The 72,089-nt window shown below is 39.7% G+C and overlaps 1 protein-coding gene, 2 long non-coding RNA genes and 1 other non-coding gene across 5 annotated transcripts; all 4 read right to left on the bottom strand.

Moving 5' to 3' along the window:
- Positions 1-12,319: 12,319 nt before the first annotated feature.
- Positions 12,320-29,555, bottom strand: LMO4 (LIM domain only 4). Of its 2 annotated transcripts, none has more exons than XM_049771282.1 (5): positions 29,469-29,555; positions 26,266-26,504; positions 18,459-18,555; positions 17,801-17,956; positions 12,320-13,106 (listed from the first exon to the last, which is right to left on the bottom strand). In XM_049771282.1, exons 2-5 carry the CDS (start codon positions 26,499-26,501, stop codon positions 13,098-13,100), a joined length of 498 nt encoding a protein of 165 aa, XP_049627239.1. In that variant the 5' UTR covers positions 26,502-26,504; positions 29,469-29,555; the 3' UTR covers positions 12,320-13,097. The 2 variants fall into 2 exon arrangements, with proteins under 2 accessions (XP_049627239.1, XP_049627240.1); XM_049771283.1 differs by lacking the exon at positions 29,469-29,555 and adding an exon at positions 26,719-26,773.
- Positions 29,556-30,489: 934 nt separating this feature from the next.
- LOC126005961 (uncharacterized) lies at positions 30,490-48,121 on the bottom strand. Its single transcript, XR_007494827.1, has 3 exons — positions 48,083-48,121; positions 34,532-34,586; positions 30,490-30,549 (listed from the first exon to the last, which is right to left on the bottom strand). It is a non-coding gene; the product is annotated as an uncharacterized LOC126005961 (long non-coding RNA).
- LOC126008001 (small nucleolar RNA SNORA51) lies at positions 43,957-44,088 on the bottom strand. Its single transcript, XR_007495450.1, has one exon. It is a non-coding gene; the product is annotated as a small nucleolar RNA SNORA51 (small nucleolar RNA).
- Positions 48,122-48,310: 189 nt separating the features above from the next.
- On the bottom strand, positions 48,311-60,056 carry LOC126005963 (uncharacterized). Its single transcript, XR_007494829.1, has 3 exons — positions 60,003-60,056; positions 59,555-59,664; positions 48,311-48,328 (listed from the first exon to the last, which is right to left on the bottom strand). It is a non-coding gene; the product is annotated as an uncharacterized LOC126005963 (long non-coding RNA).
- Positions 60,057-72,089: the final 12,033 nt, after the last annotated feature.

The following is a 72,089-nucleotide window of genomic DNA, read 5'->3' as shown; positions in this document are numbered from 1 at the left end:
TAAAGAGCCAATTTTCAAGTGTCCATTATCTTCACTCTGTCCTCTGCAAAGGCCATAAGCAAAGCAAATTCACAAGAAACCTATGTATGTCCACAGCAACCTGGGGTAAAATGGGTCAAATAAAATTAAAATAAATTCCAGCCAAGGATTTGTCTCATAGAAAATGAAAAAAAAAATGTAAGTGCTACAGATACAGTAAGCCTCCTTTGATAAATGAGAGTGACTCACAAATGTGGCCATTTTTAGAAAACGTAAAAAAGAAATAGCTAACCAACCCAGAGCTCAAATCACTTTATTTTAATAATAGTTAATGAGATTTGATAAATCTCTAGGTAGTAAAGCAGAAAGTATTTCTGAAGACCTCTCATGCTGAAGATATAAACTGTCCACATGATAGACATTTCTTTCTACCATACACACAGATCTATAAATGAACAGCAGAGGTTTGATAGAGTTGAACCACACCGCAAAGATCAAACAATTCTGGTCATCCACTGACAATCCAGGCAGGAAAATCACTGTGTCCTTAGCACATAGTAAAAACTGTCAGAACCTCCATTTCCTCATCTGTAAAATGACAATAATACCATCTCTGATGAGGATGGCACAAACATTAAGTCAGGCACAAAATCTGGCATGAAACAGCATATTTCAGATATAACTGGGTTCAATTACTAGTTTTATCATGCATTAAGCATAAAGGGCAAGTTACTCCTAAGCCTCAGTTTCTATGTGTGCAAAATGGATTCATAAAACTTTATAGGTTTCTGGTGAGATTTAGACAAGATACTGCATGAAAAGTGCTAACTAAGCTCTTAACAGTTAGCTTTAATTGAATAACTAGACAAACAGTAAATTATAATTCATTCTCCTTCCTTGAAGAGCCATGAAATGGGAAATAAAGGTTATTATCTTTCCATAGTAAAGTATATACAATCAATTGGGCACCACATTTATTTTCATATGTAAATAATGCTACTCAAATCAACATCTTCTCCCATAGGGAATTAATCATTTTTAATACTAACAAATTTGCCATGATTTTAAATATTTACAATCAATTTCATTATTTGATGGTAGTCAACCAGGGAATTAGTGATGGTAAAGTTGTGCTTTCTTGTATGTTTTCTTGTACAGATGGTCATAAGAACCTCTGATTAAACTCCTAGGATAGATTCCCCTGCCCAAATAATTCAAATCATGTGATCTCATACATGTTAATCTAAATCCCTGTTCCATCAATTAAAAAAATGTAGGAGGAGAGGCCAGAGAGAGCGCATAGCAGGAGGGCCTTTGCCTTGCACACAGCAGATCTAGGATGGATGTTGGTTCGAGTCCTGGCATCCCATATTGTCGTTCCCCCCCACCCCTTGACTGCCAGGAGTGATTTCTGAGCGCAGAGCCAGAAGTAACCCTGAGTGCCACTGGGTGTGGACCCCCCCCCCAAAAAAAGGAGGAGGAATAGTAACATTTTTTTTCAAAGTAAATTCTTTTTCAATCCTCAGATTGAGTTTAAAAACCAAAAGGTGAGGCTTACATTGTTTAATAGAAGTTCATCTTACCCTAAATAACCTTCAACACCATTTGGTTCAAATTTATGAAATTGCAAAACCGAGTGCAAATTTTTCCTACCTAAACATTCATTGCTTTGGTTCCAAAAAATTACATAATTAAAAACTCTGTCCACACAAAGGCCTGCACACAAAGATAACTTTTGCAGCTTTATTTATAACTCAAAATGTAGAAGCAACCATAAGTCTTTCAGTTCAGTGGGTGAACAGAGATATACACTGGGGTACATGCAGACCCTGCCTATTGGAATACTATTCAGTGCTGGAAAAAAAAATGAGCCAACAATTCATAAGAAAATATAAAGTCTGATAATAAAATGCATTTTAATGTATTAAAAAAAAACAATCTGCTAAGGACACATACTGCAGGAATACAACCATATTATATGACATTCTAAAAAAGGCAAAATTAGAGAGACTGAAAAATTAGTAGTTACTAAAAGTTACTAAGTATGTGGCAAGGATGAATAAATAGGCACAGCACTGAGGATTCTGAGGGAATTAAAATACTCCATGCAATCATAAAGATGGAGCACACATGATATATTTGCCTAACTCCATAGACTATTCAACACCAAAAATGTAAATTATGAACTGAATACCAGGTTATTATGATGTGACCACGTAGGTTCGCCTGGTGTAAACAATGTACCATTTTGACAGTGTTAACAAGGGTCGAGGGGTGTCATCCATACTTTGGGAGCATGTCCCTTGGTCTCAATTTTGAAACCTAAAAACTATTTTAATCTAAACATGCTTAAAATATTTTATGTAAAATAATGCATAATACATTCTTAAACTAAAAGAAACAGAGATGGAGGAGAGAGTATAGCAGGTAGGCTATTTACCTTGCATGTAACTGACCTAGGTTCAATTGCTGGCACTTTATATCAACACCTAAACCCTGCCAGGAGCAAGTACTGAGCACTACCAGATGTGAACACCAAACAATAAATAGGTAAAAATTAGGGGCGGAGCAATAGCACAGTGGCAGGGTGTTTGCCTTGCACGCGGCAGAATCAGGACAGACCTGGTTCGATCCCGGGTGTCCCATGTGGTCCCCCTAGCCAGGAGTGGTTTCTGAGTGCATAGCCAGGAGTAACCCTGAGCATCATCGGGTGTGGCCCCAAAACAAAACAAACAAAACAAAAGGTAAAAATTAAAAACCAACCACTACCCACTGTTTCAGTTTTGGATTAATATACATCATTGAACACCCCACCCCCTAGCTTTCATTAGAGAAGATGCATATTAAATAAATAGGTGGGGCCGGGCGGTGGCGCTGGAGGTAAGGTGCCTGCCTTATCTGCGCTAGCCTAGGAGACGGACCGCGGTTCGATCCCCCGGCGTCCCATATGGTCCCCCAAGCCAGGAGCGACTTCTGAGCGCATAGCCAGGAGTAACCCCTGAGCGTTACCGGGTGTGGCCCAAAAACCAAAAAAAAAAAAAAAATAAATAAATAAATAAATAGGTGATTAATTTTCAAAGGAAGGCCTTTATATTAACCCTTAAATCAAAGGTAGAATAGTTACTATGCTTTCAGTATATAGAAATCTGAAAGAATGCCATCCTGTATAAATGAAATCTTTCTTCACCCCTCCTCTCATCTACTGCAATGGCTAATACAGCTATTGTAGTAAATTCCTACTTAACAGGTGGGCAAAATAAGGTAGTGAAATGAAATGATTAGACCATGACTAATACTTGATTGAGAGACATGTTCTTGTAGATTCCATTTTATTCCCCTTTAGAACTAGAATTGAATTTCCAGTGTTTCCTTACTGCCTATTTCTTATATATTTCACATCACCATGAAATATGGACTTTATTACATGCTTTCAAGTAAAAGGGGAAGAAGGGAAGGTATGATTATCTTTGTCCTAAAAAGCAAAGAGCATGAAGTAAAAGGTAAACATTCCCTCATTAATTTTTATAGTTTCTGCCTTTAAGATATCAGTGAATAGGTCGTTCGTTTCCTTGTTTGTTAAGATAGTGCAAAAACCTAAAGAAAAAAAAGGTTGCATAGACACACACAGTGTTCAGATATGTACAAAGAAAGTCCAGAAGTATTCTGACTTAGAATAGAATTGGGCCACACAACTTCTTAGGGCATGATTCTATAAATTATTAAAAATGTGAAGAAATCAAGGTACCTACCTTTCAAGGGTTGGAGAATAGGAGAGGAATAAACACTTTATAGAACATTTATCAGGAATATTGAGCTAGCTAGTAGTGTTTAGAGAAATATTTCTTTAACTTAGTCACCTAATTCTCATCAGGCCCAACCAACCAACTGTTTTGTTTTGAAAAATAATGTCACAAATCTGTCCAGATCTGGATAAAATGCACAGTAATGAGTTCATTAATATGCCATCTGCATGAAAAACAAGGGGATTCCAGAGGCAGAATCCTTTGGTGGGCTTGTTGGAAACTGGATATTGGACTCACAACACAACACGCCACACACAAACACACACACACACACACACACACACACATCCTATGATTTGGGCCGGGGTGGGAATAAAATAGCTTATTATAGGTATACCTTTCCTTGGCCCACTACAGAGACTATCAACCCTTCCACAACTCCAAAATCAGTGAAAATCTTTCCTTTTTAATTTAAAAACATGTTTTACTACTTAAATAGGTTAAAAAAATCAATTGCTTACAGAATGAGGTAACTTAAGGGAGTTTTGTGAATTACATCCCACCCTGTGGAGGAAGACTTAGCTAAGAGCCTCGTCTCAAGAAATCCATTTAGGATTGCCTGTCTTAGAAAATCAAGCCTGTTTATCCAACTGATTTACTCAGTAACAAATCAGAAAATTCAACTGAGCACCCTACATCTCTTGCAACTCCCACTGTACCTCTTCCCCCTCAAGAGATTCCATGTCCTGTGACTGAAGCAGTAAAAGAGACGCCATTTCTTGCCACACTGATGACTCCAAGCTTCTTTAAATACATTCAAGTCTGCCTTTTTTTTCTGTCACAATTTTCATTTTACCTCTTCCTGACACACCTGTGAAGTGTCACCAAATAGTGTATCGGATCAACTTCTAGAGACTGCCAACAATGCTACTGTCTAAAATCGCCTGATGTTAAAGGCCTGCGTTAACTCACAGCATGTAATTTGGCTTATGTTTTTACCACGCACGTACCTGCACCTGGGCTGGGCCAGATTGAATGAACAAACAATAGGACAATAGTAAAATAAGAAATAATCGGTGTAGACAAGAGATGAGGTCTAGGAGAACCAGTAGATGGAAAGAGGTTTGCCACAAATACTGGAACAGTTCAGTTAAGGTAGACAAGGAACCACTATCACTCAAGATAGTAACTGGATGTTGAATGGAGATAAAAATGATACGTACAGTACCTTTTCATTAACATTAGTGCAATCCATGGTGTCTAAAAGGGGGGGATAATAGAATGGGGGAGGCAGGCAGGTGAGGATGGGAGAGGTAAAATGCGGACATTGTTGGTGGGAAATGTTCATGGGTGAAGAATGGTGTGCATTGTAAGACTGAAATCCAATTATGAACAACTTTGTAGTCACAGTGTTTAAATAAAAGGGGAGAAAAAAATAAGTAGTGGAACAAAATTAACAAAACCATTGGAAATGTGGCAAGTATTGGGAGTAGGAGGGTGGGGACCTACTACAACCTGCTTCCCAATTTGTAGCAAGTCACCAGTCCCTTAATCTTTCCTGAAGCAGAGTTTATTTAGGCCACTGTGCTTTGCATTTTCCTTCTTTTTTTCTCTCAGGCTGGAAATTCCTCTGGAGCCTATAAGGAAAAAAATGAGGGTGGGGGGCAGGTTGGTAGGCTGTGTTCAGAGCTTACTCGGGGTTCTGTGCTCAGGGTTAGGGCAAACCATAATGTTCAGTCCTTTGGAGACTATATAGGATGCTGTGATTGAACTGTAATGGCTACATGCAAGGCAAATTCTCTACCTGCTGTACTATTGCTCTGGTCCAGGTAACACCAAAAAAAATTTTACAATTCTAAGGTTCTCAAATACTATATATGCCCTTTTTGTGGAGGAGGTTAAAGACTGATAAACACTTCTGTTCCTGCCAGTTAAGCAGTCATGGGTGTGGATAGCACACTGGAAGGTATGGGTAGTAACTAGGAATGGCTTATATCAGTTACTAAAGATCAGGATCTTGATAATGGTCTTTACTCAGAGCACACACAGGAGCTAAGAGTCATTGGGCAGGGTGCCTATTCTGTTTGTTTGCTTAAAGAAGGTAATTTCTAAAATGGCATTACTAGTATTTTTCTGAAAAGAGGGTGGTAGGCAAATTCAGTTTGGAAACCTCTGCTGTAGACAATGGTATCACCAAGAAACATATGGATCTTTGAGCAAATCCTGATGTTACCAGACTCAATTTACTGATTCTATGCTCTTAGGTTGTAACATATACATCACCAAGATATTTCTGAATCCTTACCCTATATAAAAATAATCTTTTGGGGGCCGGCAAGGTGGCGCTAGAGGTAAGGTGTCTGCCTTGCAAGCGCTAGCCAAGGAAGGACCGCGGTTCGATCCCCCAGCGTCCCATATGGTCCTCCTAAGCCACAGGCAATTTCTGAGTGCTTAGCCAGGAGTAACCCCAGAGCATCAAACGGGTGTGGCCCAAAAAACCAAAAAAATAAATAAATAAATAATAATAATCTTTTTTTTGTTTTTGTTTTCTGGGTGCATAGGTTTTCCTGGCTATGGGGCCATATGGGACACAGGGGATTGAACCCAGGTCCATCCTGGGTCAGCTGCGTGCAAGGCAAACGACCTCCTACTGCACTATCACTCCAACCCCTGTATAAGGATAATCTAAAGGAGGTACATAATTATCCATATGAAGCAAGGACAATTTAATCTTCAGATTGGAAAACAAATGTAATAGCTACCTTTGGCAGAATAAAAGGTTTGAAAGATGGTCTATATGCACAAACGAGCATACAAAGAATATTGGCATTAATAACTGCTACTTATTTTGGTTCAGTCAATAATGTAGACCAAAGGTGTTTTTTGTTCTTGTCCTTTTGCCATGCCTGGCAGTGTTTAGGTACTGTGCAGTGCCAGCAACAGAACCAGGATATGCTGTGTGCAAGATATGCATCTTAAGCCCTGCACTATTTCTCTAGCCTCAAAAAGATTTAGTTTTGTTTTGTCTTGTTTATTTAACCTTTCTACCAACACCAAAATAATGTTATATTAAATTCAGAAAACATTATAACTATTTTTCCTTGTGATAAAGACAACTTGAATTTAATGGTATTAGTTTATAATAACTTATTTACAAATTTAGATCTTTTGGACCTAACAATAAAAACTAGAAAGTGTAGTCAACACAAATTCTTAAATCAGCTGAGAATGTGGATGTAATAAAAGGTGTAATCTGTTCCATTTGATTACTTCAGTGGTCTTCCATATTAAAACAACAAAAATGAGTATTAGTTCTTTTGTGATATGTATGCTTTCCTCGTCGTGCTAAAATATGCAAAGTTCTCATAAAAATTATCATGCGTGTATAAAATTACCTTTTATACTTGAAAAATGTTAAAATTTTATAACTAAATTCATCTACCTTTAATTTGCTACAAATTTTGTAGACTCAGGTCACATCGTTATTTTTGTGTGTGTGTGTGTGTGTGTAATGTTTATTCATTTTGCTTTTTGGATGAATATGTTCACCAAAATCTTGCTTTTTTTTTTCCCCCTCGACAACAACTTGTGAGCAGTTGTTACCAGTTGTCTTCATTATTCATCATGAAGTAGTTGAGATTTGTCAAAACTCAAATTTCTTTTAGAACAAAGTGAAAATAAACACACAATTTAAATGACTTGGCATTCTATTGAACAGAGAAAATGCAATGTAGTTAAAGAATAGGGGGAAAAAAACTAGTAATAATTCATAAACAAAAAAAAGCCCTTCATTGTGGTAATCTAAGAATTTAAAAGACAATTCTATGAACGTGTCAGGGTTCAAATATGAATTTGGGTATTTTGGGATGTAATAATCATGTTGGGAGAGGCAAAAGAAAAGCTAATAAATCTAGCCTTAATAACTTTGCAAAAATTTGTTCATATGTATTTTTACATTTATTTTGTTTAAAAAATTGCATTAAACATGATCTTGAATACCTCTGGCATATCTTATTTTGGTTTGAGAGCCATACCAGGCTGTGCTCAAGATTTACTTCTAGCTCTGCACTCAGGGATCACTGCTGGCAGTGGTTGGAGAATTCTATGTAATGCTGGGGAACCCAAGTGGGCATCATATAAGGCAAATGCTGTAACCTTTATATAACCTTTTGAATCCTTCCAACACCTCTAATTTCTATTGAATAACCAGAGTGCCCATGTACAGCATTCTATTCCTGGCCCAGGAGTCACCTTCCTGAACTGATCTTTTTATCCATAAATTGGAGACAATGAAGATAACTAAGATTACTGTAAGGACTGAAGAAACATGCACGAACTTGGTCATTGAGCTGGAGCAATAGTACAGTTGTTGCCCTACATGGGGCTGAAGGGGGTTCGATCCCAGCACCACACGTTGTCCCCAAGCCCTTCCAGGGGTAGTCTCTGAGAAGAACCAGGTGTAATCCTAAACAACTCAAGGTGTGCCAATGCTACCGCCCACCAAAACAGAATTTTCTCATCGAATATAGTTATAAAGCCTAAACAACCCTACAATAAAGTTCTTATAATAAACATTATATTTAAAGATGTAAGGCATACATAGTATAATTAAAGATAGAAAATGAATCAGTTTGCACAAAGGGATGATCTTTACCTATCCTTATTTAAATAAAGAAAATGGTATATACAATTCCATTGTATATATGAGTCTTTCTGGCTCTTATAATTTTCACTTTAAATTCTGATAGTCTTTATAGCTTCTTTTCATTCCTAAACACTTAATTCACCAAAAAGAAAAGCCTAATTTTAAGGTGGAACTCGGTTTTCCTTAGTTTGGGGGATAAGGAAACCACACACAAAAAACTTATATCTTCTCTAACAAAGGTGAGTACCCAAATAGAAAAGCCCAGCAGGAACAGGGCACGAGGAAAATATTTTTTAAAAACTTGAGGACAAAAACAAAGTTGACTCAACAGAGGGGCAAATTTTTAGGCCGGAGGAAGGTGAGAAGTCTCCACTTCTTGAGCTAATGATTGTTTTCAGGCTGGTTAGAATTCAGTGCTAATTGCACTTTGAAACACCACCTCTAAAATCCTTTCCTCTCAGGATCTTACAGCAATGTTTCACATTTTCAGTAAAACCTTTGCACTTCACCTTTCTCACTCAACAAATCCTGAACTTAAGGTCTGTGGGAACGATTCCAGTTCAGATCCTTCCTTCCCTCTGTAGGTTTTGATCTGGTGATGTTCAAGTAAAAGTCTAGGCAGATCTATCCTGCCCCCTTTTCCGAGGGGAGAAAAGACCTGTTCAAATAGGTCAATTTTGATAGCTCAACTCAAAACTCACCTGATCTAGGAGCACATCATAAAATAACTTCCTCTGTCATCCAAAGAACTTATAATATAATCAATTGATTTTCATCCTATGCTTTATTAGTTGTGATTTAGGAGATAGAACGGCCCGGTTTACACAGCTGGAACAAGTCAGGACCTGTAGTACATTATTGGCTTGAGGCCTTAGAGTTGCAGTCCATTCTCGGCAGAATCAATCTGAACTTGAAAACATTCCCTGTAGAAAACACACACATATCTAGTAGCATAAAGCACTTCTTGGAGAATTGGAAACTATTCACTTGAGGTAAGTTACAAGTTCACCTTCTCCAATCAGCCCTGACTTGTCCTTGCTTTCCGTGCATTCACATGGGGAGTAGCCGGCAACACCTCTTAACTCTATACCCAACATGGGCTGGTGTGTTGCACTTTGCTGCTAGTTAGATCTCTTGACTGCAACTGGGAGTTGCTGGCTCCTTAACATGCATTCAGAGCATTGCCAATTTAAAATGGCTGCTCAGTAATACTTTAATTGCAGTTTCATGGAAACAAATTGCTCTTTAACTGCAATAAGCTTTCCTGTGACTTGGCTGGACTGAGAATAGGTGAGTCTTACTAGAAAAGCGACAATACCAATTATAAAAAGGTCTGTTTCCAAAGACTTCTTAAACTGCAGTGGCACCAATATCCAGGGTAGACTACCTGGATGAAGTGTCTTTGGACTCTTCAATTGTTCAAACTACATAAAATTATTAAGTCTCTTGAAAAAAAAAAAAAAGCTCTTGGGATTATAGTATTTTATAAAATTTACTAGTCCTAAGAAGTATTTTATAACAACAGTAGCATTAATCTTGCTATATTGACATTTAAAACCATGTAAGAGCTTCATTTTAGATGATTGTTTCAAATATCAGTGCTAATAAGGGCAAAAGAATCTAAATACACTTACTAGTAAGATGACAATTTCTACAGGCTTTATTTTGGTGACGATTTTCTCATTTTTCATTTCATGACTATGTTAAGTTAGTCCTAATAAAACATGAAGAGCTGGAAATAGTTTCTTGTGGCCAACAATTGGGTTTGGAAAAGCTTCCATCTCTCCTGCCTTCTGGGATGTGTAAATTTAATCAGACACAAACGTAAAAAATAAAACAATAAATTCTTCCAGAAGACAATTCTTTGAAATTGTTTCATTAGGAAGAGTGACAATTTGCATGATCAAAACAAATTTATGTATTTTTTTCTGAAGAAATAAGCATTCAACAGGGCTTAAAAACGTTTTTCTTTTTAAATGCACTTGCTTGCAGGGACATGGGCCATCTTGCTCTGTGACGTGATTAATATTAAATAAGTCCTTTCAGAAAAAGCGTGTATCTCACTAACATCACAAATGTAATAGATGAACAAGCTGTGCATTTTTGTTGTTGTTGTAAGCAATGTTAGGGTTGGGGGTGGTACAGTCACAGCTCACATCAGAATAAACCTTAAGATTTTAGTAGCTTTCGATCCACAGACAGAGCATCCCCATTAGAGCTGGGTTCTATTGTCTGAAATGCCTCTGGTTTCAAGAAAGTGTTTTACCTAAAGCAAGACTACTACTTAAATATGTTCTATTGTATATTCATAGCTCCATTAGTCCTTCTCCAATTTAGCACATCAAAGAAAAGACTTCATCACTTGCATGTGGATTATACTAACATGACTGACATTTGTAATCTTAGAGGTCTGCAACTTAAGAAATGCTTTTAGAAGCTCGTTATTAAATACACAGCAGTGCTTGAGGAACCAGCCATATAATAGTTCATTTAAAGTCCTTAATGACCTTAGCCTCCCACATCACTAAATGCCATATATATTACTTACAAAAGTTGTTAACTATCTCCTTTGAATTTCCAGAATATATAGGACATTGGAATTTATTCCCAGAAGAATATAGAATATCACATTCTTCCTAGCAGTTCCTTTTTTAATCCTAGAATTCAAGTTCCTTAAATGTCACTTTTAAAGTTAAGATAGACTAGAACCAGATCCTAGAAATTCCCAAGGAGTTAAATCAATATTTGATTATTGCTCTTTCCCAGTAAATTATATATAAAAATCATATAATTTTATATAACATTTTAATAAAAGTGATTAATTTTAGAAAAACAAAACTACGTATGTTAAGTCTGGTTTTAAATGCTCTCTCCTGTTGCCGAATTGCAGTTGAAAACTTATCCTTCTGGTCACCAAGACCCCAAAAGGAAGCTGACTGCTGACTGGAATGGTTAAACTAGGCCTCCTTCTACAATTTACTCCTATTCTGGGAGATTGTCTCTTTTGGAAGCATTTCTAGAATAAGAGAATAAAAGACCAAATGCCATTTTTAAAATGAAAAATTAAAGGTAGCATTAGAAACACATCTGGTCCTATCAATCTGTGACAGAAGCCATGAGGTCGAGATTTGCTAGCTACTATGAGCCTGACAGTAGTCCATTCGGTTTTTCTTCCTTCCAGTTCAAGTCCTGAGCCTTGAATCCTGGTCCTACACTTCATTCACAAATCAAGTGCAGGCACTAGCTGCTTCGTCTACTCTGTTAGATCCCAGCAGTAAAATCTTTCAACCCCACCACTCAATGAAACCCAAATCCTTCCCAACCATATGGAAAGGCCATCAATGGAAGAGTCTAAGAGCAAAACAAAATAAACAAATTATAGCAGATCACAGGAGTTATCAAAGCCCACAAGGATAACGCTCTGTCACCCACAGATGATGCCTATAAAAGCGTTCGGGTTCAGGCTCAGGATCCCTCCAATTAATGGAACTTCAAAATATGTACAGGTGTGGCTTAGCAATGTCACTTCCTTCCAACGCTATAAACTTGGTAATAGAACACAATGGTTTCGCCACATTCTTGAACATGCTTTCATCAGAACAAGGCTTTCCTATTGAGATAAAAGAATAAATGAAATACCTAAAGAACCAAACAAATATATATATATATATATATATGTATATATATAAACACCTGATCCTCTGTGATATAGGAGAAATGGAATGAAATGCTGTTAACAGAATATTCTGAACTTATAAAGACTCCCTTAGAAACATAGCTTGGTACCCATGCCAAAAACGGAGGGTTAAGTAATTTGAATACCTTCTTGGCCCAGTGCTAACTAAGTATACACACCTCCCTCAACCTCTACAAGTTTAAAATGAAACCCGGATGGAACAAAAGTAAATGTTTCTAAATTACAGAAGAGAAAAAGCAGCGTTTAAACCCAAACTCCATCAAGTATTTTTCTTTTAAGTTTTTATTATTTAAATACACCATACTAGAGCAAATGTCTCTGAAAATATCACAAATAAAAGTTTTTTTTTCTTCATTCAGCAAATTAGAAGTAGGGGGAAATTTCTACACAGCAGCTGCTATGAGCCATTTTTTTTTCCGATTTTTTTTCTTTTTTTCATTCTTTGCCATGGAAGTAGCAACATCAGGACAAAAACACTTACATGCATACATACATTGTATTTTACAGAGATACAATAAAAGTGTTTGTGATAGAGCATCACAAAAGCCACATCTCTTTCCTTTATCTCATGTTTGGGTTTGATTGAAACACATTTCCTTACAACACTTAAATATACAAAGAGCAAAGAGAATGTTGTTAAGGTAAAACACAGGGTACAAAGTCTGGCCAGTGCCCTGCTAATTGTTAATGAGGGTAGAAAGCAGATTTGAATGCTTCTTTTAATTAGCTTCATTAGTCATTTCCCTCCTCCCAATCTCCCTCCCCCCCCAAAGATGTCCTCCGGTGGATCTTTTTTCATTTTCTCTACAGTCTCCCATTAGCCCAGGTTCATGGAGTCCTTAATGTTCATATTCAGTCATTTTAATACACCAATAAATGCGGGAAGGGCAATCAAGACTAAAGAAGGTGCAATGACATGGAGCTGGCACTGGTGCTAGCTACAAAGGTGACTTGTCTACTGAAGACACATGGGATCCACCTGTGATGAACAAAATCTGAGATGAAGGCACGCATTCTGCATTACTCTGACCTTTTAGCAGACCTGAAAGAAATAAAAATGGGCATCTTAGCTAAAATGCTACATTGGAGATATGAAACTCAAACATGACTGCTTTTGTCGTCTCTATATTTATTCACTCATCTTTTTATTAGATTACATTTCAATTGTGACTTGATGAAGGCTTTCTACAATACTTACCCGGTGGAGTAAGTATTGCACTTTCCACAGTTTTACTAGTGGAGAACTTGAGACAATAAATGAAGTTTCTCGGAAAGTTTCTGGTGTCAAGTTCTATGACAAAGTGCTTAACTCTGTTAAAATTTAAGTTTCTTTTTGAAAAAAGTATTGTAACAGCTTATCCCATAGCAGCATTTTAAAGGTACAGTCAAAGCTAAGTCCCCTGTACCCCCTGGAAGTTTTGGGATTGATACTTTCAATGGTGTAACCATTGGCCAGCCCCTTAACTTGTTTGTGTGTCATTTCTCATTTTTAAAGTGGGGATAAAAAGGTTATACTGTAATACGTAGTTTTTCAACAGTTCCAGGCACTTAATAAAAGCTAAACAATATTGGCATTGCCATTATTACTCTAAAAACCCCAGGTGATATCCATTCTTCCTTGTCCATCTAAGCCTTTAGGTATGTGTTTGTATATGTGTGTACAAACACATGTGCACAACTATTCAGATATTACATTTCACTTGGTGGTTCCTCCTCTTCTTTTAAGATGACAAAAACATTTAAATATATATAGGATCAAATATATGCAATGTGTGTTAATGACTTGTGATCAATTAAGGAACATAGTTCAATGGATGTCTAACTTAGAAATGATAATCCATAAGTCATCAAATACAATCTGTTTGCCATTACCCAAAATGAAATGATATATTAGATTTTTATGGTTTTTAAATGATATGTTGAGCTTCCCAGGAAGTTCTCGGTTCACCCTTCTCCCAACTTACTAAAAGCCTGAAGTCTATTAGGAACTGCAAACCCCCCACTTCAAAGCTAATTAAAGTGGTGGAGGCTTAATTCCCCAGAGTAGAAGCTCAGTGTGAGAAAGGTAATTTGTCTGTCCAGAACAAAGATGCAGCGGCAGCCAGCAAGCATATTTAATAAATGAGCATCGAATGTCCTCTGCGATGGACACACACAACACCAATTACATAACTATGGGGGCATCGTGGTGTGGTATGTAAACTGGAACATGCACACACTGCTCCGTGCCAATAAAGATACCATCTCTGATTCTGCTAAAAGGGCACAGAGAATTTAGAAGGAACCATCCCTCTGGCATGGATAAAAGACTTCCAGTGTAAAAAACTTAAATATACAGAAAGGTAGCCATACTTCTCAATTGTATTTACTTAATTCTCTACTTGGCAGAATCCTTTGAGGATAGTCATACCTCCTTTAAATAATACAGGCCATAAAATTTTGCCGGACCTTAAAAGCCAGATTGCAAGTTTTTCAGTCAAAGACTATAGAATATAAATAAGCTAAAAATTATTATCTTTTTAAAAATATACTCAAGGCAATGATGAAACTACACATCCCAGACTCTGGGTACAAATTTCAGGAAAACAAAAAGTTCCCAGGGAACAGATGTGGGGCCTACATCTTCTTTATAGAAGGTATGTACACAAACAATCCACTCATTACTTTAAACCAAAGTATGCATGGGCCTATTTATTATCCATCATGCACTAAAAACCTAATTGGTTCTGCGAATGAAAGGAGAGTGGCCAAAATTAATATGTAATTTTCTATATCAAAAATATGGAGAGCAAGAAGAAAATAATAAAATAGAGCTATTTGTCATTTCTCCCCATCTCAATGCTGCCAGAAAAAAAATGCCACAGGGTTTTGGGAAAATAATTTTAAGCATTCTCCAGGTCCAAAAAGCAGTTTATGTTCTATCAGGAAGTGAGTTTTCATTACTTCTTCCCCCTTGCCCTCTTATTAATATCTTTCTGGACTACATTCAAAACCTTTATTTATAAAAACTACCATGAGAATTGGCTGTGCTCAGGGTGAGTTGAGCACCAAGGACAAAGAATGTGAGACATTTATACCAACAGGGAAATGTTCTTAATTAACATCACCCCCAAACATAGCTTCTGACTAGTGACTGACAAGAACATATCCGTAAGTTTTATTTCCTTCTGCTTTTCAAAGATAGTCATTTTTGAAGGCCACCTGTTTCTTTTTGGCTTCCCAGATAGAGAAAACATACTCTAGTCAGTTCTGACTCATCACCTAACATGTTGTGTCCTAAAATGAACACTCCACCTCTTCCATCCTGATAAAAAGCTGTAGAGAATAGAAGACATGAAAGGTGCAATACATGTCATCTCATGACCATACAAACCAGACCGTCTATAAATCTTCCTCTTCCACCCCTCTAAAATTTACATCATTTTATTACTAAGATGGTACTGGGAGCTGATTCAGATTTCCTAGATGTCCTTTGCACCTAGTACCTACCTATCGATACTATTCCCTGTATTCGCACATGTGTCCTCACACATGGGGTACACATTTTCCTTCTTATTTCTATGGTCTTTGAGTTGTCTCACCACGTATGGTGGTGAGCTGCAACAACTGCTTTTTTTTTAAAACTTACTTGGCTGGGAAACAAATACTAAGAAAAGGAAAATAAAAGAGCAGCAAATGTAAGTGATACTAGGACGAAAAAAACGAAGACTTTACATAGGAAAGGGGAAAGAGAAAAAAAAAAGCAACCACCCACTTGTTCTTAGCACATTCGAAAGGTGGGGGGGGCAGCACCAAGAATTACTACCAACAATTTTCTTTCTGTATTGAAATAAGTATTTCAAAATATATTTTTTAGCCATCCTTTGTTCTCAACTCTGCCCTTACAGAGTCACTTTATTAAAATTCAAACCATAAAAAAAATCTTGAGGGCCGGAGAGATAGCATGGAGGTAAGGCATTTGCCTTTCATGCAGGAGGTCATCGGTTCGAATCCCGGCGCCCCATATGGTCCCCCATGCCTGCCAGGAGCAATTTCTGAGCCTGGAGCCAGGAATAACCCCTGAGCACTGCCGGGTGTGACCCAAAAACCACCAAAAAAAAAAAAAAAATCTTGAAGTATTTATATGTGTTGGCATTCCTTAAAGAAGCTTGAAATGCCTCATAGAAAGTGACTGGTTAGTTTGTAAAAATAAATATTAATTTCCCTTCTTAAAATGAATTTTTTGTAGTTTTCCATATTAACAAATTAAACAGAAGTATGCACATTTTTATGCAGTATCTGCTCGATAAAGAAATAAAAACCATGTTTACAAGTATTCCATAGACTAGAGTAAGGAAAAGCGACAAATATAAGCTTTAAACTATAATAGTATAATCTTAGGCAGCTAAAAGTTTTCAAATATTAGTCATTTTCCCCACACAGCATTAAGAAAATACATTATAGAAGACAAAGAAGCCTAATATTTTTCCTGGAGTCTTTTGAAGCTCGCTAAATTCCTATTTGCAGATAAATGTTGTTTTTTTGTGATCCTTACAACAGACATTAATGAAGTTCCTATTGTAAATCTATAAAGAATTACCAAGTGAAGTGTGCACTTTTTGTTTCAATGCAATAACTCAGTGCTGTGTGATTGCCTGGGTTAATGATGAAAAAGTCAAACATACTATCAGAGCTGATGGAAAAATCTATCACCAATCTGAAATTAAAATTCATCTGTGGTCAATAAGATTTAATATCCATGCAAGTGGCGCTGTAAAGAGTAAATGAATCAATGTCATCAATACATAATCAGTATGAAATATGATGTGAATAAAATTATGCACACGAGTCATACATTTCACTCTTTTCTGGGCCAGTGTGGAATGAACAGTCTCTTAACTGAAGGTTGACAGTAATTGTTACAAATTAGGCACAGCAGTTATCAAAATGCACTCACTTGCATAGCTATAGGACTTATTAAGGAGATTAAAATAGATCTAAAACTATCCAGTTCTGGGGGTGCTGGACAACTGTTGATCACCAATTTTTCCTCTGAAGTGCCTTCTAATACTACATGATTTGTACACTTGTATAATTTCCTCATTTCTAACTCCGGCCCCAGAAATTTCCAGTTGTGGATCAAGAATAAAGATACATAATCCGTAATGGAGCTTTTAGTCGCAAAAGCAATCAGCAAAAGCTAGAACTTTGTTTTCAAGTTGTAACGGTATCTGGAAGTACAGAATGTTTGCAAAATTGCTCGACTAAAAATAAAAGCACTATAAATTAGGTTTTGGAAGGCAGGAGTCCAGATAGCCATCATGAATACAAAAAAATCATTCTTTTATGACAAAGACGTGAATTCCCAAGTCCTATCATTAATAGTTCCAGCTATCCTCTTACAAGAACCTGTCTTTAACCTCATTTCTAAGTTTCAAACTGTGAAACAGAATTAACTGATTTTACTGATTTTGATGCTGGTTTTTTTTTCCCCAGCACCAAAATGTTAGGTTTTATTGGAGACTGTTCTTGGTAGTCTTATGTCCAAACATTGGTGTAGCTTAACGTAACTAAAGATCTTTTCAAAACCATGGTTCTAACACCATCACCTCTTACATTTCTGAACTAATAGTTGGTCTCTTTGAAAAAGGCATGCAAAAACACAACCACCAAACAAAACTCCCTTCCTATTTTAAAACAGGGCCAACCCTCCAATTTCACTCTAATAAAGCTCATTAGTAACTGCTGGGTATTCACCTTCTGGTCTGGCAGTAGTGGATTGCTCTGAAGTGAATTCAAATGGCCATTGATGAGAGCTGTAGGTCTATCATGTTCACAAAATAAACTGCCATTGATGTAGTGAAACCGATCTCCCGGGACCAGGCGATTCCGGCAGGTAGAGCATGTAAAACACTGAAAGGAAAAAAGCAAAGCTGCTGAAAACAAATACAAATGAAGTCCCCCCTTTTTTTTTTTTTTTTTTTTTTGGTTACAAGTTTATAAACTGTTTTTAAGTAGAGTATGTCAAGTACAGACAGAGCCACTTAGAGCTCAGGACTTTGCTCCTTGGATTGAACTCCAGAATAGAGTATGTACACTCAAATCCAGCAAACTAGGAACAGGCCACAGGGGATGTGTGTGTGTGTGTGTGTGTGTGTGTGTGTGTGTGTGTGTGTGTGTGTGTGTTTGTGTGTAAAGAGGATGGATGTAAAGGAAGTGTGTGTGATGTGTGTGTATGTGTGTGTGTAATGAGGATGTAAGGGAAGTGTGTGTGATATTCATTACCATGCTTCAAATGTCAGTTGATTCCCTGTATATCTGTGACTTTAAAATACAGTTCCTACTGAAAAGAACTGCTTTGTCTCTGTACAGGAAAGGCGTGGTTCTTTTTATGAAAGAGGATGAACAAATGTACCTTTAGATGATACACGTTGCCTTGGGCTCTCATGACGAGTTCGCTTGCAGGAATGGACTGTCCACAGGCACTGCAAGCACCGCTATTCCCAAATAACCTGAAACAAAGATGCCGGTAGGTAACAGCAATGAAAAAAAAAAAAATCTAAAATTCAGTAATAAGGCAGCAAGCCCCCAGACCGCCACCCTTGTCGGGGAATATACACCTAAAATGACAGAACCTGAATTTCGCAGACCGAGACCTCCAATTTTGAGTGATTTACATACTCTGGGTAATTTTTTTGTCTCTGGATGGGGGAGGCAGGTTTCAGAACTAACTTCTGCCTACTGCAGAGGAAGAGGTTACTCAGATTTAATCAAAATATTGACTCACACCTCTAGCAAATACAAAACAATTCTGTTCTACACTCATTTTATCAGATTACTGGGTAAATCATAAAAAAAAAAGATACAATTCATGACTGGAGTTTAAATGCATTGTGTCCTTGAAATTATATGAAGAACTCTTTTGTACTTTAATCATATCTTGAGATATGAGTCATCAAAAGGGTTAAGAGGATTTGATTGTATATCTAAGAAGACATCATGCTCAGTGTATTGAAACTCCCGTAAACCTCCATCAGTGCAGACTTTCCATTAGAAACTCTCTGCTATCCAGGTTGATATATAATGTGTATGGGTTAACCTTTTCAATCATGGTGTCAACACTTAAGATTTGCCTCTGCTCATCTCTTTCATCCTAACCTTCTCTCTCTCTTGATAATGAAATGCTTGCTCCAACTTCCCTCTATCTGCTCCTGAGTCCACAATTTAGATTACTTCATCTCTGCTAGCAACAAACTGAATGAAATTTCGATTTGAGCAGAAAGTAATTTACCGGGATCTGGACCCATTTGTCATCATATCTCTCTGGGTGTTTGCTGTATCACTGCAGTTTTCCTATGCAATCAAATGAGACCACAACATCTGCCATGGGGGGAGGAGGGGGAGAAGGGAGAAGGCTGCAGAGGGAAAGCTCAAGGAAGTGTGGTGTGGGGAAGAAAAACATATACATAATTTCTTATATCCTTCTACCAGCACAACAAAATATATTAATGAATACCGAACTTTGGCTTTTATGGAATCTGTGGACTCAGCTGAGAAGCTGTATTTGCTTTTGGGCTTCCCTCTTTAATATCCACAAATATTTATTAAACAGACCAAAATGATTGCCATTGAAAGGTGGTATCAGAACAAGTAAGCAGAGTCAGAGGCACCTTTCTATAACGAAAAACAAAGTAATAGGACTTACAAATTAACATATCGGTGTCACAATAAATATTAATATTTGTGTTTCCTCCTTGTCCAAATAAAGTCATAAAATGCAGTTGGTGTCAAACCAGGAGACACGTTCCTATAGAACACCCGGTAATCTGAATGATTGCGGTGTGCCTCTATATAAAAATAATTGCTTTGAGTTTTCAGAATCTGGTCTTGCAGAAGAGGCTTGTCATGTTCAAACTACTAATTTGCTGTCGCCACTTTATTGAAAATAGCCTGTAAGTTGTTATTAAATGTATCGACTGAACGACAGGGAGAGTAGTAAAACTGCCCCTTAAGATGGCTTTTAATAGGAAGCCCGAGAAACAAATTTTGCAGCAGCATCGATTTGAAGAGTTCAATCAAAACTCCATTTCAAAACTAATTAGTCTGAGATCCACGACACATTGACACGTTCTTGCAGAATCAGAACAGTTACAGAGAGAAAGCTGAAATAATACACTGTCAGGACCTCTAGCCACAGGACCACACCGCTGGGCACTCAAGGAGCCGCAGGCCCACTATCTCCTAATGCTACAGCACTTCAGGAACATTGACGAGGCCCTCTTCATGTCTCACCTCCAGCATCCTGGGAATCTGGGTTGTAACTGCCACCACAGGGAGTTTACAGAAGGGCAAAGTGACCAGAGAATTGGCATGGCCAGAAGAACAAGTATATGGACAGCAGCAGAACTATTCCAACCCCTCAAAGGAGCACCAACTTCAGACAACTTGGATAAAAATATAGGTAAAAAATCTGTACAAGTGGCCAAACACATGCTGCTAAGCACAGAGGAAGGAAAAGTGCAGATAACAGGGGCACAGAGCAGAATGCTACAAAAGCCAAGAGCCATATCTCTTATTGCCACCCAGAAGAATGTTAATGTATAAAAATCTACAATTATGGCTGCCATTGCCAACAGGTACACAATGGCATTCCATTTGACGAATATCCTTCCACAATGTAGGTCTGACTACCCAGTGAACTACCAAGTGTTCATTTATTTAACAATTCACCCCAGCTAAAGTCAGTTGTATGTCTTCAACATCTAAATTATTGTAAATCAGGCTGTCATACATGATCATAAGCTTCTCATACACCTTATATATCTCTAATCACACCCCTAACCATTCTGAGAACAATCGACCACAAAACTATGGAATTTCTAAACTGCCAAAAATTCCACTTATGGAGTTTGAAAATGACGGTGGTCTTCCCAGGTCTGAGAGAAAACTTGAACATTATTAAGGAGCTTTCTGATCTTTCCATGCCTACAGTTTTAAGACTATCTCATGGCAGAACGACTTGCATGTCCATACACATTTTAATCCCTTTTTTATCAGAGAGGAAGGGCTACCATTAGCATTCCTTCCTTTTTCTAAAAAGTTATTTTCCCTTCCTTTTTCTTTTCTTTCCTTTTTTTTTTAACAACATTTCTGTGTGCTGGAGAGTTAATTATCTAACCAGGGGGACTGTCCAGGACAGTGTTTGATTTAAAAGGCTCGAGGCTTTAGGTGCTCAATTACGTAGCTATCGGTCTCAGACTGGACTATAATGGGCTCTTTTCTCTTTAACTCAAGCAACTGGGAGATATACCCCAGGTCAGGCTAATTAAAGCCAGGGGAGTCTTTAATTGTGATGACAGAATCGGTTTCAGTTTCCTTTCTTTGGGTCCTCAGTCCAAGAAGGTCGTTAATATTTCAGCATTTGGGCAAGGCAATCAATCACAAACATCAAGAGGTTCCTTATATGGGAAAAGGGAAGAAATCCCACCAAATCCTGCGCTTTAAAGATGCTTTCCTCCTACTTTGAAGAAGGCCAGGAAGTGCTAGTGCTGATTGTCAGCTTGACTCCAAATCTTCCCGGATGAAATAAAAGATGGTGAGCAAGTCATATTTTCAGTTTGGCAATGTTTAGCATCTTTCTATAACTCAGCGGCCAATTGGTAGTGGGCTTCTCATCAGATGCATGAGGTCGAGCAAAAGATACAAAACGGAAAGAGCTACAGGGTTGTGTTTTCTAGACTTACTTGAACCCAGGAGATGCATTTCCCAAAGTGGGGCTGCAAAGTATACACTTGTACCAGCAAATAAATATCAGCAACCTATCTAAAGAGAAAAATGCACGTCTATAGCTACTGATCCAGAAGCAATTGGTTTTCCAGCAGGTTCTTCTATTTAATCTAAATTCTGCACCAGCTATATTAAATGTAACAAAGAAATGCAACCCAGAAATTATGCCTGCAGCCAAGTCCATTAGAGGTACTTCCGAATAACTAGAGACCAAGCACCTTAAAAGCACCAGAAGCTATTGATACTTCAAGGGGGAGGGGGGTGGACTGTGAATAATCACAACTGCTGCATTAGAGAGGGAAAGGAGGGGAGAGAAAAAAAAAATCAGCCAAATTACGCTTGGTTAATTCAGAGTAACAGATCTGCCCCCAAGTGAATTGGAGGCCTTGAATTAATTCTGTTATGACAAATCAAGATAAACGTTCCCCCTAAATTGCATGCGATTTAATTAATTTTTGAGATCCTGGGCTTTTTTTTTTTTTCCTCCTTCTTCCTAGCTAATAGTTCACATGCTCCTGTGCTGTCATTGTGCTTGAGTGGGCAGACTTCAAAGTGATATTAAATAACCAACTATTAGATTTACCTAGCACGTCCTATTGGAAAAGTGCCATTTAATTACCTAGCCTGTTCAATTAAAGGGACAGCATTCTCTGCATCTTAGCAGCTTGCTGTTGATTACCAGGGAAATGAACTCGCTCGTTCGCTTGCTCGCTCGCTCGCTCGTCTGGCGGCGGGCGCCGCGGTTCCTAACGCTACCTCCCCTCCCCAAACACAACACCCCCCCGGCCCGGGCCCCCCACCCGGCTGCGGGCGCCACGTGAACCGCCCGCCCGGGCGAGCAGCGGAGGCCGAGCCAGAGCCCCGGGAAAGAAAGCGCAGCCCAGCCCGCGCGCGAGGCTCCCGCCCGCCCTGCGCTCGCCCCCTCGTGGGCCGGGACTGCCGGCCGGCCGCCTGGGCGCCTCCACCGCGGCCCCGGGCGGCGCCGGCTTCTGCGCCCCGGTCCCAGGCCAGACTAGACTCGGTTGGGCCCGGGCCCGGCCGGCCAGAGCGAGCAGGCAAGCACGGGCAGGTCCTGGGCCGCATCCCACCTCCCCACCCCATCCCGATCCCCGCTTAGGCCCGGCCACCCCACCCGCGGGCTCCCCGAACTTCTCAGCTCACTGCACTCACTCCAGCCAGGCTCCAGGCCGGGCACAGGGGATGGAGGCGCTGGGGAGAGCAAAGCGGGACACGGAGTTTTGGAAGCTACTTGTAAGCATTGGGACAGAGCTGGGGTGGAGGGGTTGAGGGGACACCTTTCAGGTCTGTCCACTTTGGTAAAAAAGGGGATCTGGGGATGAGTGGGGGGGGGGTCAGACAGGCGGGAAGGGCCCCTTTAAGAGTCACCCTTTCTCTCCCCCCCCAACCCCCCAGTCCTTCCCTCCCCTCTCTTAGAGGCCAATTTTGTTAATTAAATGTTTTGTTTGCGACGCAGCTCTCATTCATTGCGGACACGTCATTCGGAGCAGATCTAAGCCAGAGACCAGATCTCATTAGATAAAGCCCATCAGAACTAAGAAAATGGAGGAGCCACTAATTAAAGCTTTTAATTGTGCGGATTCGCTGCAGCAAGGCAGCCCCGCTTTATCTGAGATCTTGGAGGCAGAAGCCCAGCTCTCTGTTCAAGAACACTTGGTCTTCTTTTGCAGGGGGAAAGCAGCACCCCCACTCCCCTCGACCCCTCCCTACCTCTCCACATTCTTGTGCCCCAGGCCCTACCTTTCGACAGCTTTTAGCTACGTATTAGCTTTAAAAAAAAAAAAAAAAAAGGAAAAGGAAAAACTATAACCTCAGAAGTCAAAGACAGTTAAAAGCCCCGTAATAATAAGTCGATGTGGTCTCAAAGGGTCCCCTTCACCTGGTGGAGGGGCAGCTAGATTCCACCGCACTGGGGTGGGTAGCAGCGCTGCACAACTCAAGGCTTCTCCAACAAGTGGACAGACTGATTTGGGAGGGGGAGCAGAGAGGAAAAGAACAGGCAGGTCTCTTCACACACACACACACACACACACACACACACACACACACACCCTTTGCACACACACACACACACACACACACATACACACACCCTTTGCCACTAGAGGGAGGAAACACTAAGAGTTTCCAAAACCACACACACACACACACACACACACACACACACACACACCCTTTGCCACCAGAGGGAGGAAACACTAAGAGTTTCCAAAACCACACACACACACACACACACACACACACACACACACACACACACACACACACACACACACACACACACACACACACACACCCTTTGCCACCAGAGGGAGGAAACACTAAGAGTTTCCAAAACCCTATATCAGGTTAGGGGTTCAGAGACTCAGGTACAGTGCTGAATCTGGAAGCTCATCCCTCAAAGATGGACAGACAAGGCAGACCTAAGGTTCTCAGGGAAGCATCCAGTTCAAGAGCGAGTTTAGCTCCAGTTCCCAAATTCAGAGGCAAAAAGAAAGGAAGTGAGAATTCTATGGCCCCAATTAATTAAGGCTCAGGGTTTGACACACATCTGCCAAGACTCCACTAAGCCACCAAATGGGCATTCATATTTGGCCCCCAAAATAGGGAAAGAAATCGAGATTCCCATGAAGCCACTTGCCTAAACTCGTCCTAGGGGAATGTAAGTAGCCCTATCTTCTTTTTAATTAGTGGTAATCAGTAGTGAAGGTTTTTTGAAGGCACTTGGAGAAGAAATGAATCTGTACCATTCACCCCTTCTGAACAGCAATGTCAATTTTTCCACTTCTAACTATTCTCCTCTCTTCCCACAGTTTTGCTCTCCAATTACAAGATTGTCAAAGCTCAAAGCACTGCTTGGAAGGACGACCAGAAAGCATTATACCCATGATCCTGCTTATTTTCCAACTTATACTTCTGAAAGAACACTTAGTTAAAACTAAGGCTGCCATCTTAATTTAAAAATAAAAGCCCATACTTCCTGTATTTCTTTTGCTTAGCTAATCGAGAATGCCAGCAGGAATAGGTTACATTATTGAAATAACCAAATGTCATTTTACTCCATCTTTTGTACTAAGGATATCATTGAGGTAAATATGCTCACTCTGTTGTGAACTGTACTGAGATCTTTTGCAGTATGACACAGAGGAAGGGAATTACAATAGAGCTAAAACCAAAGTTTGAGCAAATTCTCTCTTCTCTGATTCACCCGCATTGAAGAGCGTATTTTTCTATTCATCACAATAAAGCAAACAGTTTGGAGCAGAAAGTTAAATAGGACACCACTGGTTTTAAAAGCGAGTGATTCTCTAGTATCAGCCATGTGTGTGCATGTGGTGTTTTTTTTTTTCTTTAATTACTGGATGTTGAAACAGAACACCTCCAAGAAGCATTCACGTGCATCAGTCTATCAAACCATTTACTCAAATTAAATGTGTAATCCTTCAAATGCCTCCTTTCAAATTAATGAGTTTAAGTAGCTTGAGTTCACCTGAAAAGAGCCTATAGGCACCTGACCTCCTGAATTCTTTTCCATTAATTGCACTGAAACTTGTTGGAAAAGACTACTGACATGGGCATCTGAATGTTCCTATACATCGCTTTAAAATGCAAGATTTGTATCATTTATAGCCTCTTCTCCTAAATCTCTTTTTTTGGATCAAGAGTAGTGATACACACAACTAAAAGGGGGGAAATAAACACCACTCTGCGCATTCCTCAATTGAGAAAAAATCCTGCCAGTTCTCTGACCCAAGCCATGCACTAACATTAATATACCGCAAAGCCTTCAAGGAACTATGTGAAGAGAAATATCACCATTAAGATATGGGGGGGCCAGCGAGAGAAGGGGAATAGGACTGCCCTAAGAACAAGTCTTGAAAACTAAGAGGTACTCAGTATTTTTCACACACACAAAAAAGCACAAATTATCAGTCACAGTTTTCCGCTCTTTAAAAAAGTTTAGAGGTGCTTATGTAAATGTATGATGAAAATCACCCTAGGCAAATCATGCTTCACTAACTACAGTTATTTTTTAAGTCAATCTTTTGTCTCCCAGTTTCTCTTGTGCGTCTCTAGAAAACAGTTCCAAGTCCCACTCCAAAGGCTTCTTTTTCCGCAGTAATGGTTTAACACGGGAGGTGAGCACACACCTAAGAGCCCAGTCTCATCAGGTAGTAGTTTCTACTTACTGATTTGTCATTAAGAGATGAGATCTACTCAGGCTGGCTTCTGGACACACACCCCTACACTTCGGCCACCAGAAGGAAGGTTCTAGAGGGAAAGTCTACAGTGCATTTATCTATCCTACAGACATATCCTGCTTACACATTCCTTAAACCCTTAGTTTGGCTCTTCTAGCCTGGCCCCACCGTTCTCTGGTCCATCTCAGCCATCAGCCCAAGCCAGCCGAGCCTTACCTAATGTAGTCGTTTCTGCAGAGAATCATGCCACTCTTGGTGTAGCAGGACGTGCCGATGTCGCCCAGCTGCGCCTGGCAGCAGGAGCACTTGAGGCAGCGGCTGTGCCAGTAGCTGTCCATAGCATAGAGCAGAAAGCGGTCCGCGATCTTGCCCCCGCACCCTGCACACCGCTTCCAGGAGAGGGAGCCGGCCGTCACCGGGGGCGGCTGAGAGCTGCTGCCCGGATTCACCATGGTCTGCAGAGGACGGGAAGGGGCCAGGGAGAGAGAGAGACAGAGAGCAAGAGAGACAAAAACAGGTAGGATGCAAAGTTAGTCAAGAGTCGCGCCAGCCTGCAGCACCCGATCACCCCTCCTCGCACCCCCAAAAGAAGCAGCAGAGGACCAGGCCGGGAAGAAGCCAGGAGAGGCAACGAGGGAGGAGGCTCGGCAGCAGCAGCCGCCTGTTTACTTTTCTCAAGCTTTGTTCTTGGGGCCACGAGCGCCTCTCAACTTTCCAGCGCTCTCCTCTCAGCGCCTGACAATTCCAGCCCGGGGACTGTCAAAACTCCGAGAGCGAGGCTCGGCTGCGCGCTCCACCCACCGCCCGCCTCCAGCAAATGAGGGTCAAACCCACCCACCGCCTCGCCCGGCCCCTCCCTCCCTCCAGCCCTCCCTCCTGCCAGCCCTCCCTCCCCAGGGCCTGCCAGGGCTGGAGTCAGCCAAGAGGGGAGTTGGGGAGGCTGCTGCCCACCCCCTCTCCCACCGCCCCAACCACTTTCCCTCCCAAGCCCTGCCCCGGGAAGTTGCAGCTGCAGTTTGCACTTCACAAGTTGGAAATAGTTGGGAGTTTTCTGAAAGGGATAGATTGTGGGGTGGTTGGGGAGGGACCCCACCTAGGAGAGATGCAGAGTGGTGGGAGGGAAGGCCAGAACTCAAGGGGGTGGGAATTGGGGGGGGGGGCGATGCTGCAACGTTAAGTTGCAAAACTGGTTTTTCCTATTTGAAAAACTGCACCTTTTCACATGCCATTGTGGTGACCGCCATCTCCCATTATGGTTCCCAATCTCATTTTCATTTGGAAGATCAATGAGTAGTGTTTTCTCTGGGTTTTTCAGGACACAGGCAAGCATAATAGATCATTGAACTTTAGGATGCCTGTTAACTTCCTATATAAACACTCTCCACTTTGGTCTCACTAATCTGCCCTTGATCAGCAATTTAAATGCTAAAGCTTTGTGCCGGGAGGAGGGGGGGCCTTTAGAGATAATATGCAAGGCACTATTAAAGGATGCACAAGTTAAGATTCTGAGCCAGTCCTGCAGTTACCAAAAACACTGCTTTAAAAAAAAAAATCCCCCACTCTTTAAGTAAGGCATGTCATAAGAGAAGCAACTGGAGTATAATATAGGAATCAATTTATAAAGCTTAGCCTAAACCGATTAATTTGTTGCCTCCAATCCCGAGTCCAATAAAGTCCCAGTGTTCCTCCAGTCACTTATTCTATAAAAAGATCAAGTTATTTACTGCCAATTAAGCAGCCTGTTTTGTTTTTGTCCTCTGTAAGCCGAGAGTGTGGGCTGCCCCCAAGGTTTCAGGCTATCTGCTGAAGACATTCAGCTGATACCTCAGAAAAGAGGGCGAACTTTGCTAGTCCCCGGCTCAAACTTGGCTGCAGGAAGGAAAAGAAGAAAAAAAAAAAAAAAAGCCAGGGGAAGGGAATGAAACAAGGACTCAAGAGTTCCTTAAATAGGCCGATTTTAAACACATTTCCTCCGAAAGAGTCCCGGAACGTGTGTCCAGCGACCGCACAATAAACCAGAAAAAAAGAACTGCACCAATTAAGCTGTAACGAAACCCTGAGACTTTGGAAGCAGGGCCACTCTAAAACCCATTAGCATTGCATTTATCCGAATGCATCATACCTTTATGTAAATTGATTTATCTGATGCATTTACTCGAGGAATTGCTTTTTGTTACAATTTCAGTCCTAGCCCAAATGAATCTGCATTTCCTGCCCTCGGTCTTTAAACTGTCCCCCCCCCCATCTACACCCCCCCCAACGTTTTAATCACTCCGAATTCCTTTTTAAAAGGGAAGAGGGAGGGAGGAGATTCCTAGCTCTTCCCCGCCCCCATCTTCGGTGAGAGGTAAATATATATGTATATATATTTTTTTTTGAAAAGGAAACATTACACTGAGAAAAGCATCCAGTAACCCCATTAGCTAAAGCTCTTAAGGACAAGCAATACCTTAATGCTGATTAAATCTAAAAGAGATGAATCAAGAGGACTGACCAAGAAATCGACTCCCCTGATAACTAAGGACGGGCCCTCATCAAGTTTCATTTAGAGTTGGAAAAAAAAAAAAGAAAGCTTTTAAGTTAAATAGGCTTATACTCTAGTAATTACATAGCCAAGCAATTTAGGTCCCTGGGATAGTCAGTGAAATAGAAAGCAGACTGGCAGCGAGAGGCAAAAAAAAAAAAAATCTGCCCCCCTTCCACAACGTCTCTGGCGTGTTTTTTTTTTTTAATGGAGACCAAGGGAGGGACAAACGTAGCGTTGGCAATTTGTAGTACAAAAATGGATGCTTAATTCATGTCTTGATTTTAATTAGGTGATTCACCGGATTTCTCCTGGATAGAAACAAAAGACTTAGAAGCCAAGAGGTTTTTTTTTTTTTTTCTTCTTTTTTTTTAAGTACCAGGCAATAACGAACCCAGTTCACTCGGGTCCTTTTTTTTTTTTCTTTGCCACTGTTTCAAAAAAAATAAATAAAGTGTTTACTAGAAAGGGGGGTCGGAGCCTATCTCCCCACCACCCACCTCCAGCACTACTTCTACTTAAACCCTAATTTACACAGCCCTGCCTTCTCCTCCTCCTCCATCGGAACTGAAATTATTCCCCACCCCCTTTGGGTCCCCCCCAGCAGCAGCAGCAGCAAGCAGCTCGGTGGCCCAGAACCCTTTTGTAAGCAGGAACCGCTACAAAGCGGGCGGCCCGGGGCTTGCAACCTCGGGGCTGAGCTTCGCAGGCTTCGGGTAGTTTCAAGACTCCGGCACGATCAACGCCCGGCGTATTGTTTACTTGCCATTTGGGACGGTCCAGGGGAAGAAAGCCAAAGAAAACAGTCCAGATCCAAACCGACTCCCCCCTTTTCCCCTCTTCCCCCCTCCATCCAGGCCCGCCAAGCAATCCGTCCGCCCCCCCCCCACCTTACCTGCTTTTCCCCTATATTGCAATCTTGCCAGGCGACGTCGGCGGCGAAGAAACGCGAGCGAAAAGCCGCTCGCTCGGGCTTTCCAAAAAAGAACGGGGCTGCCCCGGGCTGGCTGAGTTGAGCTTGGAGGAATTGGAGGTGGAGAGGGGGAGCTAGCTAAGAAGCTGCTTTTTTTTTTCTTTTCTTTTTCTTTTTTTTTAAAGGGGTGGCTCAGAGGCTAGGGGCGCAGGACCCCAGCAGCGCTGCAAAGTGGCAGGCAGGCAGCCGGGAGGCGGCCAAGTAAGCAGCGGCAAGTCTCAGTCCCGGTCGTCCGGCTCCCCGCGAGCAGCTGCAGGAGGAGCCCCCCTCGGCCTCCCTCCCGCGCGGCGTGCAGCAACTGCTGCAATCGCGGCTGCAAGTTTGGCAATGTGGCTCCACTTTGTAGCTCGCCCCCGCCCGGTGCCCCCGCCCCTACCCGCGCTCCGCCCGCTCCTCCTTCTCCTCCTCCTCCTCCTCCTCCTGCTTTGCTCCTCCAGCGCCTGCCTGCCTGCCTGCCTGGCTGCCTGGCTGCCTCCCTTTCGCCCGGACTCTGCGCTGGCGGGCGGTGGTGAGTGGCCGGCGCGGCTGCGAGAACCAACAGCCCTGGGGAGCGAGCAGCAGCGGCTGGCGGAGGAGCTGCGATGGGCCGAGCCTGGAGCTCCGGATGGAGCTTCTGCAATGCTACCGAGGCGGCTGCTGCTGCTGGTGCCGATGCCGGTGCCGATGCCGATGCTGCTGCTGCCCGGCTTGGCTCGGCTCGGCTGCTCGGCTCGGAGGCGGCGGCGGAGCTGGCTGGCCTCTAGCCGGCTCGCTCGCTCCCTCGGCGGCGGCGCTTGCACATGTGTTACTGACAGCGCCGAATCCCAACGACTCCCCGTTTCTGCGCCGACGTCAGCGCCCCTCAGCCACTGGGCGTCCGGATTGTTGAGGCGGAATAATAAAACCTGCCAATCGGGGCCGGGACAAAGGGAGGACGGACGGGGACGGGGACGGGGACGGTAGACGGGGACGAGCCTCGGGGGGCGGGGAGAGAGAGAGGGAGTGCGGCGGCCCCGCCAGCGGGCTGGGCCGGGACGGAGGGAGAAGGAAAGGAAGGAAAAGAAGGGCCGCGATCGATCAGGTTGGGGGGCCCCCCCACACCCCATCTTCGACACTCCTTGGCGAGGCCCGGGTGCACGAACTCCGAGTGGCACCTGCTGTCTCAGCGTGCGCGGGTGGGGGGGCACCTCTGGGCTCACCCCCTCTTTGGGGATTTGGACACCCCTTGGCTTCCCCCCCCCCGCCCCACCCGGCTTGGAGACCCGCAGGAAACTTCAGGACTCGTTCAGAAATGGGGTTCTTTCTGAAGTGTGCAGAAATCTCGGGCTGCGAACTTGGGCTTCCTCCTCACCCCCAACAGAAAGGGTGGAAGAAGGGTGCACCCCACTTTCTTGCTGGATGGTTTTGCAGTTCTTGGCACTGGAGGTGGCTGAACCTAGGTTGAAATTGAGTTAACGGGGTGAAAAAAAAAAAACTAAGGAGAAGCCATAGTGACTGCCTGGATACTGCCAAGCTTGGCCTCTCCCTAAACCGAAGAATAAACCAGGTGCCTGGTAGGAACTGGGTAGCTATTTGTCCATGGTAATATTAGTCTTTTAAAAGCCCACAATTCTTATTTTCCAAGTCGAAGAAACTTGAGGGAGAAAGTCTCACCCAGTTCTCTACTCTCCAGGAGAGTAAGAGAAACCGAATGCAATGAACTGCAGCCCTCCCTCCAAATGCAGGGAAAGCCTGGGCAAGCAAGACGCACCAGCACAGGCTCTGGAGAGTAAGAAAGGTCATTTCCAGAGTAAATCAAGTTTTGAGGAATGCTTTTAGGGTGCTAGCCCGGGAGTCTCCTTCCAAGAACCAACTTCAGCCTACATGCCTGCATACCTACTCATTCAACTTTATCCACTTTGCCAAATACTTTGAATAGATCTCCAACTCTTAACTAAGGCTAATATTAAGTCTGATTGTTAGTTGTACGTTCCAGGTAGATTTTTTTTTTCTGGTGAAAATGATCATGAAAGTGCAAAGCCCTTCTACGTATTAAGTAAAACCAGCCTTGTGGAACAAGTTTACATATTGTATTTATTTCACAGGCAGTGAAGCTTGGTTGAGAAAAGGCCTGGGAATCTGAATTGACAAGGCAGATGTTAACCGTCTATGTCTTAATGTCTGTTTGGGAGACCTCTATCTTTCAGACTGAGCAAACAAAATTAAGGCTGCAGATGAAAAATAATCATTGCTTATACTACAAAGACATTTGAGGACATTTTTCTATTTGGGAGCCACACCCAGCAGTGCTCAGGAGTTACTCCAGTATCTGCTCAGGAATTACTCCTGGCAAGTTCTGGGATGCCGGAGACAGAACCCGGGTTGGTCTCATGCAAGGCAAACCTCCTCACCCACTGTATGATCGCTCAGGCCCCACTGAGGGCAATGTAAATGTCAACTAGAATATCCTTTTAAAAAATCTCTGTTATATGACTTATATCAACTGGTATTTAAAGTTGCATTTTTATGATCAAGTTACTTTGTGCTCCTATGAAAAAGCATTAAAAAATCATTAAAACTAAACAGTAATTAAAATGTCCTGTACAAAAAGCAGCTGTCGATGGGCGTGATTAAAGAAGGCCAACTTTAAAAGACGTAATGTCCCCTGAAGGTTAGTAAAGAAAACTCGATTAAACCAAATGAGGAAAGAAATTCCATCAACAAATAATACACACATTTTTAAATCCTTGGTTCAGTTTCAATTTGTTAATAATTTATAATAATCCAAATGAAATGACAAAGATCTTTGTGGCTACAATTAAGTTATGATTCGTCATGTACAAGTACATTTCCTTCTCAGGGCCTTAATTTTCTCAAATAACAAATGAGGAAATTAAACTAAATGAGCTTAATTTTTCCTTTTAAAAAATGATTTTCCTAAATAGAACACATTATATAGGATTCTGTTATGAATTGTACTTTTGGTATTTTCTGAAGTATATACGCATTAAAATGAAGTCTATATTTTAAAGTGAACTGCTAGAAATTTAACCAGGCATATTCATCCTAAGGATCCACATCATTTTTGTGGAAGGAAGGAAGGAGCGAGGGGTGGATAAAACTTTTAATATCGATCTCTAGGCTAGAAAGGGCCTCGGAGGTGGTTTTAGTGTTTTGGCTCTAATTGTGTGTGGAGTGAGGTCTTTACACATGTCCCACGAGACTGGGATGGGTGAGGGCATAATATAGAAGAGCTTTATTTGCTGATGTTGTGGTAATAGAAAGACCAAAGTGATAATGGCTCACAGTCTTAGAAAGGGGAGAGAGAGTATAACCTTCAAGGGATTCAAAATTCAGGTGTACTTTAACCACAGCGCCACCTCTGGGTCGTCCTTATTTCTGCATTCTTAGCATTTAGCCATCGTTTCTCTTCTGGAAAGCATGATTGGTGGTCTGCGAAGCCTGCTTGAAGGAGGTAGCAATGCCAATCTATTCTTGCCACTGAAGCTAAACTGCAAAACTTTTTTTAAATGATATTTTATTTAAACACCTTGATGACAAACATGATTGTGGTTGGGTTTCAGTCATGTCAGAGGACACCCCTCGTGCAACATTCCCATCACCAATGTCCCAAGTCTCCCTCCTCTCCACCCCGCCCCCGCCTGTACTCTAGACAGGCTTTCTATTTCCCTCATACATTCTCATTGTTAGGACAGTTCGCAATGTAGTTATTTCTCTAACTAAACTCATCACTCTTTGTGATGAGGTTCATGAAGTGGGCTGTAACGTCCAGCCCTCCTCTCTTTTGTCTCTGAAAATTATTGCAAGAATGTCTTTCATTTTTCTTAAAACCCATAGATGAGTGAGACCATTATGTGTCTTTCTCTCTCTCTCTATCTCTATTTCTCTCTCTCTCTCTCTCTGACTTATTTCACTCAGCATAATAGATTCCATGTACATCCATGTATAGGAAAATTTCATGACTTCATCTCTCCTGACAGCTGCATAATACTCCATTGTGTATATGTACCATAGTTTCTTTAGCCACTCATCTGTTGAAGGGCATCTTGGTTGTTTCCAGAATCTTGCTATGGTAAATAGTGCTTCAATGAATATAGGTGTAAGGAAGGGATTTTTGTATTGTATTTTTGTGTTCCTAGAGTATATTCCTAGGAGTGGTATAGCTGGATCGTATGGGAGCTCAATTTCCAGTTTTTAGAGGAATCTCCATATTGCTTTCCATAAAGGTTGGACTAGATGGCATTCCCACCAGCAAACTGCAAAACTTTTAAAATGCACACAAATTTCTTTTTTGCGCTTTTGTTTCTGGGCCACACAGGACAGTGCTCAAGGTTTACTCCTGGCTCTGCACTGAGGGATCACTCTTGGCAGTGCTCTGAGGACCATATGGGATTCCTGGATAGAACCCAAGCACCTTATCCTCCATACTATCGCTCTGGCCTCCTCACACAAGTTTCTTATGGGTAAGGGAGGTGTCCACTTATGATTCTTCTCACAAGCATAAAACCGCTCAAAGTAAAATTGTGGCATAAAATAAAATTGCTAAAATTCTTAACAACAATATTATGTGTCTGTTAACTGTAAACCTCTGTTGAAATCATATGCCATCATTTGCCTAATTCACTTATGAAGGGGAAAAAGGAAAAACATAAAACGTTTCTTATATACTGGAAAATTTTAGTTTTAGATCAAGTCTCCTTTACATTAACTCAATTCATGGAAGTATTTGTCTTTACCTTTCCCTCTTCTTAAAGTCTGTAAGTCCTAATTACATTTTCTATTCTCAAAGTATCAATTCTCTAAGAATCTTCATAGACAGCCAGAGTTTTAGCACAGACCTACATTGCCTTGGATACTCCAAGAACAACTGGATTATTTGAGACTAAGATTTGCAACCTCCAACTCTGGCAAGAAAAGTTCCAGGCTTTAGTCAATTAGTCCATTCAAAGCTACTTTTTTGAAGACAATTTTTAGGAAAGAAACATTTTAACAGTCTGTCTGCCTACCTTACTTGCTGCCATCACAGATCACTTACAATTCAAAAGTTCAGTCAGGGCGAATCTAAATACAAAGTCCAGAGCAAAAGGTGAGGATGAAAGAGGGAAGAGTAATTAATTACCAGATGATCTGAAGAAAATCCAAGCAGAAGAAATGGCAGGCATTTGGGTCCCTTTCAACTTTCTGCAAGGTTGTTGTCTGGGAGTGATCAGGTGATGCTGCAGTATTTAAGAATGGTGTTAATGGGGCCAGAAATATAGTACAGCAGGTATTGCCTTTCCACATGACTGATCCCAGTTCTACTTATGGTCCACAAGCACTGCTAGGAGTAAGCCTTTAGTCTTTTGGGGTGTGGCCCAAACCAGACCCTCACCCCCCAGAATAGGTTTAGCAAACTTAACTTGTCTAAAGATCTACATTTTAAAGGTTTGTATCTTGGATTTATAATTGACAATACTTTACATTTACTTGTCACTTGCTAATATTTCTCAAAATTCCTTCTTTCTCATTAAAGGTGACAAGGACTAAGTAGTTAATCTAGTAGTAAGATTTTTTCTTTTATAAGCAACCCAAATGTTTACATTTGATAAATGACCTATCCTCTTATATTAATCCATATTTTGAAAGGTATAACTTAACCTCTCTTTTATTGCAAAGAAAGGAAAGCATAGTGGAGTTGATCCAATCACATATTTTTACTGAGGAAAATCAAAGCAATGATTACATATATAACTTGATATAAATTTTTATTTGAATTATTTTATTTGATTAGAATATTTTAAATCCTAGAAATAGTAGGAAAGATAAAAAAAATACCTATGACACATTATTTTTCCTGGTCATTTTCACTAAAGTGGCAATAAATTATTTTCTCCCAAGTAGATGTTCCTTAGAGCAGGAGCAGGATCTTAGAAGTTACCCAAATCAGGGATCAGAGAGATAGCATGGAGTAAGCCATTTGCCTTGCATGCAGAAGGTTGGTGGTTCGAATCCTGGCATCCCATATGGTCCCCTGAGCCTGCCAGGAGCGATTTCTGAACATAGAGCCAGGAGTAACCCTGAGCACTGCCGGTGTGACCCAAGACACACACACATACACAGTTACTCAAATCTATCTCAAAACTATTCATAAAACTTGTTACATAAATGTTTTATAATGGCATCATTCTGTGAAACAGGATAGTATTTTGATTTATTAATACTACCTATGTCTAAGTCTGAATTTTGTCAGCAGTATTCAAACACAAGTGGTGTTCTGCATCTATCATTACAAAGAAATTATCAGATCAAATATGGGAGTACATTATATCTTCACTAGGGTCTTCTAAATGGCCTAGTGATGCTTTTTGAAGACAAGTTAAATCTTTATTATAGAGAAATTTAATTTGGTAATAGCTACAAAAAGGATATGTAGGTGGCTAGGCCATTTTTACATATATATCATGGGTATTAATAAGAATATATATTAAAATTATAAATCCAGTGGAAAGTAGCAATTTCAGTTAACATTAATTATTGTTACTCTTGATGGAAATGTGTATTCATAGAGACTAAAACTAAACATTGAAACATAATTTATCCCCCATTGTGTTCCCACTAATAATTCAAAGTCTAATAATTTAGAAATTTCAGGTACCCAATCATACCTTCTCTAGTCAATATTACTTTTAATACAGAATTGCTTCATTTCTCTATGTAGATTCATAGTGAAATTTAGTATTTTAATGTACAGTATTGCCTCTATTTGCTTGTGAGAAAGTTGCTGAAAATATGATAATATTTATTCCTCTAATTATAATGAATGACCCTGGTGGAATTCAGAGAGTTCAATCCATAGCTGTCCTTAGACATGAAAAACAGACATTTCTACTCTATACAGTGCCATAAATTTTTTTAGAATAAAAGGAACAAGTGGATATGGATTTTTTTAAATAATAAAATTGGATAACTCAATTGACTAAAATGTGTTCCCTCCAAGCAGAGGTACACATTATAACGTCATCATTTATATTTCTCAACATAAATCAAATTTCATAATAAAATTGTTTTTGATGAATCACCACTTCTTTTCTAGCTTCAAAACATTCTGACAGAGAAAGCAAATTTGTCAATTTCTCTGTATGGAATCACTGAAAATATATTTAAGACCTTTAGTCCAAGATGATAATTTTTTCCCTTAAGTTTCCTTTAAAAGGAAAATATTCAAGTGAAGCCATTTTGAAATTTGGGAAAACAGCTCAAGAATAAAATAGGCTTTCTTTTTAGCATTTTTCCCGAGCCATCTGTTGTGCTCACTGACAATAAGGCCAGGAGAAGTCATTACAGAACAATACTCTGGAAACAATTTGCTTCAAAGAAAGAATGAAAACTTAAACAACAGTACCTTTATACATGTTTGTTCTAATTAGGGGGTTAAAACATCCAACCATTTTACCCAGATGCTGCTCTCTGTCCTGGTTTTATTGCTTTTCTCCACGGAGATAACATTTAACACTGCATTGAAATTCCTACTTACTGCTTGTGTCCAGTAGTAAATCCTGGCACATTATTAGAATATCTGTCTGTTATCAGCTCAGTCAGGGGATGAATTATTGACTATAACTCATTGCTGGGAAGACTACGTATGACACTACAGTGAAGTTTTGATAATTTCTAGAAGTCATGGTAATTTATGGAAGGGGGGATTTTGATTGATCTCCCATCACCTATTTTGCACCTATCAGTAAATAGGATACATATTGATGGCCTACTTGAACTACATTAACAATATGAGGAATTCACAACTTGAGCATTTCTCTTTTTCTTCAAGCACTTCTACTGGAATTTGCACAACAATTTCTACTAAAAACTTAACAGTTTTCATTCATTTTCTTCTGTGTGGTTCTGTGTGGAGAATTATTATCTAGACTATTGAATGTAAAGTATCACTGTTCTAATAATTACTTTAGATATATTCCTCAATTGTAGTTGTCTCAGCTTTTACCTTTTGAAAAGAGCTCTGAGACCATTGAAAATGGTGGAGGAAAACACATACTGAGCACATTTTAAAAGTTAGAATGCAGTTAATAGGATAAAAGAGAACTTAAAAAAATAACAAATGGAGGTCAACCTACTTATTGCTTGAAAAATAAATTTTAAATATAAGCTACATAAAATGTATCAGTACCTTTTAAAATGATGTAAGACATTTTAAAGTTCATTTCTTGGAACATTAAATAATAGTCACTAACAATCCCGACTTTCTTTTAATTTTGATTCATTTTCCTTCTGTCTCATTTTTTTGCTGCATTCTTCAAATTCAATTATTTCTGAGTAAACTATACTATACAATTGTTTCTCTTTATCTTTTTTACTAAGTTGTCATCATTTGTGATTTCATTATGTGTTGTTTACTACAATTGTTTCCTAGAAAAATAAGCAATATTTTCAACTCTTAATATATGCCATGTAATAGAGTGTTCCATAAATAATAACTTAAAATTTAATGCCTGTTTCCTAGAAGACCCTTGAAGCAAATCTAGATTTCTAAACGTCTCAACTGATATTCAAATAGTATTTGTAATCTGAGACAAAAATAATGGTGTCTCTCTTGCCAGTGTAGTCAAGACTGGGGGTGGGTAACTTGACTGAACACTTGGCTTGAAGAAAATAATTCTTTCTTCATTTTATCTTTAATTTAGTAGCTTCTAGCAGTCATCTAAACAATCTTAAAATTAAAAGATAATGTTAATGGAAGAGACTGTTGTCATAGGATAATGGTTTCCTGCTGCTAGATTAATGCAGTGGCAATAATACTGGAGCATTTACTGAAAATAAAGGGGAAGACAAAGCCAGGAGATTTATTTTTAAAGCAGGTGTCATGGATCCTATGACACTGTTGAGTTACAATGATTGTGTTTCAATTTTGCCAAATGGCTGATGGAAAACGATCCCCTTTTCTGGTGTGGGGTGGCAGAATTACATTAATTGGTACCACCATGAATGCAGAATATGTTCTAACTAGAGGAGCAAATTTGTTATGATTCTTCCAATCAGAAAACACTATCTAAACATGGTACCATTTAAAGAAAGACCACAAATGTACAAATAAATGTACACTTGACATAAAAAAAAAGGCAGCATACATCTACTGTGCGATGCACTGTTGTCCATCACCCTATTCACTGCTCTCTAGCAATCTAGCAATGTCCCATAAACCAGGACGTCCCATGTCCCATAGGCCAGAAAAAACTCTATGGATGTTGACCATGGAAATTTTCCTGGATTTACCTTCTTTGAAAAGTTGTGATAATTATATAGCAAATACTATACTTCTCCAAATGTACACTCTCTAGAAATGTTCTCTGCTTCTGACGTTGGAATGTTAAAATGGGCCCTCAGATTCCTCCTCTTTGGAGTGCATGCTCTGAATAATCCTTCCTCCCTGACTATGCTAGGACTTGACTTATTCTGGGGAGCCCTTTGAAAAGAGGGTCCAGAGGTCACAGAGAGAAGTCAGAGGGATTCAAAATTCTTCTAAGGCCTGGAAGTAACAAGTTGCCTGTTATGAGAGGCATTATGGAGAGAATAAATGATAGAATAAAAGACTCATCTTTATGAGCCACAAGTGGCTCCTGATAAAGAGCTAGCAAGGAAATGGAGATCTCAGACCTAAAGTCTAAGGATATAGAATCCTGCTACTACCAGAGGCGCAGGTAGAGAATCTTGAACTTCAGAAGGAGTAGTCCCTACAGACATCTTTGTTTAAGCAGGGAAACCCACTACACCATGCCCACCATGAATATAGTCAGGTGCATAAGACTAAGATTTGAAATTATGAGCAACAAAACCCAGTTACTAACTTCTTAGTATCTAACAAGTGAGCAGTTGATAGGTATGAGGGAGTTTTAGTTCAATCTAAAACTAGGAGCAGTTTAGGAAAAAGGAAGAACTAGAGGAATTTCTAAAAGTTACAAACAAAGACTTTCCACAGGACTCTCCTACAAGGGTCAAGATGTTCCTGTAGGGTTAGTTTGCTTTACAAATAACTTCTGTTCTCATTCTTTCTAGAATCACCCACTAAAGTTATAAAATCCCTAAATAAAATAATTAATCTATTAAGTATAGAGTCTGGTCATATGCCTGTCTCCAGGAAGGGAGGAAAAAGTAAGTAATCATTTAGGCCTCCCCACAAGCGTCTATAGTCTGGAAGAAAGAATATCCTAAAAGAAAATAGAAATTGGACTTCAAAACTATTTAGATTAGCACAGCCAATTCATATGTAAATCATACGTAGAGGGTAAATGCTAAAAATGTGTGAGGGAAACAGGAAACCTGGCAGATAAGGGAGAAGGAGTGATAATGAATGAGAGACTGTGAAAAGAAAGATGGAGAGTGAATGAGAGTGAATGAAAGAGGAAGAAAGGGTAGGAGGGAGGGAGGAGTGGATGGATATAAGGACAGAGCCAGGGCACAGGAAATCTCATAAAGCTTAGAATGCTGTGTTGTGGCTCATTGCGGAAGAAGGAAGTAATCTGAGTAAATTCCAGATTCTAGAATCCCACTGGTTTTCTACATGCCACACATTGTGTAGACTAGTCTTACAAAGAGACATTGAGCACTACTTAGCACATTTTAGTTGCTCAGTAAATGTTGAATGACTGAAAAGATGAACAAGCTATTAGTGTTTTGAGGTCAGCCTCTCTATTCAGAGTCAAGACATCAAGAAGAAAACTATGCTCGTCTAGGACATCTTCATCTTCCAGAGGAAGCAACCTCACTCTACTCCAGATGTGTTACCAGTGCTGTGAAGATCAGCCAAACTCCTGATTTGTCTCTCTAAAGTAGCCGAGTGAGGTTGACTTTAGGTCTGAGCTCTCTACTGCTCTCAGTTCTTCCAAAGTGTTGCTGGAAGTGTTCAGGGAGGTGACTGTGTGATCTGATGTTCCCCCTCTTCTGTGTCTCAGAGTCACCGATGTATGTCTGCCTCATATTTCTCACCTCTTAGGATCAGTGTACATAATTGTTTAGGTAAGGAATATCACTTACACATGTCGGAGTTGCTATGATTTAATGTATACGTTGATAAGTGCAAGTGCCTTTGAAAGTTCTGCTGTGGTTTTCATGTTTAATGACAGCTGTAAATTCCTTCTGCTTCTGAGAATTTGAGAAGGACACATATGCCTTCTCTGAATCCTATGATTTCCTCATCCATTCCCTGCTGAGTGTAGATCAATCACCATCACATATTTATTTTTACCTAGACCTTTTCATTAGAACTTACAAGAGATAAACAGCAAAGAATGGAATAATTTAATGTGTGCTAGACTCTGAACTAGGTTCCTTCCTTTAAAGAACTCATTGAATATTATTAATAACTGGGTAAAATAGGTATCATTGCTCCATTTTAAAAGTGAAAAATCTCAGATGATAAGTGTCTGTTCAATATCAATGTTAAGAGTCAGGTTCAAATTGGAATTCTGAAGCTAGAGAGTTAGTACAAAGGGTAGGGCATTTGCCTTGCACATGGCTGTCCTAGGTTCAATCCCTATCCTTCACATGGTCACCCAAGCCCATACCAGCACTGTTTCCTTGGTGCAAAGCCAGGAGTAAGCCCCTAAGCACAGCTAGGTGTGGTCCTAAAACAAAACAACAAATAGAGTGGAATTCTGCAAACCTATGACTGAAGAAGCCTTCCATACTCTACTCATAGATCTTAGTGGGCACCATTAGAAATAGAATTCTAATATTTCACTTTGGTCTCAATGGGAAGAGCAAGAAGGTTAAGCAGAATTTTTAAACTAAATTTTTTACTTTTTTTTTTTTTTTTTTTTGGTTTTTGGGCCACACTCGGCGGTGCTCAGGGGTTACTCCTGGTTGTCTGCTCAGAAATAGCTCCTGGCAGGCACAGAGGACCATATGGGACACCGGGATTCGAACCAAACACCTTTGTTCCTGGATCAGCTGCTTGCAAGGCAAACACCACTGTGCTATCTCTCCGGGCCCCAATTTTTTACTTTTTTTGTTTTGTTTTGTTTTTGTTTTGGGAGGTCACACCAGTGGCACTCAGGGCTTATTCCTGGCTCTGCACTCAGAAATCACTCTTGGCAGGCTCAGGGAACCATATAGAATGTGGGGCTTGAACCTGAGTCAGATGTATGCAAGGCAAACATCCTATCCATTGTGTCATTGCTCCAGCCCTGTGACTTTTTACATTTTTTAAGGGTTACATTTTGTGGACCTGTAAGATATGGAACCTCTAATGGTGATGTTCACCCTGATAGAGTTGGTCCGACCATCTGGTACTGAGTCTGCAGTGCTACTGAGGTCCAGTGGTAAGTGCTGCAGTGATTGGTGTGTAGTTTGGGAAGAGTCATAATGTTCCCAGGATTCCATCTAGGACCAAAATAGGCTCCACAGTGCTTTTCCAATTGATCTATCTCCTTAGCCCTCACCCTGATTTAAAAAAGATTAATTTGAATCTGGGGAAGTATAGATAAAAGTATATGGAAAAAAATTAATACCAGCTTATCCCAGTGTCCAATCTTCCCTTTCTTCTTAGAAATAGAATCACAGTTCAAATTATGCCTATTGCCACCTGAAAAAGAACATTACATTTTCAAAATTCTCTTCAACTGCATAGACCATGTGACTATGCTCTGGCTAGTAAGTAATATGTAAGGGGAAGTATATATAAAACTTCTTGAAAAGTTCTCATGTTTAACTGGAAAGGACCCAAATTTTACCCTTCCTGTTTTCTTTTTTCTTAGACCTGAACTATGGATCTAAATGGCTAAAGTTTAACCCTGAGATGATCTTAGCCATGGAAATGGTGTACCAGTTTGAAGTCTTATACTCTTACTGATGAAGTGAAAGATGGCAATTCTGAGGAAAGATTGGTATTTGATGACACTGTGACATTGCTACAAAAGCCCTAAATAGTGACTTTTACAGATATGGGAGAGACACACTGATTCTGTTTAGATTATTGCTAAGCAATTTTGAGGTGGGCTTATACCTCATATGATGGTGCTCAGGATATATTCCTGGCTCTACACTCAGGGGTGACCTCTTGAAGTGCTCAGATGACAATATGTGATATTGGGGTTCCAGGATTAAGGTCAATGGATCTGCATACAATACACGTGTCTTTTCTTTTGTACTATCTTTCCAGTTCAATTGCTAATTTTTCAAATAGAAAATTGGAGTTTAACTTACCCAGGAGTCAATAATAGATAAAAAGAGAGAAGTAAAAATATTATTACCATGACAAAGATGGCAAATGAATCGTGGGAGTTATGAAGATTTTACCATTCCAGATATACTTTGGAGGTAGTATTATGGCAAGGTGTTGATGTGTTATGTTGGGTAGTATAGAGAAAAAAAAAATAAAGGATGATCTCTAGTTTCAAGCATGAATGAAATGTATAATTGTTCTTTCCTGAAAAATGGAATTATGGGCAAGAGGAAGGGTTGTGGATTAAATCAAAATTCTATTTTAAATCTAAATTTAATAGCCTTGAGATCCCATTTAATTTATTTAAGGAGCATGTATCACATAGTTGACATAGTTTATTATAATATGTTTGTATTCAAATAAGTAGGAGCAAAATTATTTAAAAAAGAAAGAATTAAAAAGAAGGAAGAGAAAAAAAAAAAGAGTACAGCACCAGGAAAATCTGTGAAAAATGATTGTATCTTCAACGAGGTCATTAAGTCATTGTCAGAGGTTCAATAAGATCTTGTTGCTAGTTGACTATTCTGTTATATCATTTGTTTCTGAATATTAGGTGGATTCAGATACATATTGACCGCCAAATTGATGTGTTCCTATTGGGATGATAGTATTAAATAAAAATGAGTTGTCCAGGAATTACAGGCTCTACTGCTTCTACTGCAGTTTATATGATGCATGTTTTTTATCTGCCAGGGCTTCCCAAAGTGTGAGGAGATGGGGGGAGGTTGCCCACATTCATTTCTAAAGAATTCTGGTGTTATCAACCCAAACACCAGCATACCTGGAGTTTTTGTCAGAATAGTGTCTCTGCAGAGAGCTGTAGAGGAATGGTGAAGCAGGACCACTGGCAAAATGCCAGTTTTGGGTGATGGGTGCAGTAGGTGTTGTTTTTGACCAGCAGGACTTGTTTGACCTCTCCTTCCATGATTTCCAGCTTTCTAAGGCCAGTGTACCTATAATTTTTCACAGCTTGGTTTATATCTCTTTCAAGAACAAAATGAGTCTATGGAGCTGGCCAGGTACAGACATGATGACTGTGTATTAGAGCTCCCCATTTAATATATATGCAGTAAAGTACAGACGTCACTTAGTTATGTAGATCTGAAGCAATTAGAAAAAATCTGAGCTATAGAAAGAAATTTAGAAGTTCTCATCAGAAGAAAGCATAATCATTATGAATTAGAGTTTAATGAGTTTAGAAAATAATATTTTTTTCCTTAATGTCTCCTCATTCACTCTACACAGCAGGCAAAAGGCCTGGACTGAGGTGTGAATGGGGTTAGTTTCCTATATCTTCCCTTTCTATATAGTTGCTGTAAAGAATTCAGCTGAGGTAAGCAGTAGAAAGCTAGAGAATAATTTTCAATAGAAAAAGTCAATGATTGAATGCTAGGATATTCTAACTTGAGCAATCATGAGGAATAGAATGAATCAAGCTCTGATCTAGAAAGGAAAGGCATTAAAATGGATTAAAAACCAGAGGCCATATGAAGATGTTCCAGGGGGCGGGCAAACAAATCTTTAAATGCTGCAGAAAACTTAAAATGAGAAACAATGCTCAGGAGATACATCAATGGATTGGAGTTCATGCCTTGCAAGCTCTCAGTTCTAAGTTTAATACCAGTTCTAGCTAGCCCCTGAGAACTTCTAGATCTAGCCATAGAGGTTTTAGAACACCACCAGATTGGCTCTCCTCTCCCTCAGCAATTCAGGACTACAGTAGTATTGTCTTACTGGGCCAAACATTGAAAATTTTCCTGATAATTGCTGAAAGTGGCCCTGAAATCCCCTGAGCATCACTTTCTATCTCTGTCCTTGCTCCTCACAAATCTAAACATAAAGACAACAATAAAACATATCTTGTTGATTTGGTAATATGACTTTATCATAAAGAGAAGTGTGCAGTCAACTACTTCTCCTCTATGCTTCAATAACTAAAAAGACTTCATATGCTCATTTTAGACCAATTAAGATTGACTCTCTAATGGAAAGAAACACCTTCCCTGGAATCACTGAATGTTTGGCTTAAAAAAAATCAGGAATTGATTATCAGAGAAGTGAGGGGTAGGGGGATGGTTTTGATTGAACAGTAAACAGTGTCTGTCATTATAGTTTTTGTTTTTACATAAAAAAAAAATCCCAGATTTCATCACATAGCTGGTACAGCATTTGGCTCATGGAGCAAACTGTTCTGGTGCTCTTCTCGCTGTTGCCATCAATCCTAGGATGAACTAATTGTCAGGCATTTGTATAACTTTAATTGCAAAATAATCACTCCCATCTTCAAGAAGTTCAAATACCAGAGACTTCTAAAACTAAATAAAGATGCTGCCAAGTGAAAAAGGAAACAATTGCATAGATTTTTTTTTTCATTTAAAATACTAGAACCACATGCTTGTCTAACCTTGGAAGTATAAACACAGTTTGGTCGCATGTGTAAAAGTAGAAAGTTATTATTGGGCAAGTTTAGAATAAAATTCTATTAGATTTAAAAATATTCTGCAGAATTCTCTGTGTGAACCTTAAAAATCTAGTTTACTTAGCTTCTACTTCTTCATTCCTTTGAAGAAGTTGACAGGATTAAAAAACAACCCTCTAACTTGCCAATTGTCTGTGAGACCAATGTAGATTATGGGAACTAACCTCTCTTACTTCCTCTCCCTTGGTGCCATATATGACAGTGTGCTTTTTAAATGAATAAATAGTGGATAAAGCTGAGAAGTACTCCCTTCTTTATAGAAAGTGTAGGTCCTGTGGGATGAGGCATTGTCTTTGAATAACAACAAATTAGACATAAAGTACCTCTACACTAGGCATGGCTATTATACCCTTCTTCAGAAAATCTGAAGAGACTGAGGAAGTGGCTCAGATATAGAGAACATATCTCCAATGTGTAAAGTCTTGGGTTCTAATTTTGACAGAAATATACAAAAATCTGAAGATACCCAAAGCTGCACAAGCAAAACCAATCAAAAAATAATGATGGAGTGCCTGCTAGGTGTGAAACAATATCTCACACTGTACGCAGTGCTAAACAGGTTCTCAGTAAGTGACAGCTCAATGAACACACGAAGCTGCAAAGCATACAGAGGTATCTTGCATTTGGGGCCCTTATAATCTAGTCTGAGGAGAAACTTAATGTTTAAGAAACATCTGAAGACAGGATGTGAATAACAACATGTCAATGCTATCAGCTGGAGAGTAAAGAGACAAATGAGAAGCAAGTTTGAGTAAGAAGAGCTATTAGGGAGCCTCTGGCCCAATCCACACATTTCACAGGGAGTTTAGTGAAGTGAGCTTTGGTCTAAGACACAATACAAGTCACTTGGCAAATTAATGGCAGTGACTGTGGTTCCCAGGTGGCAGAGTCACCACCATCTAGCCCCAAATTCATGAACAGGCTATCTAAATTTTTAATGTCAGAAAATGTTCCCTGTTTTGAAGGTTGATTTATCAGGAGAACAAGTCTGAGAGACACAAAAGACACTTCACGCTCAACTTTGCTTCTGGCTTCAGGCTTACTTTTGTCTCTCACTTTTGACTAAAAGTCACTGAAAATGGTGACTGTGATCTTTATTATTTAGTGATTTAGCATACATAAAGGCACTTTTACTTCATCCCCATTCCCTTACTCCCCTCTAGTGAAATTTTAGGTTTGGTTCAAATGTCCAGATGCCACTTATCCTGAATCAGGACCTGTCAGTTTGCAAGGATGAATCAGGGTTGGTCTATGCTTGAGGCAGTCGTTGCCAGTGATTGATTTAAATATGGGAATAGCCAAGTAAGATATGAGTAAGGTTAGGACAAAAATTTTCTTTTCTTGTTTAGGGTTACAGGAGAAATCTCTTCTCCCCTTCGCTTAGCAGAATATAAGAGGTGCTAAATGTTGGAGAGGGTGAGCTGCAAGTGAGGCACATGCCTTAGTTTATTTAGTGCTTACTTATTTAAATATACTTATTTATATATACATTTAAAGGTGAGTATGCCTAAGGAAAGCTTTCCCTGCTCTGGATTTGAAAGGGGGTAGCAGAAGTAGCAGCATGTTAGGGCAGAGAGATAGTACAGCAGGTAGGGCACTTGCACTCAGCCAAACCAGTTTCAATCCGCAGTATCCCACTGGGATAAACCAAACTCGCATGGAATGATCCCAGACTGCCAAGCCGGAAGTAAGTTCTAAGCATCACAGGCTGTGGCCTCAAAGCAAACAAAATAAAAAACAAAGCAAAATAAAACAAAAAAGAAATAGTTGAGTGTCTTTTGCATGTCTATGTTGTTATGAGATTATAAATCGATTAACCCGTCTCAGGCATCTTGTAACCATGATGGAAATCACTGAGACAAAGAGAATGGAAAGATCCTAAAGACCTGTGCGGTGGACAATGTGGGGAACAATCAATTGGGAAACTTCTGATCTTTAACTCATGAGAAAATATATACCCTTGTTTGGCCCTCTTCTAACTGCACTTTCATGTCATCCAAGCTAACGCATTCTAATTATTACAGAGTGGAATCAATTGTCATAATTTCCAACAATCCCAAAGAGGTTTGTTTGAAAATGAGTTTTATTTGTTCCCAGAAGCAACTACAACATTCTGGGCCGGTGTTTGTGGCTGCAAAGTTGCCCTGGCACCATGGTACCACTGCATATCCTGTCTTAACACTCCTGTTTCCAGAAGGTCTATTCATTTGAATGTGCATTTTGGGCCTGAGCCAAATGTCAGGTTTATATGTTAGGATTTAGCTGTCTCCTGACTCTGTTGAGTTTCTTCTCTTTCTTACTGCCTGTGCATATGGAAGGGTGTGGATACTTTGAAGAAGCAGTCTTCAAGGAAACAAATTCTTAATAGCAGCCTCAGGGGTAGTAATATCTATTTCACATCAGATAGATGAGATTTCAGGGTCCAGTAAGTTTGTGATGTATACATTTGAACTTTGTAAAACCTTGCTTTTGTTTCATCTTTTGAATAAGGGACGTAATGATATTCCTGGACTGTATATAGTTATTAAGAGTCTTTTGCTTATGTTAAGGGGCTTATAGAAGGTTTCAGACAAACACAAAACCACTTATTAGGACAAATAGAGCTTTTAAAAGAATACTATACTCTCATGAATAAACTAGCTTCTGATTGGCTAGAGTTGCAATTTAGCTTTTATCAGTAATTAAAGGCGAGCCATGGAGCAAACTCGTTAGTTGACACCAATTACAATTGGTAGACGGAACTAATGAGTCCAAGAAAAAAGTTATTTATTTCTAAACTTTTGAAGCATAATTGTTGTGTAAATCGGATAGCATGCAAATCTTTTCCATACGTTTAGGTTGGTAATTGAGAAATAAAATGGTTACCAAATGTACTCTTTGTCCAGTTTTGTTCTGCAGTCGATCTCTCTCGGGACTCTTTAAAGTGTAAGGAAAAGGTGATGTCAACAGCAACGTACTCTGGGCAAACGGAGCCAGGATTAATTAATAGAGATGAAAGGGAAACACTGGGCCTTTCTTACCCATAGCCTTCCAGTCCCCACAGTTAGATACTTGCTGTTCTGCAGATGACTGAAACAGTGCTGAGGATGAGGACCAGGGTTCTGAGATGGCCTTGTATTTAAAAACAAAACAGGAGAATAGAGAATGAGACTTGTCTCCATCTCATTTCCAGCATGTAGTCTTTAAAATGAGAAACTCTCTAGAGCTTTCTCCCTTTGAAGTTTAATATGTGGGGCTTTACATCAGTATAACATTTTAAACGTGTTAAACAAATTAGTCTCTGGTTACAAAAGTTTTGAGACATTTGCAAGTTGCTGTTTAACTAAATTTAATATGTGCCGGCAAAGTTGATCGTGCAGTTGTTCATTTAGAAGAATGCACATTTGAAATGATTAATAAATAAACCAGCCTCCCATTGCTTCCACCTCTGTGTTTATTTGAAGGCAATCTACTTTAAAAAGACATTAATATTCTTAGAATTATTATTAGAATAATTGCTTTTACCCTCTCAGAACACACATTTTTTCTCATTTCCCTTTAGCACAGACAGCTTTTCACTCAGATATAAACTTCCCATTATTATTCCCCACCCCCCAAAAATGAAGAATAGGAATTATACACTTTTCACTAAGGAATAATTAATTTGTCTCAAGTATTAGAACAGAGAATTGTAGAGTGACTTTGAATGGTAGTCTCTGAGGAGTAGCATTGTTTGTTCTCTCCAGTCTTTAATGAGCTTGAGTAAATGGCCAGGAAAAATTACCTTCTTTCTGTAATATGAGAGAAGCGAAGAATGAAGGAAGCTACAGAATCCCTAAGAGAAAAGGGAAGGCACACACACACACACACACACACACACACACACACACAAATGCCCACACACATATACTCCTCCTCCACCATAGCACTTGAATCAGTTAGGAGAACACAATTCTCTTTTAGACTTATTTGAGGACAAGAGATCTGGTTACTAAGTGCATTAAAATAGAAGCATGTCCCTAATTTGTATTGATTATTGTTATCATTACAACTGTTGAAACCATTCATCCTATAATTCCATAGGGCTAGATATTTGTTATACCCACAAGGTTGCCTTTCTTTCCTCTTTAGTGACAGGAAGTGAATTAAATTGATCTTTATTAGACGTGACTTGTAATTCACTAAACTTCATATAAAGAACCCCCAGAGTGCAAAGGAGAACCCCACTCCTTCACCACCAACTTAAGGACCTTTACAAAAGGCTGAATCATTTTTCCCCAGTTTTTTTTTTTAACAGAGCACTAAGTACTTGACCAATCTTCAAGAAATTGATATTTTTGGTCTTTAGGTTTCTCAAAGTATGTCCATTTGTTTAATGGTAGCCTAGAAAGTGGTCTGTCAGGAGAAAAGCAAAGATCGAGAGAGTGAACTCTCTTCTCTTTTCCATCCTCTCAGGTTTATGCTGGGGTGTAAGAGGACCACAGGATAGCATCCTTCTTCCTTGCCCGAGTTCTAAACCAACAGAGGATGAACACAAAGAGACAATGCAGAAGCAGGCTCCCATGTTCCTCTCAGATTAAGAAAGCTGGTAGGTGTGAATGTGATTTTTCTTTGCAGGCTACTAAGCATCATTCCACCAAGGGACTCAACTAATCTTTCTTCCCAACATGGTTCCAGCCCAGTAGGCCTACAGCTCAACTCCACACACAACAGAGATAAGAGCAGAACTGAAACCCACAGTGGCTTATGCTTGAGAGAAAGAAGAGATGGAGTGCTCTCATAATAGAGCTCTCCTTTTTGTATCCTCAAGCACTGCATTGAGAGTGGACTGTGAGTAGGTTATGAGGCTCTGACCTTGCCTAAACTCCCTGAAACACGCTTGCCTTCCCTTCCTCATGAATCTTTATCCACTTGAAACCCATTCTAGCAGAAACAGAAGCTGTCATTTTGACAAGTTTTCTGAACTAGCCCTCGCTATATTGGTAGACCTGGATTAATATAAAGTCTAATCTAATATATGCTGTCAATGGCAGAGAGCAAAGGGGCAACACCAAGCTTTGGAGTCAAATAGATTAGTCTGGACTTCATTTTTCCTTTATCCTAGTTTTGTACCCTTCAACAATTTCCTTAAGTTTTCTGAGTTTTGAGGCTTCCTCTGTAGAGTAGGGGCCACACAACTGTGCATGGAGACTACAAGTCTGCTTTCTATGAGAATCCTCATGCTCAGTTGTAAAGAAGTGATAATAGCAACAATAGTTTCTAATTATGCTTAGAGTTTACAACATGCTTTCAATCTGCATATTACATCAGAGCTTCGAGGATTGCGTGATTCTCATAATGACTCTCATAAGGCGGCAATTATCTCTGTTTTGCAGGTGAGGAAACTGAATACAAGTGACTTGATCAAGGTCATTTCATAGGAATTGATTGAATTCACTCATGAATGAGATTTCTGCCTCTAAATCTTTTGTTCTCCTCAAATTCATTATTAATCATATTTTCTAACTTTGGAGAACAAGATACAGAAAATATCCTTCCAGATGTCCCCAAACTTATTTGGTCTACTCCCCCTTTTCAAAAGAGAAATTATCAAAGGACACCTGGACATATATTTCCTATAAACAGACAGAAATCACCCCCAGTTGCACCTATTTCACTCCCCCTCTGCTAACACTTACCGGGGCAGTACTATCTACTTTGATGAGCACTGTAAAAGTTGGTTGGGAGCTTAATCCAACTACCAGATTTAATTGGCTGGCAGAGTTTCTGAATATTTTGGATAACATTTAAAATATTTCTGGAATATTTTGGATAACATTTAAAAATCAGGGCTAGATCTGGTAAGGTTCTTGCTTTGCATACAGCCAACACAGGTTGAACCCTCAGCATTCCATGTGGTTTCCTGAGTCTGTCAAGAATGATTCCTGAGTGCAGATCCAGGAGTAAGCCCCGAGTACCACCAGGTATGGTGCTCTTCCAACTAAGTTCTATTATTTATAAAATTTGTGTTCCCAATTTCTCTAAGGTTGTGAGGACTAGAACTGGTGTGTCTATGTCACAACCACCTTCTGGGTCCCCAGCCCTGAGAAGCTAACTTCATTATCTTTTCCCAGTATAAAAGAAAGCAGTAGCAATGGGGCTGGAGAGATAGCATGGAGGTAAGGCGTTTGCCTGGAATGCAAAAGGATGGTGGTTCAAATCCCGGCATCCCAGATGGTCCCCCCAAGCCTGCCTGGAGCGATTTCTGAGTGTAGATCCAGGAATAATCCCTGAGCGCTGCCGGGTGTGACCAAAAAAAGAAAAAAGAAAAAAAAAAAAAGAAAGAAAGAAAACAGTAGCAAGAATTACCTCAGGAGCAGCTTACCACTAAATAAATTAAAACACTCAAAATTCTTTTCACGATCCCAGGTACATAGACAAATCTCAGTCAACTTAGCTACTTTGTGGGTGGGGCCACCTTTAATGCTTTGTGGATGTAAGACACATTCCCATGATGCTCAGCCTGTTCTGTGCTCAGCTTAGTTGTGTTTAGGAGCCACTTCTATGTGGAGAAATTCAAGATGGAAATGTTGTTTTAGTCTGACATACAAAGCCAAAGTTGGTTCTTCTGCAGCAAGTAGTGCTTAACCAGTATTAATGCCTGAGCTGTTCCAGCTGAGTCTGAAGGAAAGATTTGTCACGTTTCACATTTGTGATATGTAAAGCAAACAAGGGAAACAAGTCTAACTCTGGAGCTGGCTTTATCCGTGGGTTTGCTAGGAAGGAAGAAAAGGACAAGAAGGAAGAAAGGGGAGAGGAAAAAGAACATAATTCTCCCAGGTTTTATTGAACCTGAAGAAGGCAGACAGACAGAGGGCAGGTGAAAGAAGAGAGAGAGGAGAGGAGTCTAAGGAGGAAAGGAGAATAGAAAAAGAGAAGGGAATAAAAGGAAAAAGTGAATAGTGGGGAAAGAAAAGGCAATGAAGAGAAGGTAAAAGAAAAAGGCAGCTGTGACCATTAGGAAAGGTGACTTTGCCCAGTCACCAGAGCAACTTAGACAAGCTAGTGCCCTCTGGTAGCAACTGAAATTTTGCTTTGTTTCAGTTTCAAAAACTTCAAAGTTTCTGCAGGCTTCATCTTCAATTAGAACAAATGTCAGTAACATGCTTGAAGAAAATTTGTTTAGAGATGTGTGTATAGTTGAAAATTGCACATTACACATACCCCATGCATGATTTTCCACTAAATTTTTAACGACGAGTGGAGGTACATGGCTCCAGATAGATGAGTGAATCTGAATGTATATATCTGGTGCTTTGCACGTTGACATAAACACAGCTGCTTTTCTACATTTGAGAACATTTGTGTTTATTTGAATGTGTGATGGGGAGGTCATCAAAATGAACGCACTCGTTGTGTTTATTTGAATCTCACATCGCTCATAAGAATACATGCCGTGTTTGAACATGTAGTCAAACACCAGCTTTTCTTAAAAAGCAAATCAAAATCCCCAAAAGCGAATTCAGTGCTGCATTAGCTTGGAAATTCCATTCACATGAAAGCCAGAAAATTTGGAGTTAAAGTTTCAACAACAATCTTAACTTCTACAAGCTTGAGATAAATACCATTTCTTTCCATTATCTTATCACAGTATATATTACTTGTATTTAGTAATAAAAAGACTAAAACCCAACCCCTAACTCTAAGTATCAACTTTGTTTACAAAATACTTTGGAATAAATACTCTTAAAACATTAATGATATAAAGAACATGTAGACTTGTGGCTCTCTGTTCTTGGACGAGGAGATTCTGATTGTGTGAGTGAAATCAAAGTTTCCTGCCAGCAGGACTTGAGTTTGAGGATTTGGGTAATGGCTATGGAGATGAGAATGATATGAATGTACACTTGAGTCTCACTTCAACTAGCACTACAAAGTTCTAAAGCTTTTTTTGTAGTTTGTTTTAAAGTGAGGTGGGTACAGATGTGGTTCACAAGTATAGCCACTTGCCTCAAGAATACTTGATTTAGTACTTAAAACAGTGGCTGTTATACAAGCACGGCAATACACGATGCAATTTTATGCATTCTTTATGAGTAAGAATGATATCAAAATTCGAGTTATGCCCTTTGAGACAACTCAATCACCTCTGTGTGTTCAGGCCTCAACAGTTGATCTAGATAAAGGTAAAGCCATTCTCAGGTTAATTCCTTGAATTCTTTATTCTGCATATGCTGCAATTTGGAAAGAACGTCTCCATCATCAAGAACCATGACATCTGCCATTAGAATCTTCACTATGGGATGTGTACCACTTGTTGCCCAGGGTTTTCTTTGGAAAAAAATATGAAAGGCAAATAAATAAACAGAAGGGAGGAAAGGATACACAGAACAGCAAGATGAGGTTGCTCTGGAAATTAAATAGCAGATGCAGGCGATTGAACACCAACAAGAAAAAGTGTGTGTTTCTGTTTGGCTTATGAGAGCTGACAAGATTACAGCCGATGGTGGTTTGGCTGCAGAGTAGGAATTTTATTGTACGGTATTAATTAAAGCTGGAGGGAGTGGGGTGCCAGGAGCAGGAGGTGAGCTTGTGTTTCCACAGAGCTGTAGAAACACTCAAGTTTGGCCACTAGGCAAGACTTCAAATATGTGAGAAACTTTCAAAATAAAAGATACAAAAATGATTTAAAGGCCCATGCTGTTGTCATAAAAGAGCATGCTTAGAATAACATAATAATTCCACTGATTCTTTGTAAGGACAATTTTAAAATTCAAAACAGCTTAACTTTAAAAATGAGATAACATCGGATTGATTCAGACCTCTTTTCCCTTGTCATAATCATCTGTAGCTATGTCTTTATTTCTTTACTGGGGTACATTTTTGTCTATCTAAAATATTATTACTACATTCCAGTTTGCTAGTACATTAGTTTTAACACTTTTTAAAAATGTTCCTTAAATGACAAATGAAGAGGGAAGAAGAGTTTGTTTTAATTTAAGTGTATTTCTGAGTTTTATATATGTAGAAAACAAGCAACACTATCACAGACCTCTTCTTTAATGAGGCCCCAAATATATAAAGGGATCAAACTCCAAATAGACAAAAGGATTTGCTCTCTGATTTTGGAGTGATATCTTGTTACACTAATGGCTCTTGACAGCTATCATAAGACCCTTCATTTACAGTCTTGAGAACTAGGAAGCTAGACAGCCTTTTAAAACCCCCCTGTCTCCAATCAGAAACTTGCATACTTGCCTCCCAGAGACCTGGACCATGGAACAAGAACATAGTGTCGATTGAAGTGAAAAGGGAAGTAGAAAGGCAGTATGTTTGATATAGTCTTAGCTTTTTGTTTGTTTTTAAAAATGTTTCTGTATGTGTATCAGATAAATACAAACCGAGGTATTAATGGGGTCCTATCTTTCCATCAATTGTATTTAGATATTTTCTATAATAAACTATAAATTCTATATGTAAACCTTTTTTCTTGGGGGGGGGGTCACATCCGGCAGCGCTCAGGGGTTACTCCTGGCTCTACTCTCAGAAATCACTCCTGGCAGGCTTGGGGGACCATATGGGATGCCGGGGTTCGAACCACTCTCTTTCTGCATGCGAGGCAAATGCCCTACCTCCATGCTATCTCCCTGGCCTCCTACATGTAAACTTTTAAAAATAATTTTAAATGTGATTATTTTTAAAGTTAAAGATATGTCATAGTTTGGCTTTACTGATTAACTTAAGTCACTTAAGGACACAGTCCATTATCTCTACAGGTTCTTGAAGAACACATAAACATTTCTTCAAAATCTTACTGCTTTAATTCCTATTTTACTGAACAAGTGAGATTTTTGATGGGGATCCCTTGATATCTCAAGACAGTAAATATAAGTGGTCATCCTCAAACCAGGTTGTATTTCCACAGATAGCAAGTCTTTCTTTCCTTTTATAGAACACTGTGTTATTTTCTCTGATTTGACCAAGGTTCACTTATTTCTTCTAAGTTCTAGAAAAATGGATGCTACTATTAGCTGTTATGTGAAGGATAAGAATCTGAAAGTTCAGAGAGAGAAGGGTCCAGGTTGGAATGGGCTTGCCCTGATCAGGGCTCTTACTTGGGTTCAGTCTGTGCTCTTGTGAGGTGAAATAGGTAAGGGCTATCAGCAAGTTGGAGATCAGGATGATACACAATTTACTCCCCCATATCTATATCTTGAGCTAGAATGATTTAATCTTAATCCTGGCTTTGGGGTCCTTGAGATGGCTCACAGGGCTTAAATACTGGTTTTGCAAGTGGGAGCCCCAAGTTCAGTCCTGGACTCTACATGGTTCTCAAGCACTGCTGGGACCAATTCTAAAGCACTGAGCCAGGAGTAGATATTGAGCACCAAGTACTGCCAGATATGTCCCCTGAAGACCAAAACAACAAAAAAGGAATTCTGGAGACCAGAAGATTGAATAAGATATAGACTTAGCACACATTAAACCTTGAGTTGATTCCCAATATCTTGTGGTCCTCTAATCACAGTAGAGAGTAGTGTTTGGAGCTTTGGAGCATTGCTGAGTATATATCTGGAAGATTCCAAAAGCACTGGCATAACCTAGAGATTCCCAGCACCCTAGGACCAGAACAGCATCACATCCTCTGGTTCTTGCACTGAACTGCCATCCCAGTTCACCCAGAATAGTTGGGGAGGGCAGAACTCCTGGCACTGCTTAAATACCCCAGCACTCCAAAAAGGAATCATGGTTTCACAAACTTACAGGTTAGCTATTTACTTTATCTACCTCAGTTTTTTCATATATAATAACATTATAGCTTCAGGGTTGTTTCCAAAATAAATGAATTAATAGACAGTGATACTTAAAAGTTCCTGGACCCTGGTATTATTACCATAAGCATAAAATATTTTGTTTGTTTTGTTTGATTTGGGGGTCATACCTGGTGATGTGAAGAGGTTCTTTTTGGCTCTGCATTAGAAATTACTCTTGGTAGTGCTTCAGGGAACCCTATAGGATGCCAGAAATTGAACGTGAAAGCAAGCACCTTGCCCACTGTACTTTCTCTTCAGCCCACATAAGAAGACAGTCTTGTCTCATGATCTTTTACAAAAGGAATTTATTAAGAAATAAAATAACATGTTATTAAGTTACTGCTATATGCCACAGCTCATTGAAGACTCTGAGCATGAGGCTTATCATATGTTAAAAAGAAAAACTAAATTATTAAAAAGGTGTTAAAGACACTGCACCAATGGGGAGAATCTACTGAATTAATTTGAAGGTTTGAAAGAGAATTTTACATAGAATCATTTTCTCACCAAACCAAGCAATATGCCTTAATTCTTGTGTCCACAAACCATCCTGAGTCTCCTTAAATATTCTTTCTACTCTCTTGGCATGATGACAAAAGATCCTGACAATGAGTGACTTGTCTGAGGACCAGAGAACTAAGGTGATCAGTCAGATGCACCATCCTAGGTTCCATTCTGCTGCTTGCAGGAGTTAAAAAACAAATTTTGTTTTTGGGTAAATTCCTGCATTCTCCAGTCATGTGGCAAAAAATTTGATGATGTATTCTAACCACCTCTTGGCCTCTTCCCTTCTTGCTGTTTCTCCTTAGATGATCTGTTTCCCACTGGACTTCCAGGTCCATGGTAAGAGCCAAGGACAAATTTAGTCAGCAACAAAATATACCTAAAACAAATCGACTGACTCTCTGGTCTTCCTGTTGGTACCTGCTGTGCTGTGGCTCCATCTTAGAAGCCACATAACAGGATCCCTCTGCAGTATGTAGTTTTGGACCCAGACAGATCAAGAGGGTCAGTACTGCAAGGCCACCTGAGTCCAGTGCTGCAATTTATTTTTTTTCTACTAAGTTAGAGTCATTATACTAGTGCACAGTGAAGAATAGCTCCCACTTAGTTTCTGAGAAGTTCATCAGAAAGAATTTCTAGATCCTTGAGTATAAACATATAATTCTGTACCACATTCACCCCCATTGTTTGACAATATCCTCTGGGCACTTTCCACAGCAGTGAATAGCCCACATATTTGTCTCTAACAATATGAGGCTTGCTGGCAGGACCTTGGAGGTAGGGGAAAGGGATCTGGAGGCAGGTCTTGAAGCCACTGCAGCTGTGTTCCAGGGTGTTCAGTGGGAATCTGGTGGAAGGCTTCTGGAGGAGTCTTTGTGATTGGTTCTACTTGTTGGACCAACCATCATTCTAAAGAACACAGTCCTCAAATAGCCCTAGGCCTAGGCCTAAGATAGCATTTGAATGACCTCATTGACAGTTCTGGACAGCGATAAGAACAGTTCAGTTATTTTAAAACATACAAAAAATGTTTGTTCAATATAAATCCCTTTATTTCTATTAAAATGACTTCCATGAGTTTTGTAATCTAGACAATTTATCTGTGCAATTATCTGTTCTTTGGGTAGGCCTGCTTGAACCTATGTTGATTAATCTTTTCTTGTTGGTAATTTGGGGCCACATGCATAGGACTTGTTTTCTATTCTGTCAAGGGTGATACATGGCAGTGCTCAGAAGACCATATATGGTGCCAGGTATTGAAATGAGCTGAGTTGCAAGCGACTTTACCTACTATATACACTAACTGTCTCTCTCTCTTTCTCTTTTTCTCTCTTTCTCTCTCTCTCTCTCACACACATACCTCTAAACACATTTGTTGTTGTTCTTCCTTTTGTTGTTTGGTTGTTGTTGTTGTTGTTTTTACAGGGGGCCGATACCTGATGGTGCTCACAGCTTGCTTCTAAATCTGTGATCTGGAATCAGTCCTGGAAGTTCTGGGAGACCATACATGGTGATGAAATGATAATTATTTGTATGTAAGCCTGGTAAGTGCCTTAACCTCTGTACTATTTCTGGTGCTGAAAACATATTTTATGCCATCTCATTGGCCTTAGAGTTATAACTGGGACCTGTGACTTCCTTTCCAGTTTCTTCTCTTTTCTGCTCCATCCCTTATGTTACTCCCAGAATTGAGGAGAAAATTAGTTCATTCACTTTAAAGCAACATCCTGGAAGCACTTCTTCACAATTTCATGAAGGTTGACAATACCCCTGTACATGATTGAGCAGGAAAGGGAGTTCTACAACCCAAAGAAGCACAGTTGTGGCAAGATTTATGAAAGAATCCCCCATTTAGTCTATATTTTGATGGTCTATATCAGAACGGTCACCACGGCTCTGTATTACTCTGATCCTGTATTTTCCTTTCAAATCTTGTTAATCTGAGTAAGGTAAGGACCAGCTCTTAGAAATGCAGGAAGGCTGAAGCTACTTGAGAGTGAGATTTTGAAACTCTAGGGACTTGGATAGCCATTGACACTAAATCTGTTCCACTGCCTGCCCTTGGTAGCTTCTTAGCTAACAAAGAGATGAAGACATGGTCCAAGCTATACTACAATGGTAGGGCACTTGCCTTGCAGATAGCTTACCCAGGTTGAATTCCCAACACCACACATGCCCCACTAGGAGTGATCCCTGAACACAGAGTGAGGAATAAATCCTGAGCATTGCCAGATGTGGCCCAAACCAAAACAGAAAGAAAAAGAGAGAGAGAATGAGAGAGAAAGATGAAGGTAATAGCTATTGTGGTACCTTCCCCATATTTCCACAATAAACCTCTTCCCTGATGAACAACCCTCTTTTGGAGTACACTCAGACTCCAGATTTAACATACAGATGTGAGTTCAACAATAGCTCTTGGGTCACCTCCTCTCCACCTTTTGTGAGCCAACTGGTGGGCTCACATACTACAAAAAAACTGCATGGCTGAAAGTTTGAAAATCTAATTTGTGCTACTGTTGCTAAATGATGCTAACTCATAACCACTGAATTGGAACTCATTAACAGGGCGGCATTAAGGAGTTGCTGCCACATTTGAAATCCATTTCTAGGGGGAGGCTGAGTGCCATCAGGGACTGTCTCAGAGGGTCATTGAAGTCACTACTTTTTGAAAACAAAGTATTCTATACAGCACCTCAAGGTCCCAGCCTACTTTCTTTGAGCTATTTAACAGAGGATTATATAAGCTCCAATAACTCAATTAATTAAGAGTAAAATGAAGATGGTGACTTCATATTTCTTTGGTCAGTGAGAATTTAAACATTCTTATAACCCTTTTCATTTTCTCCTCTCTTTGCAAATGCTAATAGAAAAATCCTTTTAAAATGGTATTTTGTTAGCAGGGGCTATGCCGACAACTCTGCAGTATCTTCCCACAGATCACTGCTCACATCATTCGGATGTTGAAAATTTTAAATGAAATCAATACGGGCCTATTCATGTCAACAGCACTATCCCTGGCAATGTAAAAATATATAGAGAAATTGCAACCCAAGCGACTTACCCAGCGCTCTTTTCATTACAGGTTGTCAATTAAATTATTTCTACAATATTGTATGCGTCCACAGAATGTTACGCAATATTCATGCACATTACTTGGGCTCCGCAGAATCTCTGGGAAATAAATGAGGGCAAGCAGAAAAACTTAAAAGGCAGAATAATATAGGATACTCTGTATAAAAAGACCGATCAAAATTTCCCCCAAGATGATGCTTTTACTATCACACAAGACACAGCTATGTCTTCATTCTTTAGGTTCCAACTGATTCCTGCAATATGAAGGAGAATCCCCAAATATACTTCTCAGGACAGTTAAGAATTCTGGTTTGGGGAACTTTGGATTTGAAACTTGGAAAGCCAACCTCCTTCACAATCACAAAATTAAAGGGGCTTATCTTCAGAGAGGCACTATTGCCCAGGATTCAGTAGCAGCATCGAGATTGAGAACCCACCTCCATTACCACTTGAGGCTTAGGTCTTCATTGATGACTCTCCAGGAGGTTCTGCAGTACCAACTGCCCCTGGTGCTGAGCAGAGGAAACCAGCAGACTGTGCTGAGGCCGGGCCCTCGAACTGGTGAGCCAGCCAAGATGCAGCTCAGCAGGACTGAATCAATAATTTCAATCATTGCCTAGCCCTGATAGGAAGGAGGGAGGGCAGAGGAGCATGGGGGAAGGGAAAAGCCTAGAGTAGGAAGTAGTGAGCTGAGAAGACAAGGAAAACACCCACAAGAAAGCAAGGAGGGCTAGAAAAAAAAAAGCAACCTGGGCCTTATGCTCATTGAGCATCTAGGAATTGTCATTTCCCCCAGGAGACCCAACCTGCAAATCTTCTATTTGAGGAACTATCTCTCCTTTCTATGGAGCATGAATTATCAGTTTTTTAGTTTGAGGATGGGGAATTTTAGGAGTTGAGAGATAGTATAGATTTTCCTCATGAAGTCTGCTTTTTCCACACCCTAAAACTCCGGGGTACTGACCACAGAATATAAGACACAGCCCAGATTTGAGTTTGTTATTTCCTCAGCTCTGTGGCCCTAGATATATAACTGGATCAAGCTACATGATCTCATTAATCCATTTTTTTAGCTAACTTGGAGGGCAGAGTCTGATAACACTTCTGATCAAATCCTTCAGGGGTGAACACTGAAGAGTACTATAGGGGCATAGCCAGTCTGCCTCTCACTCTGGTCCTCTACCTGCCTCTTTACAACAGAGAAATTATCAGAGTAGATCAGACTACCTCCCTGAATAACTTTTTTTTTTTTTAATTTTGGCTTTCCCCTGGCTGTGCTCAGAGATACTCTTGTTGGGATTCAAGGTACCATATGCAGTGCTGGGCAACAAACTTGGGTCAGCTACATGCAAGGCAAATAATTACCTACCTACTATACTATCTCTCTGAATCATGTTTAAAAATGTTTTAATTATATAGTAATAATGGTTTGTAACATGATGTGGTAGCAATAATATGGGCTTATATATCAAGTTTGTATGTACTCCATTATGTGTATCACTGAAAATCTAATTTCTATTCATTATTATACAATACAATTGATGTCTGATAACCAATTTGCCCATCTCTCCACTTCTTCCTTTCCTTTCCTTCTTCCTTCTTCCTTTCTTTCATTCTCCTTTCTTCCTTTCCTTTCAATGTTTTTATTTTTTTGATATTATGTTTTATTAAGTGTTCACCATTAAGATAATTTTAATCCTCCCAGTAACTTTTTAGAACATTAATTATGCTCCTTATAGATAAGGAAAGCAAGGGTCAACCAATCAGGGTCATGGAATCAGTCTTCAACAGAGCTGGAGACAAATTCTGTGGTTGTGTAGTTCCAAAGTCATTGTCTCTAGCTCCCTGAGTGTGCTGCCTTTCTGACTCACAGCCATTTAACTGACACCATGAGGAATAAAGTTCCCTCTTTCACAGAGTGGTTGCAATCACCAATGGGAATCCAATAGGACCCTTCCTCTTTTGCTAGTCTTGTCAAGAAGTTGAGGACACCCAGCCTCACCATTAATTGTCTCCACCTTTTATTCTCTTATATTTTTTCTGTATCCCAGTCCTCTTTTTCCAAGGCTTCTTTCTGACAAAGTCTCCTCCCTCACACCACCCATCAACTCACTCCAAAAAGGCAGTTTCCAGGATGCCTTGGGTCTTCGGGGTTTGGGTTTCTGTAATGAGGCTGATAATCAAAATAATGCAAGGGTACTAGATAATGAAGAAAGCCTTTTGAAGTGTCCCCTGTCCCAGAGTTTAGAACATATTGGAAGACAATGCCCTGGATCAAAAATTCTAGATCAAAGGTTTTGCATCTCTGGGGAAATCATTTGAAGAGATTTGGGAGAGAAGCAGATCTGGTACATCAGTCACACTATTCCAATCAAAGACAATCAAAGGTTGCTCTTATCACTTTTGTATTCAGGTTGCCCAACCTAAGGACTTCAGGGCATTTTGTGGCAATGGAATTACAACCAGGAAGGAGGCCCTTTGTCAAGAGGATGGTTGGTGGTTTGAGCAATGGAGGGGAGAGAACAATAGCAGATGGAGCAGGAGGAGGCAGCCTGGCTCTGTTCCTGAATCACCACAGCAAGTGTTATGCTTAGTCTTCTTAAGAAATTAAGGCAGAGCATGTAGGACAGAGTGAATGGAACTCACAGTCTTGCCACATTATTTTTTAATTCAATGCACCAAAATAAATAAGTAAATAAGAAGAATTTATAAGCCCAAATTCCTGGCCTGCATCTAGAGACATTGTCACTGACCCTGAGAACCCCCAAGTCTAGTGAGAGAGACAAACACAGACAAAAGTAACCAGGAAACAAAATAAGTGTGATCAGTGCTAAACATAGATAAAGACACAGAAGACTGTGGGGGCTCAAAGGCCAGCTGATTACATTGTCCTCAGACAAAAAGGGACCTGAGCTGGGTTTTGAGCCTAAGAAATGCAAAAGGCTGGTCATGCTTTGAACGCCTAACCCATACCCACTTTGGACAGTTGTCACCCCAGGACAGTCATAGCACTGTGAAGAGAGAATTCACACACACACACACACACACACACACACACACACACACACACACACACGCACACACTTTATACATGAGGAACTTGGGTCTAAGAGAGGAGGAGAAACATACATTGCAGAGCCCAAAAGAAAGACTGCATGGGGGCCGGAGGGAGGGCACAGCGGTAGGGCATTACCTTGCACACAGCCAACCTGGGAGGGACTCAGTTCAATTCCCAGAATTCCATATGATCCCCCAGCCTGCCAGGGACGATTTCTGAGTGCAGAGTCAGGAGTAAACCCTGAGCATCACTGTTATCCAATAACCAATCTATCAATAAATAATTAAAAATTAAGTTTAAAAGTAAAAGAAAGAAAGATTATAGCAAAGGCCCTGTGGATGGAAGGCACTTGCAGGGTTGAAGAGCAAAGGGAAACATGTTGGCTTTGACAATGGGTTTGGAGTGGGAATGGTAAAATAGGGCGAAATGGTGTAATATGAGGAAAGCACAGGGACTCCACAGTTTACAGTTTGGGCTTGTGGCCAAGTCCTGCCACTGGCATCCGTAGCATCTTAAATAGGGTTCTTAACATTTCTGACTCAGTTTCCTTTGTCTTAAAAGGGAGATAATAATACACACACACACACACACACAGTTGTTAAAATAAATGAAATACACATATATTAGCATGGGACAGTGCTGGTGCCAGCAAATACTATATGTGTATTATTGCCATCTTCTTCATTATAGTTATTATTGATAGAAGTTTAATAGGCTAGTTAAGTGCATGCATTTTAGGGCCTTATGGTCTGTTTAAAACCCCAGCTCTGCCATTTAGTGACTTGTGCCTTTTGGTCAAGTTATGTGATATTTCTTTATCCCTTTTGCTCTTCTATAAATAGGAACATTGTCTATCTCAGAACTGCATCAGGTTTCAAGAGATGCCATTGGCCAAAAGCAGGAAGTCTGCTCCACTTAAGAAGTTATTTCTGGGCCCGGAGACATAGACAGCAGCGCATTTGCCTTGCAAGCAGCCGATCCAGGACCACAAGGTGGTTGTTCGAATCCCCGGTGTCCCATATGGTCCCCCGTGCCATGACCTGGAGCTATTTCTGAGCAGACAGCCAGGAGTAACCCCTGAGCACCACCGGTTGTGACCCAAAAAACCAAAAAAAAAAAAAAAAAAAAAAGAAGTTATTTCCCTGAATCCTATTTCTCGTATTTGCTCTTTTGGTTGATTGTAGGCTAAAAAGTTTCTTTCCAATCAGTTCTGAAATTGTTCTCATGGGAAAATTCAATAAAAAGTTCAGCCAAAAGAACAGTAAATTCTTAATTGTGGAGGATTAATAAGGGTTTTATTATGGCAAATTTACCTCACACATGATTTAATAGGTCAAAACTACATTTTGTAATTAAAAACCTAAGAAATCATGCACCACTGAGGCTCATAACACACAAATTTTTAGTCTAAAGCAACCAACTCAGGAAGCCATAAAAAAACAAAGTAGTGTGCATAAATCATGCTGGTAAAGAGGCAAAGGTTTTTAGGAAAAAGAAATATCTATTTGAGGTTTTTATATCAGGCCCCTTGCACAGGTTCTCAACTTGTCATTTGAGCTGTCCAATAACCTCTCTATAGAGATAGTTGATCTGAGGCAAAAGGGAAAACAAATGTGCAGAACCCTGGCCCCACTAAGTGTTGGATACTTAGCCTCATTTGTAGCCTCTTGCTTTTCCCACAAAACCGTCACTTGAACAGAGCTTTCAAAGTAGATGTTAATCCTACATGCTTTTCATTTAAAACTGCAGATCTGGCATTAATTATATCCAAGTTATGGATCCCTTTTAGTTAAAAGCTAAGAATTGTGATGGTATTTCTAGAAGATACTCAAGATAATTCTCTGTGTGTCTGTGTATAGATATAAAATTTTATTTTGTTTATTTTGGGGCCAATTCCCAGCTGTGCTCAGGAACTTTCTCCTTTAATGCTCATGGAGGGGCCATATTCAGTGCTGGGATCCAACTGGAGTCAGCCACATGCAATGCAAGCTCTGTAACTCCTTTAATCCTTGTGCAAATGAACCCCTGTACATTATACTTAAGAGCATATTATCCATCAGAAGACAGCATTACTTCATGACTTTCTGCAAAACCTGGGAGGATGTTGAGTTATATCTGGGTGGGACCTGGAACTATTCCGCTCTGCCTTCTTAAGCTAGTGTGAAAAAGCTTTTCTTTATTCAAAATGAAAGTAAGCACACACTAGACTTTTGACCTATATGGGGACCACTTACTCACAGATCTTTTCCAGTCCTTCTCTTCTTCTCTCTTAACAAGACAAGGTTAAAAGAATAAAGAACATAATAATCATGCACTCAAAATCCACTATTATAATTATTAATCATTATTGCCATTATTGTTGTGCCCACTAGGTTGAACCTAAGATCTTATATTTACAATGCAAATTGCTCTACAGCTAGCTACTTCTTCAGACTTGGTTCCAATTTTTTGTCTCTAGCTTATTTTATTGTAAGATCTAATACATACATCTAACATACACTAGCATAAAATCGCATACATTGAATACATACATTTAATTCACAAAATGTGAGTTAACCATCTGCTTTATTTTAAAGCTCTAGGTTATGAATAGCTTTAAGTGGGGCAGGAGCAATGGCGCAGCAGTAGGGTGTTTGCCTTGCATTCAGCTGACCCAGGACGGACCGTGGTCCAATTCCTGGCATCTCATATGGTCAGTCCCCCAAGCCAGGAGCGATTGATTTCTGAGTGCTTAGCCAGGAGTAACCCCTGAGCATCACTGGGTGCAGCCCAAAAATAAATAAATAAATAAATAGATAGATAGATAGATAGATAGATAGATAGATAGATATACATATAAAATTTTGACTGTTCAGAGCCTTAAAGTGTTAGGCTGTTCAAGTGTTAACTGAAATTTTTACAAGCATTGTTTTGACACGTTCAGCTTTATTAAAACATGATAGAGTGAGTACCTGGTATACAGTAAAACTAATATTACTCATTATATTAACTGCTGTAGTAACATTTTTGTAGGCAGAAAAGCAAGGAGAAAAGAGGTAGCAAAGGGAGAACCCTAAAATTCAAACCAGAATCGCTCTTTGCTTTGCTCTGGATTCCAGAGGTATTTCTTTTTCTGAGAAAAAGTGGTCTTTCTGAGTTAGAAAACTATCATTTTTAAATTCCCCCAAGTTATCTACTAAGTTTTGCTCTTTGGCATGAAGGTTAAAATTTCACTTAATATTGTGCCTGTCATTTATCTGCAAAAGTAAGTACAACTGGAAACTTGTTTGTGTGAAAGTTAAATTCAAAAAGCCAAACTAAAGCAAGTAGTTAAGTGATTTACAAACTGTGGTAGTAAAACACCTACAAGTTGAATTTCTAGGTTGTTCTGTTTAATCACTTTTAGGAGAGGGAAGAGAAGAGAGAGTGAGAGATGAAGAGGAGAGAGAGAGAGAGAGAGAGAGAGAGAGAGAGAGAGAGAGAGAGAGTTGATTCAATGGCCCAGAATTTTAAATTCTTTGTAAGTGATTAAGAGAAATACTCTGTGTATCTACCCATTACAAAGAGTCTAGTACTCTAAAGATCGCAGGATTTAATCCTAGGAATCACATATCTCACAGGAATGATGTGATTAAGCCTACATAGTTGGAAAAAACCCTTCCGGAGGTGAGGCAGTGTCAATACATGTCAATTTATGTCACCCACATAGTACTGCTATCTCTTCCCACAAATCCTCTAGCTTCCAGTTGCCCACCTTTCTTCTCCCCATTCCTGGCCCCCTAAGGAAGGAGAGTTGGGTGAGTGGAGGTGGTAGGTAACCAGAGATTGAAGCCCAGCTCATCACCCAGCATGGGTCACCCATAGCTTTCTTGCTCTGAGCTGGTTCTCCTTTGCTTCTTAAGGTAAGTATATCTTACAACTCTGTTCCTGAGTGGTGAAGAACAGAACGTCCTGTTTGTTGTTTGGGAAGAAGCTCTCTCTGCATTGCCAACTGCACCCTCTTCAAATAGAAATCCATTCAAAATAAACATATTTCTTTTTACTTCTTTTTGGTTTGTTTTTACCCTTTAGCATTCTACAAATGGTTCCATGAGACAGGCCAAATGGGCACCACTCACAGCTTTGGTTTGGGGTCTACCACCCAGGAGTTAATGAAATGAAGTTAATTAATAAGCCTGGAGACTCAAAAAGCTAAAACTTATAAATGGGAGAGAAGGGGGGTAAATATTTTTTCTAGCTTGAATATGCTGAACAGACCTCCTGCAACAGTGTCCTTATTAAAATAGAGACTTGCCTGCTCTGTCTTTCTTCAAGAGAAGTTGGAAAGTCTTTTCAGTACAAGGGCAGAAGAGACATGCTTAGAACAGACTAACAGAGGAAGTCTGTATGCACTGTATGTTTCTCTTTAAAATTGAAACCTGAGCACCGTACAGGTGTTTGTCCCTTAGTGGACATTACTACAATAGCCCCGACTATCCCTGCTGCCCTTGTGTCCCTCCTGGCCTTGAACCTTCTCTTGGGTCTCGACTGGAATCTGGTGACTCTTGGCATCACTGTAATTATGTTGGTCAAGGCCTGTGTTCTCAACAAAGAAAACATTTCTCTAACTCAACCTGAGTAATCCTTAATGAGTCCTTGTATCTTGTGATAAATTTCATAATTATTCAGCCCCTACCACTAACACCGAAATTCATCAGTCAAAGCAAATTAGCCGAGATTCATTAGAATAAGACATCTAGTAGGCACATGTACTTTATTAGCCTCTTACACCAATAGTTTTAATTAGGTACATATTTCACAGCTCTCGAGCTACTCCAGTGAAGGGCTGCCTTTATCTCTTTTATTTACAGTAACAAGCTATCAAACAAACACCACCATAATTAAACTTGGATATAAAAAACTTGTTTTATTAATGGCAGTCTATTCGAGCCTTGGATTTCTGAAACCTGCCCTCGACAGATATTTTTATTAATTAAATATCATTCAATTAAGCTGGAAAGTAGAGGTGATGCATGAGGGGACCATGAGCTCGAGTCAAGAGCGATATTCTCATCTTCTTTCTCTGCTGATGGTTTCCTCTGTCTCACCTTCAGCAGCAAGGGGGAAAAAAAAAAACATCTCTTCATCAGATATTTTAGTGATGAGAAAAGTGATTAAAATCCAGAACATTTTTAAATTATTAATAATGAATTTAAATGATGTTATAAAAAGGGGAAATATAGGAGAAAATGTTACACATTCATGGAATTTGGGCTCATGCATAATAAACAGTCGAAAACACTTAGAATACTACCCAAATTAAAGAGGCAAGAAGTCTGCCGCGGGCTTTCATACATGCGTGTCAACAAATGACAAATGGCGCCATCTGCTGGTACTCGTGTTAAATACTTCATTCAGGCCTGGTGGGCCCAAAAGACTGTTCTTAGGCTGTGAAATAAGGTACAATAAAGCTCTGTGCTTACTAGTATTTTCTTATGGCTAGACAAGGAATAGCTCTGTCAGAATGTGCTAATTTGAGCTTAATTCTAAAACTTTCATGATAGGCTTTATGTAAGGCAGTGCCTAGCCGAGAGGATGCAAGCTTTCCTGGTCTGTTAGGAGTCCTAAGAGTTGAGCTATCTTTGAGTGTATCAACTAGATTCTCTAAAGGCAACAGGGCATGGCAATGCAAAGCACACTCAGCTAAAGCCTTTGAACCCTAAATTTTGGATCTAAATCTGGGATGACTCACGGAATTTTGGGAAAGTATCACATGCTGTCTTTTGTAGTGAGTAATGATACTATCTCCATCATCTTCCAGCATTCCATGTTGGATGTTTTTAGTTCCCATTCCTACATACCTCTTAGTTGTTATGTCTAAAATGCATAATCATGAAGTCCTCACTCATCAGAAATCCCAGGGATTGGCATGAAACCAATGAAATACTATCATTTTAATAGAAATGAGACATATTTACTAACAAAACCAGTTTATACAAAGCATTGAACAAAATATATATGCAATAATATTTGAATACCATCTTTTAAAATTCAAATCCTCAAGAAGAAAAATACTATCCATGACTCAAACTTCTGCAGCACCTCCTTCAGAAGACATTCATATTTGCAAATTGAAAAATCTACATTTCCAGGCACTGCAATCACTGGGACCTTTATCCCTGGCCACATATTGGACTAAAATGTGAAATTAGATAATTTTTAAGATCCTTTTATTGTTGTTCTGATATTGCTCATTGACAACAGATAGCAGAGAAAATAATTTACATATTTATAGGATACCATTTAAGAAGTTTTTGCAAATAAAAATGGTATTAACAAAATTTGAGTAAACTTGTATTGCTTCTTCCCTTTATGTGAGGTGAGACAGAAAAACTCTTCCAATAGGACTATAATAAGGAGAAGGTCTCCAGCTTTAGGTTACCAATTTCTAATGTGGTTACTCACTTTTACACAGTGAGCGTGTGTGTGTGTGTGTGTGTGTGTGTGTGTGTGTGTGTGTGTGTGCGCGTGCACGCGCACGCCTGTGTCTGTGTGTCCATGTGAAATTCTCTGGGATCATTTTCTCTCTGGCTTAAATCTCCTCTGGGACCATCAAGCATTCTGAAAATGTTTTCTGCTAGGGAAAATTACTTGCCTCTGAGATGTTTCTTATTGTAGGCATATAGTCTATCTTAACTCCATGAGCTGTAGAATGGTCTATTGTCCTAGAGAAAGTTCATATTGGTGGTTTGCTGATTATGACATTGGTCTGCTCTCTGGTGTCTGCTTGCTTTTCTCTAAAGTCAAATCATTCACATGTTACACATGCCTCTTACCTTCACTTCAAAAGGTCCCTGTATCTCTTTCTCTCTTTCTTATTTTCTTCCCTACTTACCAATCTTTCATACCACCCTCTTCAGCCCAGATATCAGAAGGAATAGACAGGAATTCCTCAGCAGGAAGGAATGTCATGAAAGAAGGATATGGGAAAGAGACTGATATACATGGCAGGCCTTTATATTTGAGATTCTGGAGTCAAAGCTTTGCATCTCAATATTTAATCTAAATAAGGCAGATCTGTATTCTTCGAATGAAAGATGAAGGGAAACAAGGTCCAGAACTGGTTCAACATTACATGAGCATTGTGGGGAAGATGTAGAAACCAATTTCAAAGTCCTTGCTGTTTTCATAACATCACATTGCCTCCTCAAAACAGGACTCAGCAGAAATACCTAGTTTAACAGAGAAGCAGCAGAGAGCACCCAGAAAATACTGCTGTGGAGTCTCAACCAACTGGTCTTTTTTATAGCATGACTGAATTCATCTGTCTGGAATATTTTCATTAGCTTCTCCTACCTTTCTTCTTCTCTATCTCTAGCTTTTCCTCAAAGGGTCCTTGAAAGAAATTCTTGGATTTACCATCTCAGTCTCTGTCCTTCTATTACACACTGTCCTTGCATCTCCTAATTTATCCACTGTGGCTCAAGAAACAAAACAGAACAACAACAACCACAAAAATAAATAAATAAAAAATTTTGTTGTTTTTTGTGATTGTGATCTTCTATTCATTTTCTAACTGGGCATTTCTCAACAGGAGCATGCGGTTTTCTGTGACCTCAGGATATCCCAAGTGGATCACAGGATAAATTGCTATAAATGGGAGGGTCATACATTAGACTAGGGGGCTAACAATATGATAGAAAGGAAATAATCCCAGACTTGGTTGGGGAAAAAGTTGAGGAACACATCCTAGACAGTCTATAGTCAAACCCAAGTTTGATATATTCAGAATAATTTATCTTTCGGCATAGTGACATCTTGCAAACTATTGCTCATCTTATCCAGTGATATCTTTATCCTCAGAAAACTAAAGTCATTCTGAAGTTATTTTTTGAGTTACACAATTTGGATTCTTCTGCCTCTTAAATATATCTTAGACCCGACATCCTCTCTCTACTTCTGATGCTACTGTTCCCCTTTAACCCACAGCCATTTCTTATGCCCATTGCAATAGCTTTCTAACTCAATCTCTACTGACATATTTGCTTTCTGAAATCTTCACAGAATCACCAAGAAAACTTTCTAACATTCAATATTTTTCTACTGGTTCCTAGGATTCTGTTGAGGCTGGTACAAATAAAAAGAAAAGAATAGAAAAGGCTTCCAAACTGGCATACAAGAAAAAAAAAAGAGAGAGAGAGGTTTGTTTCTGTTGAAAAGTGGCTCCAGGTATTCAAAAAGGCAAAGGCCAGGATCATTTTGATCTCAGCTCTGCTTCTGCTGTGCTGTGACAGTGGTGGTTCATTCTTATGTAGATTCTCCTTGTGGTGACAAGATGGCCAAATATGTCAGGGGTATATTTGATCAATTTAATAACCTCACCAGAAAAAGCCCAATTCCCATGAGTTCTGGTATAATCCATGTTAATTTTGATATAGTCCATTTTATATATCTATCTTTGGCCACTCAGGAAACCTATAGAATAAAATACGTCTTAAAATAGTGCATACCACTTGTTTCCTTTCTGAACTCTACAAGAACAGAGAAGGTGGAGAGAATGTAGGGGGAGGAATCCCTAGAGAAAAAATAAGAGTTCTTGCTGAAAAAGGTAAAGTAACTCTAGACTTCATTGATCTCCACTTTCAAAGTTTTCAATATTAAAACAACTATTTTCAAAACAATTCATTTTAAAATGTGTTAGAGAGGATATAGAAAAAATGATCTTTTAGTTTCTTCGATTAAAATCCTATGCACTTTATTATTTTGTGCTACTCTTCGTTTTTTTTTGCTAATAATTTTGGTGTTTTTTTACTTTTTGTCTGTTTGTTTTAAGACCAAATCTGGTGGTGCTCAAGGATTATTTGTGGTTCTGTGCTCTGGAATTACTCCTGTTGGGCTCAAGGGACCATATGGATGCTGGTGATTGAATCTGAATCAACCACAAACAAGGAAAGTGTCCTACCTACCGTACTATTATCCTGGACTTCTTAGGACCTCTTTTTTTGTTTGTTTGTTTGGTTTTTTGTTTTGTTTTGTTTCTGGGCCACAGCTGGCATCACTCAGAGGTTACCCCTGGCTCTATACTTAGAAATTGCTCCTGGCAGGCTCAGGGGACCATATGGGATGCCCAGATTTGAACCACCGTCCTTCTGCATGCAAGGCAAACACCCTAGCTCCATGCTATCTCTCTAGCCACCTTAGGGCCTCTTTTTTTATCTCATAAAAAGGTAATGTGCATAGAACTTTCTAGAATAATCTAAGTATACGGCACAGTTCAAAAACAGACAATTCGATTCTTATCTTATTAGTGTGTTCTTCCTCATTCTCTTTCTTCATTTTGCATGTCCTTCACTTCTCTTTTAGTTTTCAAATTCTCAGTTTATTACAGAAGCCTCCATCAAGAAAGGTGGACTTGGGGAAGACTCCAAGTCACTTGCTACTATGGTAATGGCTTCCATGTTGGTGTTCTTTCATGAACTTATTTATTTGCACAACTCTGCTAGGCTCT

This window comes from Suncus etruscus, chromosome 4, assembly GCF_024139225.1.
Source record: "Suncus etruscus isolate mSunEtr1 chromosome 4, mSunEtr1.pri.cur, whole genome shotgun sequence".
Taxonomy (NCBI): Eukaryota; Metazoa; Chordata; class Mammalia; order Eulipotyphla; family Soricidae; genus Suncus; species Suncus etruscus.
Note: the sequence above shows the minus strand (reverse complement) of the source record. Positions and strands in the feature narration are given on the sequence as shown.

Bases quoted from the DNA above. Each gene is read 5' to 3' on its own strand.
- LMO4 (XM_049771282.1), bottom strand. From the start codon at position 26,501: ATGGTGAATCCGGGCAGCAGCTCTCAGCCGCCCCCGGTGACGGCCGGC. The intron at 18,556-26,265 runs GTAAGGCTCGGC...TCTTTGTTTCAG, and splicing joins TGCAGAAACGACTACATTAG to GTTATTTGGGAATAGCGGTG. The intron at 17,957-18,458 runs GTACATTTGTTC...TTTTCCTTTCAG, and splicing joins GCAACGTGTATCATCTAAAG to TGTTTTACATGCTCTACCTG.